The following is a 62,500-nucleotide window of genomic DNA, read 5'->3' on the forward strand; positions in this document are numbered from 1 at the left end:
ATTTGAAGCTTTCTGAAGACCGACCGGTTCCTGGTTCCTGGTTCCTGGTTCCTGGTTCCTGGTTCCTGGTTCAGCAGAGGAACATCCTCACTCAGACGGAGGTCAGCTGCTAACCCGCTGTCATGGTTCCTCGTGATGGTTCCTCCATCACGTTCTTCCACATGTTCCTGAGCTTCTCTGCTGCTGTGAGGTAGAGAATTGTTCCATTTGCTACCTAAAACAACAAATTGCCTTTTTTTAAAAAAAAAAGTCACACACACACACACACACACACACACACACACACACACACACACACACACACACACACACACACACACCACACACACACACACACACGCACTCTCATCTGCTGGAACATCTGCGTGCTTTCATCTCCATGAAAGGACGTATAGTTGTAGGATTGGAAGCACAAAACAACAAAGCGTTTGTTGGTGTTCGCGCGCAACGTGCACGTTTTCTGCAGCAGAAGAAACAACCGAAAAACAAGATAAGAGAGAAGGAATCACTCAACCTTTACACAGTAAACACACACACACACACACACACACACACACACCACACACACACACACCACACACACACCACACACCAACACACACCACACACACACACTGAGTTTAACTGGGTCTGCTTTGAAGTGAGCTTTTGCTTAATATTTCCACATAAATTATAATCTTATCTCTTTGTTTTCCCTGTTGTAATTATAATAAACCTGTAATTGAAGCATTCCAATCAACCAAGAGGGCGCTGTGCACGACTGTGCACGACTGTGCACGACTGTGCACGAGCTTGGTAGCAGGGTGAACGATGCCGCGCCTGCTAGCGGCAGCAGAGTGAGAGCTTGATGCTGCTGCTAGCATTGATGCTAACATGTGACGTCACCATGGTGCTAATTTAACCCACCCTAACCGACGCTAATCTGCGCTACGCTACCGAACAAACCGCGGCACTTCTGCTCAGACCTAAATGAGTCTAATTTAATTTGCAGCGCCGCAGATCTGCAGCGAAATGCCTGTAAAACGGGAACATTTAATGGAATTGAGAAGCTAATTGCAAAATGTAAAGGGATGGTTGTGGACGTGCTCCGAGGCGCTAGCCCAGCTAATGGAGGTGTGTTAGCGTAGCGGCTGGTGCCTGGTCTCCCTCTGCTCCCTCCCTCACACACAGGTGAGGACAGAAGAGAGAGCCTGGTTTGATTGTCTTTGCTAACTGCTACGTGCTAACGCGTGAAGCTGCGGTTTGGTTCCGAAGGTCCACTGATGATCCGTTAACTGGCTTTGGTTCTGGATGGTTTGGTTTGGTTTTGGATCCCATCCTGGACCCACGGCATGGCTGTTCCCAACACACACACACACACACGCACACACACACACACACACGCACACGCACACACACCTGTGCACAAACACACTTGTGTGTTGAGTTTGTTGAACCACAACAGCAGGGAAGGTCACCTTTAAATGAGCGGTTTAACAATATTATACTAGACAACACACACACACACACACACACACACACACACACACACACCACACACCACTCAACCACACACACACACACACTCACAGAACTACTGACCATTAGGAGAGTCTCTATGGATTGTTTCCATGAGAGAATCTATTGCTGTCTCTTTCTATCAGGTTGACAGTCTGTGACCAGTCAGGCTCCAGTGTGTGTGTGTGTGTGTGTGTGTGTGGTGTGTGTGTGTGTGTGTGTGTGTGTGTGTGTGTGTGTGGTGTGTGTCACAGGGGTGGGAGAGTGGGCGTAATGAGTGAACCTCTACACCTGAACATTGTTATCAGCTCTGTAGTGACAGTTTCTAATCTCTCTCTCTCACACACACACACACACCACACACACACACACACACACACACACACACACACACACATGCACACACACGTCTCTGACAGGAAAGGTGACTTCTGTTCACTACAGCGGTGAAAAGGGGGCATAACGATGAGAATGAGGGAGGAGGAGGAGGAGGAGGAGGAGGAGGAGGAGGAGGAGTGAAGATGAAGTGATGAATGTGTTGATGCTTCCGAAGGTTCTGATTCCTCCCAGTTTCCGTCTCTGCATCCTGTGGTTTTCATTTCCTGTCAGAACTTCTGACGCCTTCTGTCAAACTTTGGGCCTTTTGTCTGCTTCTACTTCCCTCTCTTCATTTTAAGACGTTTTCTCCCAATTAAGTGGAAACCCGGAGCAGAACCACCAGGACTGATGCGGACAGCCGCATGAGTCAGGAGGATGTGTGAACACGAGCTGTTCAGCCCGCTGACCTCAACCTGAACCGACCCGAACACCCAAACCGGGCCTGAAGCCTCACACACACCTCTGAAACTGTGAGGACCGCCTGCAGGGAAACACACTCGGGTCCTCACTCCGCATGTAAGCACGCGCACGCACACACACGCACGCAGGAATATTCCTGCTATTATTCAGATGAACAAAAGCTCGTTTTCATTCCGCTCATTGTAACACAGCATTTGGCACTTAAGAGCAGTTTAGGGAATAACTCCAGGAAAAGGCAATTAAAGAGCAAATCAAGGACAGACGGGGCAATTAAGCCGACACACCCCTGTGCCTTTGACTTAACTCCAAAGTTCCTCTTCAAAAGTGATCAGCTCCAAATGACCCAGGAAGTGCTGCAGCTGCACGTGCACGTGCACGGAGCTCCCGCCGGCTCGGACCGGGAGTTCTGGGATTCATGTCCATCGTTCCCTCCTCCCACCTTCGCTAGCAGCAGCTCAACTCTAGCTGTGTTAGCATTAGCATGCGCATCACGACCGCCGCGTCTGCCTCCACCAGGGTGGCGATGGAAAGGAAAACTGGAAAACTTGGCTGGAATGCTGGACTCGGCGTGGTTGTGAACATGTGCTCCTCCTCCTTCTGGGGTGGAGCCGCTACAGCGCGGCGGCGCCGGGGCCCAGTGATCTGGCGTGCGCCACGGCACCCTTTGACGCTAAGCTAAGCGGATCACGGCGACATGGAGGCGGTGGCGTTGGAATTCCTCGTTATTGGAGCGGACTCGTGAAGGGATGAGCTCCGACTGCTCCTCGGTCAGGAGCGTCAATAAGAACGGAGGTGGGATGTTCTGGACCGGAGGCTGGTCCAGTAACGCCTCTCATGGTGAGCCGGTGGGTCTGTTGCCGTGGGTGACGGAGCGGCTCAGAAATAAGAGGGTCTGGGTTTGGGATTAAATGGGGGGGGGGTTCTGTTTGGGTTGGTCGGTTATCTGCAGACGCAGGACAGGATGAGAGGCTCTCCAGGTCCAGAGTCCACCGGGACCAGGAGTGGACATGTGGGCGGGGCCGGATGTGGGCGGGACCGGGGGTGGGAGGAGCCTGGCGGTGGGCGGAGCCTGGAGCTGTCGCCTTTGTCATAACTGGAATTCTTATTGTTCTTCTTTGTGTCCTTTAACCGTTCCAGTTCTGTTCCCTCTAAAGTGGTTCTGAAACCCCGAGGGAACCTTGATGGGCCTCAGAAGTATATTTAAAATGTCTGGGAAGGAGGGAGACTGTGAGGGGGAGAAGACAAATTTGGACCAGATCTGTTGGGATGGAAGTGTGTGAGGAATTTGAGTGAGGGGTTCTGGGTCCGAGCGGCAGCTCCGATTTAAACGGTTTAATTAGTCCTCAGAGAAATGAGGAGCAGTTAGAGCCAGAAGACACAACGCTGGGGGGGGATAAAAGCCCAAAACAGAGCAGAAGAAAGAAGAACACGACGTGAACGAGACAGGTACAACATTGAATAAGGGGCGGAGTCAGGAAGTCCCCAGGTGACCTTCGTCAACCGAACGCCACATCAGCCTGGAAGACAGAACCAGAGGAAGATCAGGGAGCGGCGAGAAGAGCCCATAAAACGATGGATTCCCTGAACATAACAGCAGCACACACACACACACACACACACACACGCACACACACACACACACACGGGAATGAAACTCTCATATAACCAGTAACTGGGAGTGCGAGCAGGCCCAAGGTTGTCTGTGATTGGCTGAGATACACTGGTGTGTGTGTGTGTGTGTGTGTGTGTGTGTGTGTGTGTGTGCTGCCTGAAGCTAAATGTTCTTGATAAGAGTCAATCGGAGGGAGTGGGAGTGGAAATAAAGACGGATGGACTGCAGACGGGGGGAAAGGACGACAGACAAAAGTCCAGAGGAAGGAGAGGGAGGAGGAAATGGAGAAAATGAGAGTGGGGAGAGGGAAAGACGAGTGTCTCCACAAAGGAGAGCTGACACCTCATCTCTGTGTCGCCGCCACGGCGCCTGGAGGGGACACAAAGAACGGGGAAAGATCCGCCTGGGGTAGGGGGGGGTAGGGTAGGGGAGGGGACAGTAGGGACACCTGCACCCCAGGTCCCGGATGAGGACCCTCTCTGAACCAACTGGTGAACACGTGGTTCCGGCCTCAGAAGAACAACAACAGTCTTATTCATGTGACGCGGAGGACGGACCAGGTGTCCCACCTGCTCCGCCACAGCCCGGAGGACCTCCTCCACACGGACGCTCCGCTCCGGCGGGACGACGCCCACACCCACACGGAAGAGTCTGGATATGAACACTGCAAAGGAAATAGAACTAAATAAGTTACCTGATCAGGCGGGATGGTTAGGGTTCAGACTCTGAACTCACATGAACCTGATGGTTCAAGTCCTGATGCACTCGTTTGTGGCAGAAACTGGATCGATTGAGGGACACGTCAATAGGTGTCCAGAGATGGAGAGACAGAGATGGGGGAGGGATGGGGGTGGTGGGGAGGGATGGGGGGGAGAGGGGGAGATGGGGGAGGGAGAGAGAGGGGAGGGATGGGGAGGGAGAGAGAGGGCATCTGTATTCATCAAAGAACATAGATGTCTTTGATAGCTCACCTCTTCCTCTCAGCATTCAAACACAAGTACACTACTGTGTGTATCTGTGTGTGTGTGTGTGTGTGTGTGTGTGTATCTGTGTGTGTGGTGTGTGTGTGTGTGTGTGTCTCTGTCCCCAGCCGCAGGACGGTGAACCACTAATCAATAACAGATATTGTTTCTGAGTGATCACACTGAACAATGAAATCAGTCACGATGAGTCTGGTGTTCGTGGTTCTTCATTGTGACTGGGATCAAGGACCGGTCCTCCAGGGGACGAGGGGACCGGTCCTCCTGGGGACGGTCCAGGGACCGGTCCTCCTGGGGACGAGGGGACCGGTCCTCCTGGGGACGGTCCAGGGACCGGTCCTCCAGGGGACGAGGGGACCGGTCCTCCTGGGGACGGTCCAGGGACCGGTCCTCCAGGGGACGAGGGGACCGGTCCTCCAGGGGACGAGGGAACCGGTCCTCCTGGGGACGAGGGAACCGGTCCTAATGGGGACGAGGGGACCGGTCCTCCAGGGGACGAGGGGACCGGTCCTCCAGGGGACGAGGGGACCGGTCCTCCTGGGGACGGTCCAGGGACCGGTCCTCCTGGGGACGGTCCAGGGACCGGTCCTCCAGGGGACGAGGGGACCGGTCCTCCTGGGGACGGTCCAGGGACCGGTCCTCCTGGGGATGAGGGGACCGGTCCTCCTGGGGACGGTCCAGGGACCGGTCCTCCAGGGGACGAGGGGACGGTCCTCCTGGGGACGGTCCAGGGACCGGTCCTCCAGGGGACGAGGGGACCGGTCCTCCAGGACGAGGGGGGGGGGAACCGGTCCTCCTGGGGACGAGGGAACCGGTCCTAATGGGGACGAGGGGACCGGTCCTCCAGGGGACGAGGGGACTGGTCCCCAGCCTGATCTAGATGCTCCCTCCCAACCCTCACCTCCAGCAGCACCAGACAATGTTGTCTGTGAGACGTGGCCCATAAATATGAGCTGCTCAGGGTCCTGATCTGATCTGAACCTGACTTTGACCTCTGACCTCTGAGGGATGGTCGGAGCAGGACGTGCAGTTGAGTGTGTGTGTGTGTAGAGTGTGTAGAGTGTGTAGAGTGTGTAGAGTGTGTAGAGTGTGTACATTATAGAGCTTTAGGCTCTACAACAGGAACATTCTTCTGAAAAAAACCATCTAATGTTGAAGGAATCCAGGAAACTCGGTGCCAACACGCTCTCAAGAACCCCCCCCCCCCCCCCCCCCCCCACACACACACACACACACACACACACACAGGAACAGGCAGCGTCACATGACAGGGCTATTAATAGCGTGGCAGATGGGTGAGATGGTCGTGGCTGCTGTCAACAACGAGCCCATGGAAGCATCATGGGTTTGAAACCCATTAAACAAGTCATGGGTGCTGGGCCCAGGGAGCGGCGCTGGAGGCACCGGAGCGCCATCTGGACCCCTGACACACGGTCCAGACAGCGGGGGGGCTGAGACGGGGGGTCCTCCAGGACCGTTCCTGTCCCACCAGGTGGACCTTGGAGGTTCTGGCTGCTCCCTTCGCTCAGGAAGCATTTCCAGAACCGTTTAGAAAGTGGAGGGAAGCTGAGCCGTGTCCTCCCAGTAACGAGGGAGGTGATGACCAGAGGCTGAGTGTTTAACGAGCTCAGAGGGATATTAAAGCCATGGGTGAAGCCCCACCTCAGCGGCTCCCTGACACCATCCACTCACATCATCTGAGAGTTTCTCCAAGAGTTAATTAGCAGCAGCTCCTGGAGCCCGTTGACAGTAATTGACTCATTATTTACAGTGGATCCAGGATTCCAAGATCCAGCTGATCCAATACGAGACCACAGGGTGGGATCCACAAGACTGGATCCACAAGACTGGATCCACAAGACTGGATCCTAAAGAGGACAGAAGCAGGAGGGGCGTCCCTCATCAGAGTCCACTGGTGGACCGACGCAGGCCGTCCAGGAGCAGCAGCATCATCACCATCATCTCATCAGCACCACCACCACCATCTTCATCATCACCATCATCATCATCATCTTCATCATCTTCATCATCACCACCACCACCATCACCATCATCATCATCATCACCATCATCATCATCATCTTCATCATCTTCATCTTCATCATCTTCATCTTCATCACCACCACCATCACCATCATCATCATCATCACCACCACCATCATCATCACCAGCACCAGCAGCACCACCACCATCATCATCACCACCACCATCACCATCACCACCATCATCATCACCACCACCATCACCACCACCATCACCATCATCATCACCATCACCACCATCATCATCACCACCACCATCACCACCACCACCATCACCATCATCATCACCATCATCATCACCACCACCATCACCATCATCATCACCATCATCATCAACATCACCACCATCATCATCACCAACCACCATCACCACCACCATCACCATCATCACCACCATCATCACCACCATCACCATCACCACCACCATCACCATCATCATCACCACCACCATCACCATCATCATCAACCATCACCATCATCATCACCATCATCTCCATCATCACCATCATCACCATCATCATCACCACCACCACACCACCACCATCACCATCATCATCACCATCATCATCACCATCATCATCACCATCATCATCACCACACCACCATCATCATCAACCATCACCATCATCATCACCACCATCATCACCATCACCATCATCATCACCAACCACCATCACCATCACCACCACCATCACCACCATCATCATCACCATCACCATCATCATCACCACCATCATCACCACCACCATCATCACCACCACCACCATCACCACCACCATCACCATCATCATCACCATCATCATCACCATCACCACCATCATCACCACCATCATCATCACACCACCACCATCACCATCACCACCATCATCATCACCAACCACCACCATCACCACCACCACCATCATCTTCATCATCTTCATCATCTTCATCTTCATCACCACCAGAGAAGCTCTATCAAACATCTGAATCTCTATTTTCTGCTGCCTGTTGGAAGAATCCATCACGTAGCTCGGTCAATTTCTGCAGGATTTAGTTTGGCTGTGGTCTGTGTGTGTGTGTGTGTGTGTGTGTGTGTGTGTGTGTGTGTGTGTGTTTGTGTGTGTGTGTCTGTGTGTGTGTGTTTGTGTGTGTGTGTGTGTGTGTCTGTGTGCGTGTGTCTGTGTGTGTGTGTGTGTGTGTGTGTGTGTGTGTGTGTGTGTGTGTGTGTGTGTGTGTGTGTGTGGAATGGGATTATTTGGCTTGCTGTCACTGGGGAGAGCTCCTAACTGGGGTTTCAGCTGAAATACATAAATTTTAAATGGAGTGAATCACCTGGGATACTGTGATCATACACAGAGCCCGACACACACACACACACACACACACACACACACACACACACACACACACACACACACACACACACGTTACTCTGTGCCTTTAACAACAGGCATTTTTAGCGTGTTCATCCTGGTCCTGCTGCAGTTTTTCCAACGTTGCTGAGGCGCTGAGTCATGCTGAGTCACATGATGACGTTCATGCCGTCACATGACGCCATCATGTGACGCCCGTGTGTGACAGGTGCTGAGTCATGTGTGTGTCATGACCAGGGACCAGCTTCCTGTGCGTGACTCCACAGGTGCCAGACGAGCTTCTCCCTGAGGGTCCAGTTCCATCGTAACCTTCAGACCAGCTCCGCTCCGGCACCACCCGCGGGCGCTCGGCCCGGAACGCCGCTGATGGTCGGATCTGATGCTCGGCCAGGGACGGCGCGGCAGGCGTCGCACCTCCGAACAGCTGGAAATCTGGGCGAGGAGCGAAAGGATGAGCGTGAAGGAGGGAGGGATAAAAGGAGGAAGCGAGCAGGAGAGGGCATCGGCCATGTTGAACACAACGGTAACCAGGTTGGCGGCGGCGCTCCGGACCTCCAGGGAATTCCACTCCGCTCATTACTCCCTTAATGGGATGGAGACATCTGCTTCATCGCTCCCTCACCCCTCACATCTCCCACCTTTCTCCATAAACAGGGAACAGGGGAATAAACCAGTGGCCAGACTGCAAATGAAGGAAGGATGATTCCGAGGGTCCGGACGGGATCCTTGTGAAAAGCAAACGGGAGGAGCAGCGGAGGTTGAGAGGAGGACAGGCGCTCCCAGGCTGGCTAACAGTGATGCTAATGGGTCCGATCTACAGTGGAGCACGCCTCCTGGCTCACCTGAGCCCTTCACACCTGCTCAGATGGACGGAATCATCAGGAGAAACACCACCTTTGGAAAGCCGATTATTCCGATGAGATTAGCCAACTGGAAACGGAACTTCCATGGACACTCAGACCTGGATGCTGATGTGAGAAGATGCCAGTAATGGAAGGACCTGTTGAACCCCGGACACACGGCATCATCTCCAGGCCGACGACGGACCGGGAATCTCCAGAGCCAAGAGTCGGAAGAGTTCAAGCTCCGGCTCCTGAAACCTTAATGTTCATGTTTCTAAACAACAAAACTGAAAGAACCAGGACTGATGATGTCATCCTCACGCTGCCCTGTCACCACGGTAACCTGGGATTGGAGCGTGTGTGTGTGTGTGTGTTGTGTGTGTGTGTGTGGGGGGGGGGGGGTTAATGTGTGGAATATCGGCCCTGCCAGCTGCTTCTGGCCCTCCTCCCAGAACTCCCAACTACCCCACAACACATTTCTGGCTGTGGTTTGATGCCAATGATGGATGTTTGTTCCACACGGCTGAAACCTCCCCACACACACACACACACACACACACACACACACACACACACACACACACAACACACACACACACACACACACATTTCCCCACACTGTTCCTCACCTGACAGATTGAACCCAAACCCAATCTGAGAGCGGACGCTGGCTCTTCAGACCCAATAAGGGAGCAGATAAGATTTTAATCTTTATGAGGACGTGATGGACAAACAGGAGCTTCAGACACAGGAAATGAGGTGGGAGGATGAAGAATTCCCAATAAAGTTGAAAAGAAACGTTTGGAACAACGAGAGAGGGAAGAACGGGAATAAAGACGGAACCAGATCAGTGTCGCCGTGGGAGCGGCCGATCAGAAGAGTTTCTGAAGTCAGAGGGATCCAACAGGAAGGAGAGGAGGGAAATTAGGGGGGGGGGGGGGTCTGCAAGGCATCATGGGAAACAAGAGGACAGGACAACAGACAGGACAACAGACAGGACAACAGACAGGAGTCGTGTGCGTTCCAAAGGAACCTGCTGATTGTTCCTACATACAAGACGGATAAGCATGCAAATGGAATTATGGGTACTTAGCAGGAAGAGCACATGCTAATGTGTTCTACTGACTCCACATCCTCAAAGAGCTCATGCTAGCCCACCTTTAGCCTAGCTAGCCTAGCCAAGCAGAGCAGAGTCGTCCTTTAAATCTGCCACAGAATCTGGACGTCCTCCTGGAAACGTCCGGAAATTCAACAAAACAGGTGATTCTTGCTAAAGCTCGCTAACACAAACGTGCTAAAGAAGAAGAGCGCCCCTGGAAGAGCAGCGTCACAGGACTGCTTTCATTTCCTTTGATGAGAATCAAAGCGCTCCTCTTTGGTGGACCCCTTTCCAACTTCCTGTTTCCTTTCCAACGTCACCAGAGCCTGACTGTTAATCACAAGTTCATCATCTGAACCACGTCCAGAGGTCGATGGACGTGCGCTCTGATGAGGCCGGAGTTGCCCTCCACACACACACACACACACACACCACACACACACACACACACACACACACACACACACACACACACACAACACACACACACACACACCCCGCTATGAGAATAGACCAGAATTGAAAAGTCAGCGTTGGAACGGTTGAATCAACGTCCGCTGAGACGAGCGAGCACGAGGGCGCCATCATTAGTCAACGTCTCCGGCTAATGAGGCACTCGTCCCGCGAAGCGCTCGGAGATTAATTAAATAAATCAGAATTAGATCCCACGATGGGCTCGGCTGTAAAGGTCACCGAGTTCTGACCTGTTTGATTGAATTAAGGAGTGAGCAGAATCCCGCTGCCTGACGGGGCGGAGCAGCAGAACCGGCGCCGCAGCGCCAGGTTACCTGGAGCAGACGTGATGATCGGTCCCCCTGGACCATCACACTCCTTTAACCGTGATGTGGCGAGGACGGCAGCCAAGGGGACCAACGAGAGACCAGCTCAGCGTGCTGACGTCCCGGACGTCCGGGTTCACGCTCAAAATGTTAGCTAGCTACGTCCCCGGTCCACCGCTCGCTAACGTTAGCAAAGGTGGTTGTGGAGACGACTGGTCTTTGCTGTCTGAGCAGACACACACACACACACACACACACACACACAAAGATGGAGACACGTGCAGCTGTGTCTGAAGGTCGACGGCTCGTCTCTGAGGGTGGCGCTATTTTCTGTAGCATCTGTAGCCACGGACACGACTGCTGAACTCAGCGGCTAACGGACGAATCGCTCCACCGAGGACAGAAATGGATATTACAACCGTCACGAGTCTTTTATGACGTATTTCGCCCTCCAAACAGGTGACTCACACATGGGAACCGCTGCTGCTGCCTGCTAATGTTAGCCAAAGCTAGAGAAACTCTCTTGAGGCTGACTGAAGTTTCGGTTTCAAATGAAAAGGAAGTGGCCAAGTTTTGCTGCCTTGACAGTCGTTTCCTCTGCAGATTTATGAAGCGTTGAATCCAGCAGCAAGTCCCGCCCCCGCTAGCGCCGCGGGCGCTACTTGACACCACGAATCCTCCGCTGAGTATAAATCAGCATTTAACCAACTTCATCAGCAAAACAAGAGAACAAAACAAGAACTTGGCGGAGCTGCGTGTTTGTCTTCGCCTTCAGCTCATTTCCATGGCAGCAGGCTGCAGGAGCGCCGCGGAAAAGAGGGAAAAGAAAAATGACTTGGCAAATCGCGGATCTGTGAGCTCATTATCATGGAAATGAGATGGATTGCCACCACGGATATTTACATGGGGAGGATGTGGGGGACTCAAGCAGGCTGTTCTACAGCTCCGCAGCCTGTTCTTGTTCTTCAAGGGAACCGTAAAGGGATCAAGGAAACAAGGAACCCCCCCCCCCAACGAGCAAACCTTTATTTAGCGACCGTTGCAGGACGATAGGCTACATGCTAGTTCTAGTTCTAGGGAGGAGGGTCAAGAAAATCGAGGCAAATCAGGACACAGAAGAAGTCCCTCCTCCTCCTTGAGCTCCTCCTCCTCCTCCAGCCCCTCCCCCACTAACCCCCTCCTACTTAAGCTCCTCCCCCACTAAGCCCCTCCTTCTTCTTGAGCTCCTCCTCCAGCCCCTCCCTCACTAAGCCCCTCCTCCTCCTTAAGCTCCTCCTCCACCGGCAAATGAGTCTCTGCCTGCTGGAGGTTTCTTCCTGTTTTCTTTTGCTTTACAGAAGCAGAAGAAGAAGAGAGTCTTGAAACCTGCTCCTTCATGTTCAGGCTGGTGGAACTTCAGAGGCGAAGTGTCTGAGTGTCTGTCCCCCCCCCGACTGACGGATGATGTTTGGCAGAAAGGAGCTCCTCAAGTGTCTGTGGAGAACGCCGCTCAGAGCGAGGAGCAGGTGGTGGTTTGGGCTCCAAACGCTTCCAAAAAGAACAGAGCAGGACGGGGTGGAGAATTCCAGACAGGTGAATAACAATGTCGGATTTGCATTCCCCACTTTGAAGCTGCTGTGGGATGTGGCGTCCCGGTGGGAACACGAACGCTGCGGTTTTCCAGGTTTGATCAACACAACGGAATTAAAAACAACCAGCAACGTCAGAACTGTGGCGACTTGGAGGCTAACGCACAAGGAGTCAACAAAGAATGCACCGATGTGGGGGAGGGGCCACTGAGGGGGGAGGAGCCACTGACGGGGGGAGGGGCAACTGATGTGGGGAGGAGCCACTGACGGGGGAGGAGCAACTGATGTGGGGAGGAGCCACTCACGGGGAGGAGCCACTGACGGGGGAGGGGCCACTGACGGGGGCGGTAGCAGGAGCTCCTGAAACCGAGTAATCACAGAGGCGGAGCCACAAGGCTCCTCCTCGGATCATTAGCCAGCCTAAAGAGTGGAGACGCTCTGCTCAAAAGGTCGGGAGTTTGCAGGTCCGGGTGGAGGGACCGTGGCCGGTTCTGGCTGGTTTGCTTTATTGAGACGTGGGCCTGAAGAGGAGGGGCTGGAAGTTGAACGAGTGAGGAGCGTCTCGCTACAGCGCCATCCTGACGTCCGGCGTGCGGGAAACACCTGCTGCTCACCGCTGTTCCGAGCCCACGTGCACGCTCCGGAGGGCTTTGGGAACCAGCACCAGACGGATCCAGGCTCTCATGAGCTTCATCAGACCTCCAACGTTCCCTCATTAGATCCAGACGCCAGGACGGAGGCGGAGATGATCCTCGAGCTGACCAACATCCAAACACAGGACGTGGTCCAGGACATGGTCCAGGACGTGGTCCATGACGTGTGGTCCAGGACGTGGTCCATGACGTGGTCCAGGACGTGGTCCATGACGTGGTCCAGGACGTGGTCCATGACCTGGTCCAGGACATGGTCCAGGACGTGGTCCATGACCTGGTCCATGACGTGGTCCAGGACGTGGTCCAGGACATGGTCCAGGACGTGGTCCAGAATGTGGTCCATGACCTGGTCCAGGACATGGTCCAGGACGTGGTCCAGGATGTGGTCCATGATGTGGTCCATGACGTGGTCCAGAATGTGGTCCATGACCTGGTCCATGACGTGGTCCAGAATGTGGTCCATGACCTGGTCCAGGACGTGGTCCAGGACGTGGTCCATGACCTGGTCCATGACCTGGTCCAGGACATGGTCCAGGACGTGGTCCAGAACGTGGTCCATGACGTGGTCCATGACGTGGTCCAGAATGTGGTCCATGACTGGTCCAGGACGTGGTCCAGGGCGTGGTCCAGGACGTGGTCCATGACCTGGTCCAGGACGTGGTCCAGGATGTGGTCCAGGACCTGGTCCAGGACGTGGTCCAGGACAGTGAGTCCTGAGGATCAATCATCTTCACGGTTTTCTCGGGACAGCTGCGAAGCTCCATCGGGGCGTTTGGAGTTCCTGACTGAAACAGTCATGTGACCGACCTGCTGCAGCTGACGTCCCGTCATTAAGCTGCGGCTAAACTTGACCTTTCGTGACCTTAAACGAGGTCACACGGTTCCTCCAGACTTCAGCGCAACGTCACGCCGGCGCTCCGCGGTGGCTCCGCCCACCGTCACCGAGCTCAGGGCACCTCACCGAGCTGATTGACAGCCGGGCGGATGAGAGCTGAGCGTTAGCGAGCGAGTCGGGAACGCGCGATCTTCCCAGTTTGGGTCTCAGACAGTCGTTCCGCTCAAGGTCGCGACCCGCGGCGGCGGGACTTTGAAGTCGGAGCGGCGGAGCCGAGAATAGAAGAAGAGATGAGTGGAATTCAATTAAAATCTGGCTTTGACACCACGGAGAAGATCTCAGATTAAAGGCGACTGAATCCCGCCGCCTCGCTCCATTAAAAGTTCCAGATCTCCTCGGAGGGAACGTCGGCTCCGCCTGCCCAGGAACCGTCCAGGAGGCGTCGCCTGACAGAACCTTTTACCCATCAGGCTCCTCCATGTGACATTTATCCAAATTACCCATCATGCTCGGAGGGCGCCGCCAATCGGAGCGTTTGTGGAGCCACGGAACGTTTTTGGGATAAAGTGGCTGCTGTCGGCAGGGAGGCGATTACATCCGCGTCCGTGGTTACAGGACGCCGTAATGATGCGGCCATTATGGGCCCATGTTTATCTGCGGACCGGCGCCGTCGCTCAGAACGACGGGCCATCAACTCCCGCTGTTCCGGGTCCGTTTATCCGCGGATCCGACTCAGATTTGCCTCCGCTGTCGGATCGTTTCAGCACATAAACACAGTTTTTCCTCCCAGCGGAGCCTCGGCAGCACCGGTGTTATTAGCATGTTATTACACCCAGCACAACGTTTGACAACGACTCAAACGCTCCGGATCGGGCGGGTCCGGGCTCGCTGGGAATGCTCGGCCCAGCCGGCGCTCCCAGCCGGCGCTCCGACACGTCAGCTGGTTTAGACAGGAAATAATCGCCGCTGGCTCCGAGAGGTTCTGGAATAACCTCGTTGTTAAACTCCTGACTGACACGAGCAGCTAGTGGATTCCACCTGCGGATCCCAGAGGGACCGGGTCTGGAACCGGCTCCAGAACCGGCTCCACTTTGTCCTCACAGCCTCCGGAGAGCCGCTCTCCATGGTCAGCGTCATCGGAGTCCAACTTCCAGCTTTTACATCTGGGGAGGGATTCCGACGTGTCGGGAATATTTGGGTCGAGGCTTCCGTTCCTGTTTGACGGCCCAGACAAGACGGGATCGTGGTTAGCATGCTAACTCTCCTAGCTAACTCTCCACGCTAGCCCCCAGGCGATGACGGCGTCATCATGAAACACCGCCTGTACCGACCCTGTACTGCTGACGTCCTCAGAGAGATAGAGGAACAATGCATGCGTTCACCTCCAATGCCTCAAGAGAACCGGAGCCGACTGGTGGCTGATTGGTCCAGCAGCGCCGCTCCGGACCCGTCTGGGTCTGATGTAGGAGCCTGATCATCGGAATGAAAGCTGCAAACACTGACGCCTCCCCCGGGAAGGCTCGGAACCTGCTGATGCAGGAACACTGACGTTCCACATCTAAATGAGCTCCGTGAGGCTCAGAGAAGCTGGAGACGACCACAGGAACACGTGGAACACGTGGAACACGTGGAACACGATCCGACTGGATCTCCTCTGGATCTCCTCTGGATCTCCTTCTGTGGGTCCGGAGCAGCAGCTCCATCGTGAATAACGGGATGATCGAAGGCTTCACATCCTCCAGGGAGGAGATGCTGCTCTCCTCCGAGGGGATCGGGACGGAGCAGCGTTCCCGGGTGCTCCTGAAGGCCTCACAGACACGCCACAAACATTCCCGCCTTTCCCTCATCCTCCAGACCTCAACGTCTGGGACTGAAGAGACCTTCAGCGCCTCTACAAGTGAACTTTCTTCTTCGTTGGTGACGGTTTCTTCAAGGTGTTTGCTGCCATTTAAGAAGATGGAAATGGGAGGTGTCAAGGTCTCACACACACACACACACACACACACACACACACACACACACACACACACATACACACACACACACACACCACACACACACACACACACAAGCCCGGGTCTTGGCATTTTCCACATGTCCCTGAAAGCACCGTCAGCGGACACCCAGAGACGTCTGACGGGACGGTCAAAGCGCACGTCAACAGTGCACGTCAACAGTGCACGTCAACAGCGCACGTCAACATCGATCCAGTCTTTAGCAGCAGTGGCGCCGCTGCTTTCAGGGGACGTCGATTCCGCTTTGATGCTAATGAAAATTGGCACAAAATTCAAAGTTGCTTATGAGTCGCGTCACTGCAGATCCTGGATCAGAGCAGAACCGGTCTGGACCGGACGGAACTACCTGGAAGCACAAAAATGGCGCGGATCAAAATAACACATTCAGACTTTAAAGAGAGGAAGATGCTGCAAAGAAGCTAGCACACGCTAAAGCTAGCACACGACGCCACGAGGCTAAAGTGGAGCGCGCTTTAGCTACGCAGCGTCGGCTCTACGAGGTCCGGCGTTCCCGTTCTTATCGGTCCTGAAGCGATCAAGCGGAAGGCGTTAGCGTTGGCGGCTCACTAGCAGCTCGTTGTCTGCACACGGGAGACGGCAGCTTTATTTTGGAAATATTCTCCTCAGCTCAAATTTAGCTCAGCGTGAATTCAATAAGTAGCGTAGGAATCCCCAAACTCACATCACAGCCTCTGGGCGCTAGCGTTAGCGTTAGCATGGCGGCGCAGCAGAACGCTGCCCTGCGAGGGCGTCGGCAGCTCGATGCCTTCACCAGATGTGCATCCAGGGTCCAAAAGGCTCCGTCCTCCTCGCCGTTTCCTTCCCTGGAATCTTTGAGTTTGGCGCCCAGAGTCGCTGCGTCTCGGCGCAGGAAGCTTCATCCCGAATGTGGGAGGAAGCTAAAGCAAATAGTTGGTGATTGAGGGGAGGAGGCAGCAGATAAGAGCAGCATTTATTTACTTCTCTAGCCTGTGGTCTGCTCTAACATTCAGCCTCTTTTCAAAGGAGAGCTGAAGGAAGAGGAAGCCTGTCCGGAAGCGTCCGCCTCGGAACGCCGCTCTTCTTTCATCCCTGTTTGCTGCGGAGGGCTGAGAAATGGCCAGAGTTCCAGAGCAGCTCCTCCACCTTTGCTTGGAGGATCAGGAGCGTTTCTGCTGCCCGACCGAAGCAGGAAAGAAGATGAAGAGAAGGTCCAGGGTGAAGACCACAGGAAGTGCTGAGCAGGGCTGGAGGAAGAGCCTCTCTATTAGCATGCTAACGCTCCTGTAGGGGCTAGCTTAGCAGAAGGTTCCATAGCAACCACGGGATTCAGCCCAACGTTCTCTCACCGCTGCCGCTGCTTTCCTTTTGTCCCAGTCGCGTCCGCGGCGATGCAGGTGCGGAGAGCGGCGTGTTGACGCGCCGCACGCACCACATGACCAGCGGCGAGCGCACGTGAGAGGCGGCGGGGGGGCGGCCCAGAGGTCAGCCGTTATCAGAGGTAATTTCACACCCTGTAAACAGGAAAAGGAGACGGCAGCAGAGCTGGAGGCAATTCCAGGTGAGCCGACATGTCTCACTCCACCTGTTCACACACACACACACACACACACCACACACACACACACACACACACACGCACACACACACACACACCACACACACACACACACACATCTGTGTTTTCTTGTAAGGTGATTGGAGTCAAACACAAACACCAAAGTCACACCGACAATGTTGCCGTGTCGCCGTGGCGACCAGCAGCCGCCAAGAGCGGCGTGGTTTCTGGTAACCTGAACTTCCTCCAGCGGGACACGGCGCTGCCTGAGCCGGGGTGTCGGAGCCTGTTGGGTCAGGCTGGGGGAGACGTGTGGGAGATGATCTGACAGGAACCAGTGAGCCGCCTGTGCACTCAATTATTAGCTTAATTAGCTGCTGTTATCCAGCTAATGAGCGCTAATGGAATTAGCAGGGAACGCTGCGCCGCCGCGACGCGGCGAAAGAGGGACGCTAACACGTGTCGGCAGCAGCGCCGGCGTGGTGACGCCCCTCTACACGTGTGTCCCGGCGTGATCCGATGGACCCTGGCTGTGGCCCCCCCCCCACCTGGGGCCTCGTCCCGTCTCACCCATCAGTTCCGCTCTCAGACCAGCGCTCCACTGTCATCACAAACCGCCTCGTGGTCACAGATTACTGCCCCACGCCGTCCCGTTTGGCGCCGCCCTGCCCGGGGACGCCGGCGTCCGGCGCCAGTCGTGATGGAGCGACTGCAACAACCGGCAGGGAGATTAATCCTCCATAATCCGGGATTACAGGCCGGTGGGAGGAGCCCGGGCGCGTGGCGTTCGGCGGGATCAGGAGGCAGAAAGGCTTTACCCGGACGGACGCGGCGCCCCCGCTGATGTTTGTCTCCAAGCCACTTCCTGTTTTGTTCCCGAGTGTTTTCCGTCCCCTCACACCACTAAAAGCCCGTCGACCTTCCAGCGGTGTCGGACCCAGACAAGGCGCCGTCCCCGGGGGAGGTCACGGTCCGGCCAGCCGTTACTCACCGCCGTCCTCGCCGCCCGTGGAGCAGAGCTCTCAGGTTGGAGCGTTCCTCCGTGTCCCGGCGGATTCCCGCGTCCTTTGAACGATCCACAAAAGCCGCTGACCCATTTGCAGATTTCCAGTACGGCGCTACGAAAATAGCCAGGCGCCACGTGCACACGCTACATGCTGCGGATTATCCTTCCCTCCCTTATGTTCCACATAAAAGGATACTTCCGGACCGTTCGGATCCTCCTGAAACTTCCTTCCAGTGGCGGAGACTCCGCCCCCAATTTCACGGTTTCCGGTTTCCTGTGAAAATCAGAAAATCGACAGTTTGGGCGCAAAAATGTTGTGATTGGTGCAGAATTCCTGACCTCGACCCCCCCCCCCCCCCATACTGAGAGGTGCCCCCCCCCATACTAGGAGCCACTCGGGGCTCCAAGAGGAGGCTGTGAGCTGGGTAAAGGGCAAAATGAATAACCAATTATTTGGGCAGGTTATCTATAATTAAAATGATCGGTAAGCACACACACACTCACACACACACGCTCACACACGCTCACACTCACACACTCACACGCACGTTTGCAGAACATCTCCCTGACGCCGCCGCAGCCCTTGGGCGTAATTAGCACCTGCCGGCGGTATTTGCGCTCCTCGCGCTCCATCCCGGCTCCCTCTGTTATTACCCGCGCTCGCGCTCTCAATAGAAGGCTGCGAGCGCGCGAGCGCGCGTGTGTGGGCGTCGATTGATGCTTCACGCTGCTGCTCAGCTGATGAGCGGGAGGAAGATGAAGAAAGCGGAGCAGCACGGTGGGATGGAGGAGCGGAGCGGAGCGGAGCGTCGGGGAGGAGGAGCTGGGGCGCGTGCGCGTGCGTGTGCGCGCTGCAGCGCCGCTGCGTGGAGCTCCTGAATGCATCTGCGCGGCTGTTTGAGAGAGAAAGAAGCCGTGCGGAGATGAAGAGCTTTGTTTCTGCAGTGACGGAGTTTGACCTAAATACGGAAGCGCAGCTTCACGCGCCGGAAATGAGGCTCTTCAAGCGCGATTATCCGCAGCTCCCGCGCAGCTTAGATAACGAGAGAGATTTAATGAGTCGGGAGGCGCCCTGCAGATACCGTCTAATAAACCACACACCTCCGCCCACTCCGCGCGACCTGAGAGGGGGCGTGGCCTCACGTGCCGCAGGTGTGTCAGCCAACCTGCGGCACGCTCCGGGTGAATTCCGCGCCACAATGGGCGAACACCATGAGATTAGCAGCTGAAAGGCTAAATTTGAGCTGCCAATTCCGGAGCGTCTCCACGCTAACGCGATTAAACAGACCCACCGTAGATGGAACAGGCCTGGGACGCCTCGCGTTGTCGTGACGATGGTCGAAGCTGTTCCACCAAAGCGTGTGACCGATCTAATGATGAGCTGAGGCTGCCATGTTTCCCAGCTCAATTAGCATCTAACTCTAAAGCAGCTGCTCCAACATTGTGCTATGAAGCTAGCTGCTGCGCCCCCGCAGTACCGCTCAGCACCACCGGAGGCAGATGGAGACACGCGCTCTGATCTCATGGGAGGAACCTTCCCGACCTGGTTCTGTCCTTCAGGTGAAGCTTCTGGGTCTCTCCACAGGAAGGAGGCTGGGACCAGGTGACGGCCGCCCCTGGTCCCACAGGTGACCGGCAGGTGAAGCTGGGCTCTCCAGCACATTTAGGGCATCACAGCCCAAAAAGCTCCTTCCTTCTCCCCAGGTCTCCTGAGGGAGCGGAACCCTTCTGCCGTCTCTCCGGGTGCTGCACTCATGGTTTTAACCTTCCACGTTTGGCCTCGTGGTCTCTGGGCCAACGTTTGGAGAGACAAATGGGCCGTTTGGCCCTGTTTCCGCCGCGTTTCCCTCTCAAATCTCCGATAACGGCCCAGAGTTCTGGGGTCACCTGGCGGGTCGGTCCATCAGCCAGCTGCTCTGGGAGCAAGGGGCTGATCCAGACTGGTGATGTGGAGGAAACGAGCTGGAAACAGCTGCTGTTGTGGTGCCGCTGCGTCTCCAGAGCTCCAGAGGTCCCTCAACAGCCCCTGGACCCTAACCCAGGACGCCACCAGGCTCCGCCACGCGGCGCCGCCACGGTTCGCTCTGCCCTCCGATGGCTCCTGTAACCCCCCTCCTGGGGCGGGACGTGGGCCCAACGCTGACCTGAAAGACGGCGCGCGGGGCAGAGGAGCGGCGCCCCTGCACAGGAAAACCTTAACAAGCACAAAGTGTCAGAGAAGACAAAGTGGCGGCGAGCGCCGCTCTGCTGATGCTGTGGCGCTACGCAGCAGAGCGGCGCCGCGGCACTTACCCAGAACCCCCCACACAGCAGAAACCTGCTCGCCGTTCATCACCACGCTGGGATCTGGGTCCACTGCTGCCCCCTGCAGGCCGGGAAGCTCAGTAAATATCAGTGTACACGCCGGTGGGGAGGCCAGGTCACGTGCACGCACACACGCACGCACACAAGTTGTGTTTTTGAAATGATGGCGACCTGATGGAGGTTCAGGGTCAGAGGTCACGGCCTCGTGGCTGAGGTGTGCACCCCAGCGTCTCCATGACGGCCGTTCATTCATCCCTGATAGTGGCCAATTAGCGCTAGTTTTAGCTTCAACACGGCGCTGTCGTGACACTTCCGACACGTTAGCGCCACACATCCGCGCTCAGCTCTTCTGACTCATTTCTTCCCGCGTTTGGGAAGATGATGAAGAGATTCTGGGTCATGGGAATTTTAAACAACCCGGAGCTAAATTAAGCCAGCGAGTGTCACACCAGCGATTAGCACGAAGCAGCTATTCCAGGAAACTGGGAGCAGAAAACAGGAAAACACGTGAGGAGGGTGTGTGTGTGTGAGTGTGTGTGTGTGTGTGTGGTGTGGTGTGTGTGTGTGTGTGAGTGTGAGTGTGAGTGTGTGTGTGTGAGAGAGTGTGTGTGTGTGTCTGTGTGTGTGTGTCTGTGTGTGTGTGTGTGTGTGTGTGAGAGAGTGTGTGTGTGCACCCCCAAAATTTGAATGCTCCGCCTAGTGGCCAGATTGGGAAGCTAGCCCGAGCTAATGTGCTGCAGCTAGCTGGTGGTGTGATGAAGCACTCTGATTAGTTAGTAACACCTTAAATATGGTGAACACATTAAATATGGTGAACACATTAAATATGGTGAACACCTTAAATATGGTGAACACATTAAATATGGTGAACACCTTAAATACACCTTAAATATGGTGAACACATTAAATATGGTGAACACCTTAAATACACCTTAAATATGGTGAACACATTAAATATGGTGAACACCTTAAATATGGTGAACACCTTAAATACACCTTAAATACACCTTAAATATGGTGAACACATTAAATATGGTGAACACATTAAATACACCTTAAATATGGTGAACACATTAAATGTGAACACCTTAAATACACCTTAAATATGGTGAACACCTTAAAAATGGTGAACACCTTAAATATGGTGAACACATTAAATATGGTGAACGCCGTCCTCAGCCTTCTTCTTCTTCTTCTTCTCCTCTTTTTTTGAAGCTCCCCCTGAAGGCGAAGCTTTCAAGTCCATCTCTATTTTGGAGCTTTTTAATCTGACACTGAGGCCGTGATGCCCCCCCCCCCCCCCCCCCCCCCCGACCAATCCAGCGCCGTGAGCGAGCGTTTAGCCGCGCGCTAGCTACAGCGCTCACACTTTCTACTTTAACCCAAAAAAGAACCCACAAATGAAAACTTTGGGGGGGGGTTCAGCAGCAGGGCTGGTGGCCTCAGGTGGGAGAGGAGAGCCCAGCCCTGACCCAGATACATGTGGGCCGAGGCAGGTCCCCCCTGGACCAGTCCCCTATGTGAGCCATTGTGGGTTTGGTACCTCGCTCAAGGGCTCCTCCCCCTCCGGGGAAAACAGCCAGGGGCCGAATGTGGAACCCTGAGGTGCTCCGAGGTGAGAACCCGGAAGAACCTGCTTCCCTGTGATGTCACGAACGATTGGACCTCCTCTGGGACCAGGAGGACCAGGAGGACCAGGGGGACCAGGAAGACCAGGAAGACCAGGGGGACCAGGAGGACCAGGAGGACCACTGGGACCAGGGGGACCAGGGGGACCAGGAGGACCAGGAGACCAGGGAGACCAGGAGGACCAGGGAGACCAGGAGGACCAGGAGGACCAGGGGGACCAGGGGGACCAGGAAGACCAGGAAGACCAGGGGGACCAGGAGGACCAGGAGGACCACTGGGACCAGGGGGACCAGGGGGACCAGGAGGACCAGGAGGACCAGGGAGACCAGGAGGACCAGGGAGACCAGGAGGACCAGGGGGACCAGGGGGACCAGGAGGACCAGGAGGACCAGGGGGACCAGGAGGACCAGGTGGACCAGGAAGACCAGGAAGACCAGGGGGACCAGGAGGACCACTGGGACCAGGAGGACCAGGAGGACCAGGGGGACCAGGAGGACCAGGTGGACCAGGAAGACCAGGGGGACCAGGAGGACCAGGAGGACCAGGAGGACCACTGGGACCAGGAGGACCAGGGGGACCAGGAGGACCAGGGGGACCAGGAGGACCAGGAGGACCAGGAGGACCAGGGAGACCAGGAAGACCAGGAGGACCAGGAGGACCACTGGGACCAGGAGGACCAGGGGGACCAGGAGGACCAGGAGGACCAGGGGGACCAGGAGGACCAGGGAGACCAGGAGGACCAGGGAGACCAGGAAGACCAGGGGGACCAGGAGGACCAGGAGGACCAGGGGGACCAGGAGGACCACTGGGACCAGGAGGACCAGGGGGACCAGGAGGACCAGGAGGACCAGGAGGACCAGGAGGACCAGGGGGACCAGGAGGACCAGGAGGACCAGGGAGACCAGGAGGACCAGGAAGACCAGGGGGACCAGGAGGACCAGGAGGACCAGGGGGACCAGGGGGACCAGGAGGACCAGGGGGACCAGGAGGACCAGGGGGACCGGGAGCTCCAGACTGAAGAGGCTGCTGACTGTGATGCCGAGGCCTCCTGGTAAAGGCGTTGCTATGGCAACAACGTCGTCGGGGGGGAAGTGGGAAACAAAAAAGTAAATTAAGGAGCGTGAGAGGAGGAGGGGGGGGAGGAGGGGGGAGGAGGGGGGGGAGGGGGGGGGAGGGGGGGTGTAAATGTAATAACAGAACAAGAACGCATTCCTTTCCCTGACGATCCGGGTCGGCCCGGAACACAGAAGCCACTCGTCTAATTTAATATTCCGACATGAATTTTCATGACCTGAAAACAACTCATGCGAAGGTGTTTTCCGGATCCCCTGGAATCCCGGGAGGATCCGGGGCTGGTTCAGTCCTCGCAGGTTCCCTTTCAGAAACGGCCGTTTGCTGTCCGGCAACCGAGGGTCAAAGGTCAGCTGATGTCAGGCACTCTGGCCGTTGTGACGGTCGTCACGGCGACCTCTCACAGCCGCGCCAGCAGGTGAAGAAAGCAGGTGAAGCTCCAGAGGTTCAGGTCGCCATGGCAACACAAACACTCCCTGTCCCTGTCCCTGTCCCTGTCCCCTCCCCCGGTCTTTGGGCACTTTTACCTTTCCACACGTTTGTCGTCGCCCCCCCCCCCCCCCCCCCCCACAAGGCTACATCATCTATTCATGAGTGTGACATCACCACAGGGATGTAACCCCCCCCCCCCCAAAACACGCAACATTAGTGTAAAGTGTTTTATGACCAGGATGGCCCTGACCTGGCGCTGACCCCCCCAGGATGGCCCTGACTTGGCACTGACCCCCCCCCCAGGGCTCCGCCCCCCAGGGCTCCGCCCCCCAGATCCAAACTCTAAATGACAGAAACAGGAAACAGTTGTCGTCCGTGTTTGGGCGCAGCAGTTATAAAGGTTGCTATTCTTATGGGGACCAGTGATGCCAGTTAACAAGTTTATTGATGACAAACGGGTTAAATGTATAAATCAAAGATAAAAGTGTAAATCAAAGATAAAAGTATAAATCAAAGATAAATGTATAAATCAAAGATAAAAGTATAAATCAAAGATAAATGTATAAATCAAAGATAAAAGTATAAATCAAAGATAAATGTATAAATCAAAGATAAAAGTATAAATCAAAGATAAATGTATAAATCAAAGATGAAAGTATAAATCAAAGTTAAAAGTATAAATTTATGCAAATCCATGAGCAGCTAGCAGCTAATGCTAACCTGAACATTTGCGTGTTTCACTCGACGCTGTTCACAGTCCTTTAATGTTTCATCTTCCTTTGATCTCCTCCACCTGTGCCAATGGAAAACTGACTGGAAAACTGACTGGAAAACTGACTGGAAAACTGACTGGAAAACTCACTTCCCAAAGTGAGTCTGAAGCGCCACAGACGCTGCTGCAGGCGGAGCTCAGCCACATCTGCTCCGCCCACTCGATGCTTCTGAAACTGGCCTCCTCCATCTCAGCGGCGTCCTGAGAGGAGTTCTCACCCGTTTAACAATTTAGCATTTTAGCAGCAGCTGAATGCTAAACACTTCTAGGATCTAATTAAGACGATGTATTATTAGCACAGGTGCAGCACTAGCCGCTGTTACACCAGAACTGTTTCCCGTCTCCACAACAGAACTCAGTCACACGTTGAAGCCTGTCAGTAAACTGCTAGCATCAGAGCTAGAGGCCGCTACAGGCCGCATGTCAGCGCTAACAGCTCACGTTAGCGTCTGCAGCGTGGATTTATAGTCACACTTGCAAGTTTGCTAATTAATGCACAAAGTAAATGTAACGTGTGGAGCTAGCTGTCTGTATCTGCAGAGCTAGCTGTCTGTATCTGCAGAGCTAGCTGTCTGTATCTGCAGAGCTAGCTGTCTGTATATGCGGAGCTAGCTGTCTGTATCTAGCTGTCTGTATCTAGCTGTCTGTATCTGATCCCCTGAGTGAGACGCCATGAGAGGAACCCGAGCAGATAACGAGATTGAAAGCTGACACAGACGACTCCATTTGCAGAGGCGCTAATGCTAATCGGAGACCTTCTTCGCCCGCACGCGTCTTTTTCATTTGGAGGCTTTGAAGATCTGTCATCCCGCCCACAGACGCACGGCGCCCGACGCCCCAAAGGTCAGACGCCGTTGAGCCTTGACGACGTGTGAAGTCATTAATATCAAAACGTTAATGAAAGCGATCACGGTTCCTCCCAGATGCAGTCGGCCTGGAAACAGCGACATGGTTGCACCACTGTTGACTCTTTGATCACCACAGAAGAGGGATTAGCGCTCTCGCTATCACAGAAACACGTTCATTTCTCCACATAATGATCCGTGAAATGTTGCTATTGTGCAACATTCCATACTTCCTGGTAATAATCCCACTGTGGACGATAAGAAGCGAGACGTTAGCTGGATGATGAGGCCGTCGCTAAGCACCGCGCACCAAACCGCTGCTCTGCTTAGCACGGTGATTTATGGACCTTCGCTGGTGGTGGTTGTTGTTGTTGTTGTTGTTGTTTGTTCCCTCCGGAGCGTGTCATCGCCATGTCAACCATTAACTCTTTACATTCTGCTTTTGTCTGTTAGCATGTTGGGATCAACCGACCGTGTCAGAATCCCTTGGGCTAATTTGCAGCTCGTTTAAACCAGAAAAATAGATTCAAACAACATAATAAAGCACAATGGAACAAAACAAACTGCAAATTTAATAGCAGCTTCATCTGCACGCCGCTGATGCTAATTAAAAAGAGCAAAAGGTGTCGATGCAGCAGAGATTAGTCGCATCGTTAATTTCTGGATCCCCAGTTTAAATTATAACGTTTCACAGTTTTAGTTGAATCTTTTTTGGATCTTCTGTTTTTATACTTCGCAGCTTCTGAGCTGAAGCAGAAGAAGCCTGAACGCTTGTCAAGCTAGCTGCTGTTCTGATCCCTGACTGGAGCCCTGAACCACTTTTCACTGGATCCACTTTGGAATCTGGTTCCAGCCCTAACCAACCCTAACCTAACCCTAACTAACCTGAACACTAACTAACCCTAACCAACCCTAACCTAACCCTAACTAACCCGAACACTAACTAACCCTAACCAACCCTAACGTTGCACATATACTGAATGTATATATAGTTTGGCTACTAACCCTCACAGTTACCATCGGTACCGGAGCTAACCAGATGTTCTGGTCTGGAACATCTGGATCTGCAGAAGGAAACAGGCAACGAAGCCGGAACCCAAACACAGGTGAGACCGGGGGGGGTAAGAAGGGGACGTTCAGGAGGGAGACAGGTGATTCTCGGTAGATACCAATCAGGTGAGCAGGTGAGAGGAGAGAGAACCTCTGAAGAACTGCAGAAGAACCACTGACATGGACCTGGAGGTCTGGAGCACCGTTCTCCTCACGTTCTCCAGTGTGAGTTCTGAAAATGGCGAGCAAGGCGAGAGGTGGAACGTTCACGCCTGCAACACACCTGCAACACGCCTGCAACACGCCAGCAACACGCCTGCAACACGCCTGCAACACGCCTGCAACACGCCTGCAGCACGCCTGCAACACACCTGCAACACCTCCTCACGAGGGTTCCTCAACACCTCCGTCTCCTTATTTAGACATACAAGGAAATAGAGGAGGCAGGTTTGAGTCACCTGTTTAGCCTCTAATCACACCCTAACTAACCCTAACTAACCCTAACTAACCCTAACTAACCCTAACCCAGATAATCAGGGGACCAGCGCATGGAGCCTGTTATTACACGGTAATAACAGAGGAGGGAGTTCTAACGTTCCTGAAGCCTTCAGACACCTGAGCAGGTGCCGACGTGGCCTCGGAGCACAAGCAGGCTTTAATATTAGCCACTCGATGTTAGCGTCAAACCCCCAAATGAAACCAGTTATTTGTCATTTGGAGCTGAATAACGGAGGTCGTGAGGTCGTGTCCACTCGTGTGAGAGTCGGGAACGTTAGGAAGTCCGAGGAGATGAAACAGGAAGGAGTCGTTTTCCCAACAGAGGAAAAACGGCTCCAAATCTCTTAAAATTAGAATATGCTAATGCGGCAGGAATGTGGGCCGAGCGTGTCCCCGAACCACCAGCGGAACGACACAAACACGGCGGAAAACCTGATACGACACGGAGAGAAAAGAGGAAATTCCAAATGAGAGCAGGAAGTAGGTCGTTCGTGGAGGACATCAAACTTTGAGGAGGAAAATAAGAACCGACAGGAACATCTGAGACCTGACAGGAGCGGAAACGGAGCTCTGGAATTCTGACAGGAAGAGGCGTCGATTCCCCCGAAGAAGAACCGGAATAAAAGTCGCTGCTGCCGACAGTAGCGTAGCGTAGCCACGGCTACAGCGAGGCCAAAGTTCTTCGCTGGCCTCTCAAACATTGTGCAGAGTAGCGGTGTTTGCTAGCGCTCCCCCGGGCGCTAACGTGCCTCCACATCATGATTCTGCTCTTTGAACTTTGTGCTGATGACTTGGATCGGGGGCCCGGGGCCCCACGGAGACGTCCAGCGCTCCGACGGAGAACTGCAGCGCCAGCAGACAGATGCGCAGTAATTAGCAGCTATTATCCCACATTAGCTAATGTCTAGTGAGCCTTAGCCGTTTGTTGGCTAATGCGTCTGCTAGCAATTACATTCTGAAAATGTCATCATTTCTCGACACTCTCAGCCTCTCAATAAAAACGGGAGAGCACAAAAATAACAGCGACGTCCAAATAATTGGATCATTTGAGCCTTTTCTAAGCTAATTGGTGCTAATTGGTGGGAAGTGAGACGCAGGAGAGTGGAGGTCATGTTCGTCCTCCTGGGCTTCCTGTATTTACGGAACCTTCTGGAAGATCTCAGCGGATGGATCCCACTCACAGAAGCTTCTTTCATGTTTCTCATCAGACCTTTGATAAGGTGGGATCAGCCCCCCCCCCCACAAACCTGCGCTATCTTCGCAGAATTCCCAGCTTCTTTCCTTTAAAGACTCCGGATTTCCCAGCAGCCAACTGCCGACTCCCACTCGAACCACAGGAGATCCTCGTTGTGTCTCCTGTGCGCTGAAATCAGAACTCTTCACACTCTTCTTCTCTGGTCCAGTTCTCCAGCAGCACGGAACTCCCACTCGGGAACTTCCGGATCTTTCCTCCGCCTCGTTGGCTCGTTTGTTCTTTTGGAATCGTTTAGCTAGTCCCTGACTCCGGCGAGGACTCCAGGCTCCTGCACGCCGGAGGTCGGGCGACTGCCAAAGGTCGACGTTAGGTCAACATCAAAGGAATGACGAGTCCTGAGTGATCAAAGGCTGCTGGGAATTCTGGGAAGGAGCATTTTCACAGCCCGTGAAGCTGTTTGTGCGTCCGTATTTGACCCTGAATCGACGTGTGATGCTCAGGTGCAGTCGGGGGGGGGGGGGGGCCTTCGTCACGCTCCCTCCTCATCCTCGTCCCCAGAAACGCGACTGTGATGAATCAATACTGCGGCAGCTTCCTGGCGGAGCGGAGACGGAGCGGAGACGGAGCGGAGACGGAGTAACGGATGATGTGGTCAGCAGCCCTCATCTTTGCCCCCCCCCCCCCCCCAATTTACATGGTCACACTGTCAATTTAAAGTTGGTTGCAGGATGATTGATGCTGCGTTCACGTCCACGTGAGGCTGAAAGACCTTCTGGACAAGCTAATGGGCGATTAGCGTTAGCTTGACCCTAAACAGAATTGGTCGTTAATAGCTGGTGATTTGTTGTCTGGGCGTCAACACGTAGCCGAGGACGGCAAACGCTGGATTAGCTCCCGTCTGATTAGATTAGCCTGCGTTTGCAGGGGTGAGAAGTGAATTTGTTCCCGTAATCCGCTCCGAAAATATCGGATTTATCGGTTAGACGCCCGCCGTTGCTGCGCGGGGACTTCAGGTTGGGTTGGTTAGCGTAAGTTAGCGCCAGCGGCCCAGACTGGTCCCGCAGGCCTCAGTTAGCGCTGCGCTATCAGCACAACAGTCACCTTCATCACAGCAAAGTGGTTGTGTGACAGGAAGTGAGGCGGAGCGCCGGGCCGTCCATCCCAACGACAGATGAAACGCGCCCGAGTGACGAGCAGCGAAGCAGACGGACAGCCAAACGAGCAGGTGGAGACGGGACGCAAATTCCAAGATGACTGGCTCGTTTCCAGCCGTCTGGCGCACGTCGGCGCGCAGAGCAACCGCCACCGGCGGCGTGGCGCTCGGCTGCACGCTCTGATGGACGCCACCATCCGTCGGTCCGGAAGACTCCGGAAAAACATCCGCAACAGGAAATCAGTCACACGTGGATGCAACCGTGTGGAGGAACTAGCGTGAATTAGCACACGTGGGTCATCCCAACATAAAACTGAGTTCTTCCTCCTTATCTTTGATTCCAGCTGCAGCTTCTCAAAGGTTTGATCCAAAGCAGCAGATTGGGAGCAACAGCCGCCTCCATCGGAGCAGCGGATGATGACAGAGGAGCAGAATTAGCCGTAAATGCTACAAAGCTTAAAGCGTCACTTTTGTTCCGGCCCATTAAATGAACCGTTAGCGGCTCCGCTCTTCATGTCGCTTCTGCTTCTTTAAAGTGCAGAAAGTTGGAAAATGCTTCAAAAACCCCCAGCAGAGGCAGGATGGGGGGGGGGGGGGGTCGTTGGGAGGACGGGCCTTTCATCACCTCCAGTCATTAAATATTCAGTCTGATCTGGTTGGAGTATTTAACTCAGCCGACACTCGTCCCAGAAGAGCTGCAGCTGCTGCAGAAGGTTCCCGCCGCCGCCGGAGCCCCTCCAGCCTGGCGAGGGGCCAAACAGCTGATACGCTAGCATTAGCACGCGCCGCTGAGGATCCAGCAGAGCGCAGAAGGAATTAGAAGAGAAGGTGGCAACACGAGCATCGGTGGCTTCTTAAGAGCTTCAATCGGGCTTTTTTCCCCCCAAATGGGAGTAAATTACCCTGAAATGCTAACGCTAGCTAGCAAGACAAAGATCACAAAGTAAATCCTTGAGAGTCTGGTGCTTCTCAGCCCAGAAAAGGGTCTGAATGTGTCAGGAGGCCTCCAGGAGGAGGAAAGTCCCCCCTCCAGGTCCTGAGACGTGATGGACCAGAACACTTCAGGAAGTGGCTCACACACACCTGGGTTTGTTTCCAGCAGGAACCAGAAGGAGCCTCAAACTCTGAGGAAACCAAAGCCAACATCAGTTTCTCTCATCCTGATTTCACATCCAGGCTTTTTCCTTTCACTTTCTTTTCCCACTGATGACAAAAACCTGCTAAAAGCAGAAGAGATGAGTGACAGATCAAAGCAGCAAAGGCGGCGTTGCATTCATCTCCGTCCCTCCGTCCGTCCGTCGGAGCTCTTCTGTATTTCCTGTTCCTGCCTGTTTAAGTGACATTTAAGAAGCTCTTTTTCCATCTAAGGACCATTTCAGTAAATGTCAGACAAATTAAGTGGGAATTTCTGACGCCCATTAAGAGATTCAGAGACATCAAAGCAACCGAGGAGCAAACAAACGTCCCACGCCGCCGTTCTGCAGCGCGTCTGATGGTGGCGGCCTTCAATCATCGGAGCGGCGCCTGAACGCACCGCAAGCAGAACTGGATTTAATGACAGGAAGTCTGCCGCCTGTTGCTGGCGCGTGGCCCCGTGCACGCTCGCGCACGCTCGCGCACGTGTTTGTTTGCTGACTGCTGAAAGCGCCCCGCCGGGCGCGCCGCTGTAAATGTTAAGTAGCTCTTTAGAAATACCAGAGGTCAAAGAGGTCAAGGAGCGAGAAGCTCCCACGTAAAAGCAGAAGCTCCAGCGGCGCCCGGCGAGCGCGCTCCTTTGCTCCGCCTCTTCCTTTGCTCCGCCTCTTCCTCTCCGCTGTGGCTGCAGGCCGTCGCCGCGACCCCTCACCTCGGCCGTGACCCCGTCTCTGAAGCCAAATATTTGAACACAAGCGGGTTGCTCTTCTTCTCTGGTCTTTGGGTGCATGATCAATCAATCAATCAATCAATCAATCAATCAATCAATCAATCAATCAATCATCAATCAATCAATCAATCAATCAATCAATCAATCATGAGACCATGACCCAGCAGGGTTCCAGCATCCTGGTGATCAGGTGATCATGGTTCTGGACCCCGGCAGCCTCGGCCTATAGCAGCATAGCTAAGATGCTAACCTGATGCTAACCTAATAGTTAGACGACCCCCTAAGTATGATAATCTGTCTGTCTATGATAGTAACTGGAACTACAGAATTAGTAACAATAAGCTTCATCAAAGAGGAGGTTTTAAGTCTGATCTTAAAGTAGCGATGGAGTCAGCCTCCCGTACCTGGACAGGGAGCTGGTTCCATAGCAGGGGGGCCTGGACAGGGAGCTGGTTCCATACCAGGGGGGCCTGGACAGGGAGCTGGCTCCATACCAGGGGGGCCTGGACAGGGAGCTGGTTCCATAGCAGGAGGGCCTGGACAGGGAGCTGGTTCCACAGCAGGGGGGCTGGACAGGGAGCTGGTTCCATAGCAGGGGGCCTGGACAGGGAGCTGGCTCCATAGCAGGGGGGCTGGACAGGGAGCTGGTTCCATAGCAGGGGGGCCTGGACAGGGAGCTGGTTCCACAGCAGGGGGGCTGGACAGGGAGCTGGTTCCATAGCAGGGGGGCCTGGTAGCTAAATGCTCGGCCCCCCATTCTACTCCTAGAGACTCTGGGGACCACCAGTAGACCAGCATTCTGAGAGCGGAGCGGTCTATTGGGCTGGTAAGGTGTCACTAGCTCCTCCAGGTAGGATGGAGCTAGGCCTCTGAGGACCTGGTAGGTCAGGAGGAGGGTTTTAAAAATTATTCTAAATTTAACGGGCAGCCAATGAAGCGACGCCAGTACAGGAGTCATGTGACCTCTGTGGTCAATACCTGTCAGAACTCTGGCTGCAGCATTTTGGATCAGCTGGAGGCTTCTTAAAGAGTTGTTTGGACCCCCTGATAATAAAGAATCACAGTAGTCCAGCCTGAAGGAACAAATGCTGGACTAACTTCAGCATCATGGTGGGTCAGCAGCTTCCTGATCTTTGAGATGTTCCTCAGGTGGAAAAAGGCTCTTCTAGAGACTAATTTAAGTTAAGTAATTTAAGTGAGTTGAAGGAGAGATTTTGATCAAAAGTGACTCCTAGATTCCTCACAGAGAGACTAGATGTTAATGAGATACCATCTAGAGTGATCATGTGATCTAATCTATCCCTCTATAATCTATAGAGTCAACCTCAGCAGGGCTCAGATTATAATGACTGATCCCTGGGGAAACACACAGTGGTCCTGGGATCAGCACAGGGATCATTTCCTTAAACTTAGCTACAGCATTATCTGAGAGACATCTGCTATAGTCAGACTGAGCTCTGAGCATAGAAGAATCCTTAATCATAAATGTAAAAGTGATCAAAGAATGGTCTGACAGGACTGGGTTCCGAGGGAACACTGACACATGTTCTACCTCAACACCAGTCAGAACTAGATCTAGGGTGTGGTTGAAGCTGTGAGTTGGTTGGTTTATCTGCTGGAGGAAACCAACTGACTCCAGTAATGAGATGAAGCCATTTCTAAAGCTGTCATTTATAACGTCTACATGGATGTTAAAGTCTCCAATGATAATGACTTTGTTCTAAGGACCAAGTCAGGTCCTTGCTATTCATACGTAACGCTAACGCTTTAGCAGCCGAGTGGCAGAACTGGAGGAGGGTTGGCTTCAGTTTTCCTTATTATTCCATGATTATTAGTGGATGTTTTGTTGTTTGCAGTCAGTGAGATCAAAGATTTGACACTTCTGAACCATCTGTTTCCAACGTGCACGTCTGTCAGCGCAAATACCATCATTCAAACAGGCAGATTTGAGGAATAGGTTTTAATTTACAGGCTCAGTTGCAGCAGAGAGGCTGTCGCCATGGTAACCGTAAAGGTCCTGACAGTGTTTCTAATGATGGGATGAAAAGTGAGAGAAAAGTTCTAATTCTTGACTGGTGAAAGTTTAGCTGTCAGAGACGAGGAAGCAGCTGCTCCGTGTGTGTGTGTGTGTGTGTGTGTGTGTGTGTGTGTGCGTGTGTGTGTGTGTGTGTGTGTGTGTGTGTGTGTGTGGAGAAGCATTACCTGATCTCCATCTGTGTTCCTTACGGTCGCCCGCGACAGCTGCAGGTGCTTCACAGCTTTGTTAATAAAGTTTTCCGGCCTTGAATTTGAACACCAGCCGTGAGTGTGAACCTTTTGACCTCGAAGCCGTCTCAGTCGGCCCAGGTTCTGATCCAATTCCTCACAGCCTAGTCGGTTCCCTGCTGGAACGGTGCCGCGTCACCACGGATCACTCAGGACTTCCTCTAGCCAGTCAGCTCCCATCGCTCTGCTGAAGCTGTTTGGGATGGAAATGACCCACGGAAATTAAAGATACACCAGGAATGACAACAGGCAGGGATGCTGCGGGGATGCTAGCATGTGTGGATCGCATGTGTTAGCACGTAGCGTGTGGTAGCATGTAGCGTGTGTTAGCAGGCAGCATGTGGTAGCATGTAGCATGTGGTAGCACGCAGCATGTGGTAGCATGTAGCATGTGGTAGCTCGCAGCATGTGGTAGCATGTAGCATGTCAGAGAGCTCATTATTAAAGACGTGAAAGGCGACGTTAGTGCGCTAAAGCTAGCAGCACCGTGGAAGGCGCCAAGTGCTCAGACTTTTGTCTTTTGCAGGCAAAAGTAGTTTTGGGCCCGACACAGATCGGCTCTGGCGGCTGGAGATGACCCACTTAGCGCGTGCTGAGGACGGCCCTCCGCCATCGCTCTGCCTTGGCGGCTGAAACAGAAAAGTGTTTACTCCAGGATGACACGTCGCGCAGAAGAAGACCATTATTTAAATGTGCCTCCGGGGGCAGAGAGGGTCCTCTGCAATCTGTGCCTGCTGAGTGGACTTTAATGGCTGCTTAGTGGGTCGAATGGCTGAGGAAAGAGAGCCAGCGCCACTTCACGGCGGCCCACACCTCCGATCGGCCGAGATCGTTGACCAAGATGATGTGTTTGGACCTGACAGAAGCTTCTCATCTCAGCGATAAAAGCAGCCCTGACAGACACGGGCTGAACGGTCTTGGCTGTGGGAGGAGCCTCCGCTGTCTCAACGGCTCAAGTGGAAAAGCTCCATCTCCTCCATCACATCAGGAAGAAGAAGAAGAAGAAGAAGAAAGTCCAGCAAAGGAGCATTTGGTGTTTGTTGACCTTCTCTCCTGCTGAGACTCGAACAGGGAAAGTCACATGAAAAGAGCAAAGGGGGCGTGGCCTCTCAGCAGCGTCTCCTCCCGGTTGGGCTGAATGATGCTAACTGATGCGACGTTAGCCTGAGCAGGGGAGGCTCACGTACTCATGACGAGAAGGTCAGTTTAAAGTTGCTGAGGGGCCCTTTCATCGTTAAAGTGGTCGTTAAACTGTTTCTAATAGCCTCAGTAAAAGCTTTATTTATTATTAAAAAAAACTGCTCGCTGATACGATTGAGAAGTTCCCCAACACAATTCCCTTTTGTGGTCACATCAAGCATTAAGGACTCAGACGAGGTTCTAAGTGCCTGAAGCAAGTCGTCCATGAACCTTGTCATCTGCTTGTTTCAGGTGTGTGTGTGTGTGTGTGTGTGTGTGTGTGTGTGTGTGTGTGTGTGTCCTGGCTGCCTGATTAGCAGCGCTACCGTCCCAGGATGCACCCTGAGGTGGCGGCTCTGCTCTGAATAATGCATTCAGTCAGATTCATGCAGGTTCTCCGATGGAAGCAGCTTTAGTTCAGCAGGTTCCACCTGACTCGGGAATCTGCAGGTTTCAATCTGCAGGAGCTAAACATGACGATTGGGCAGCGCTCATGAATTTAAACGAAGGACGAGGACGTCTCAGCCCGGACTGGACACAATACCTGAATTATTCATCTGTGTTTACATCAACAGTTCAGTAAATATGGGTATTTCAATGGCTGAGCGCCTGTCAGGCTAATGCTAACGGGAAGAGATGAATCCTATCTGTACACGGCAGGTTTCAGCCTGAACATCTTGATATGGAAAATCGGACACACTTTCAGGACTGAAGCAGACAGAATAATTCCAGTCGTCTCCTCGTCCCTCTGAGCACAATTAAATGAGTCAACTCTTTAAAATGTGACGTGTTCCAGCTCTTATGGGGTCTAAAGCGTCGGATGACTGCACCTGATGTGTCTCCACCCTCGACACGACCACCAGCGTTCGCTGTGTTGACGCCGTGGCGTGAAGGTGGAAGAGAGGGGCGGGGCGGTGGGACGGCGGGGCGGCGCCGGGACGGCGGCGGCGGGACGGCCGGTTTATGGGCCGCAGCAGCGCAGCCGCACCTTTATGGCAGCTGTGAAACGGCCTCATTAACCTCAGGCTCCGCCAGTAACGAGGCCGTTAATGAAGTGTCGAACGACTCCGTGGTTTTTCCGTGACGGACACAAACACTCGACACTTCGTGCGGACGTCTCAAAGACGAGAGCTTTAGGAAAAGACAAACGTGTTGGGCGAGGACCAGCTGCTGCATGTTTCATTCCCAGAATCCTCCAGGAGGACTGAGCGGCGCCGCCTTCATCACCCCATCGAGCTGCATAATTCAGAATGGGACTGAATCATTATTCTCCTCGTTCTTCCTGGAGGATCCATGAGGGCGGAGACACGAGCGCGTTGCTTGGCGCTGTAGAAGGGTCGTGGAGGCACTCGGAGAACAGATTCAGCCACAGATTTGCCTTATTACCAACTTTTGTCATTAGTTGACGACCCTCCAGCGGCACCAGCGGTGTCCTCCACGTCCTCCACGTCCTCCACGTCCTCCACTCTTGGGAGGAGAAGACGCACATGGACACAACATAAAATGATTTAAAAATAAAAAACCCTGAGAGAAATTCTTCAGAAAATGCTCCTACAGCTACTAATCTAATCACTGGGGAAATAAATTTGACAAATTCGTCCGTTGCAGTCTTCCCAGATCAGTCACAATTTGCATCCACCTTCGTTAATTAGCTAAATTGGTGCTCAGACGATCTTGTAACCTTGCAAAGTATCAAACAACAAGGTTGACCATCATCTCGCTGCCGTCCAGTCTTTAGATCCAAGAGGGAGGAGCCACTCCTAATTAGCTCTAAGAGGGAGGAGTCACTCCTAATTAGATCCAAGAGGGAGGAGCCACTCCTAATTAGATCCAAAAGGGAGGAGCCACTCCTAATTAGATCCAAGAGGGAGGAGCCACTCCTAATTAGATATAAGAAGGAGGAGTTACTCCTAATTAGCTCTAAGAGGGAGGAGTCACTCCTAAGTAGATCCAGGGGGAGGAGTCAAAGCCATTATCCCAGTTATTCACACAGAAACTCCTTCATCTGCTCTAAATCAGGCTGCAACGCTGGAGGAATGTTCGATTTGAGGACCTATTCTGATGGCAGGAGTCACATGACCTCCTGGAGCAGTTGTGGCTTGTTAAGTGAGGTGAAGCAGCCTCTGAGTCTGGTCGCCTCTTCACTTAATGAGACGGAAGATCATTACTGTCCTGTTGTTATGGTGGCGCCACATCAAAGAGGCCTCTGGGACTGCTGGTGTTTCCTTTCTTCTCCAGAAGTTCCTTCAGAGCCTCCTGCGGAGCTGCAATGCGTCCAGATGAGTCGGGGATGAGGAGCCAGCGCGTCCGGCGTGGCTTCATTAGGATGCTGCTGCTGGACAAGGCAATGAAAGGAGGATGAAAGGAGGATGAAAGGAGGATGAAAGGAGGATGAAAGAGAAGAAGAGCGCCAGCGTCTGAAGCACTGAGAGATGCACCACCAGTGTTGGTCCCACAGACGCGACACCAGGACGCCTGAGTAATGTGGTGCTCATGGTTGGAACCATGCAGGTCAGATCACGGAGGTGAGCCCAGGTGTGCAGAGGTTCCCCTGAGTGAGCTCGTGGTCGGACTTTAGGTCGGACCGTCCAGAACCATGGAGATGGACGGTCCACCCACCAACAGACGCTGGCTGGCTCCAAAACGCCTTTGCTGTGATCCACTCCTGCTCACTTTGATCACGCATGAATCGACAGTTACAGCCACTCTATGCCCCTCCTCCAGCCCCGCCCCTTTGCCCAAATATGGTCACTATGGCCACGCGCTTCAGACAGACACACAGACCTCTGAAAAGGGAACAAAGCAACACAGGTGGGGTGTGTTAGGGCAGGTAACGAGTGCACAGGTGGAACACCAGGTAGAAGTTAGGGGGTGGAACCTCTTCTCTGCTCAGGTGACTTTAGTTTCCTACCTGATTTCCACAGGTGATCAGGCAGCAGCGACGCATTCACAGCCTGAACGCAGACAGACCTCAGAATTAATAGTCTCACTGAGTAAATGAGAGCCGGATATTAATATTCAAGCTCTCATGGTAATTTAGCGTCTAATCAGAGAGGAGACATCTGCTGATGAGCCCCACACACACACACACACACACACACACACAACACACACACACACACGTGTGTGTGCCGGTGGTCGTCAGCGTTACTTTCTGCATGTTCGTGCCGTCAAAATAAGTCCAGGAAGATGCTTGTGAAAAGAAGAAGAATACACGTTGGTGCGATGTGAACAGACTGTAAATATCAGTTCACACACACACACACACACACACATGCGCACACATGCGCACACACGCACAAACAGGCATTTCAATTAAATTACACACTCCCGGCTAATTGCTGGAGTGATGGTTTCTGTAATGACTTTTCAGAGAAAGGAGAATTAAAATGCAGAGAATGTTCCAGTGGCAATGACCAACACACACACACACACACACACACACACACACACACACACACACACACACACACACTGGAGCCACTGATGCAGTAAATGTTTATGGTTATTAGAATGCCTGAAAACGGGTGTAATGAAATAGTGGTGGATTAAAAGTCGGGGGTGACCAGCGCGTCATGGAACCAGGCCCAGAGGCTCAGCAGATTAGTGGCTTTCATTTGGAGCTGCGCGTGCACACGCGCCGTGTTTGTGGACCTGATGGTTACAGTCTCCCACTTAATTGTGGAGCACCTCAGCAGCGAGCGGCTCCGGGGAGACTCCTCTCTGCTGGGCTGGAGCGGCTCCGACCGCAGGTCTTCAGACGTCTGGAGCGGAAACATCGGTTGGATTCTGAGGCAGCTCATAAACAGGGCAGTCATGTGACCCCGTTGCCGTGGTTGCACCTCCATTTGCGTAAAACAGAAGCCTAAATCAGGACAAATGAGTGTGGTGTGAAGCTCACGGAAGTGTTCTCCTCACTCAGGTCACCTCAGCTGTTCGGAATAAGCAGAGAAGAGGAATGTGCTCTTTTTTGGAGAAAGATGACTCATTTCACAGCTTCTTCTTTAGAAAATGAATGCAAATCATGTTGAGGTGCAAATAAAGGCTGGGAGGGAGCGCTGCACGGGCGCTTTAATCAGGGAACACAGCGTTTGTCTTTGCCGGGAGAAAAATCCGCTCAGCAGCAGCTCTTAAGCGAAGAGACTGTCGAAACATAAAAAACATTCTGAAGAACCTCACAGTCACAGATCTGCTCTTCTCTGTTCCCTCGGGTGGAACAAAACCAGATCAAACACCAACTCAGCAAAACTCTTTCTTCTTTTTGGACAATAAAACCTGTTTTTTTAATCCAATTTGATGCCATTAACGCTACATTTAATGAGTGTTCATGGGAAGGGATGATGACGGTGAGCTAAATGAGGTCCTCGCTTTGGTTTGAAGGTCGTTTCCATCTGAACAGGAAGCAGAACTTCAGAGGGCAGAAGCAGAAAACCAGGAAGCAGCAGGAATGTTCGGGTTGGCAAGATCCGAGTGGTAACGTGGCAGTTAGCGTCATTAGCAGCAGCGCTAGCTCCCTAGAGTAAACGTGTTTCTGGTGACGCTCAGCCAACCAGGGGAGGACGACGCTGCAGGTCTGGAGCTGAACCCACATCAGAAGAAGACTTTGACCTGGAGGTTGTCAACATACTTCAGCAGCGTGTGGGAGGAGAGCAGAAGCTCCTGGAAACATCAGACAGCAGCTTGGCTCCGTCGGCACCTCCAGGCCTGCACACACTCCAGAGCAGTTGGAGAAGCGTTGGCAGTAATAAGGAGCCTGGTTAGCAGAGCCGCTAATACGCCTGAGAGGGCCCAATCTGCTCAGATGGTTCCAAGTTTAGGGGTTTCCTGCTTCACCTCTGGGTTCTGGCTTATTCTGGTAACTTCTGGGGATTCTGGAGGACGGTGTCATGTTCCTGAAGTCAGCAGTCGACAGATGAACATTGATTTGTCTCCATTTCCTCCTGTAAGGCGGCCGCTCGTTTGAAACCCCTCTTCATTTATCGCAGCGTCCTGGGTTAAACGAGGTGAACGTGATGGAAACTAAGTGCTTCTGAGATTGATTTTTGCTCGGTTTGACAGAGTGTTGGACTGCGGTGCTTTTCAGCAGGTGGGAAACGGTCGAGAATAGAGGAGCCCCACGTGATGCCTGGGGGGGGGGGGGGGGTTCCTGCAACATTCTGCACCAGGAAGTGAAGGAGGCACATGAAAGACTTCGGCGGTTTGTCTGCTGGGACCACTGGGTCCAGGTGAACCACCCAGGAGGAACCAGAGTCCTCCTGACCCCCTCGTTGAATTGTGACCTCCATCGTGAGCTGTGTGAGGACGGACGTTCACGGAGAACAACCGGTCCTCACAGACTCGTCCGTTATTCCACATGTGATTCGTGAAAAGTGATCTTTTCATTTTAATTATGCAGCATCGGATTTGTGGCTGGCGCTAGCTTGATTTTATCACAGCAGCTGTCACTCACAGATGCTAATGCTAAATCGAGTTAGCAATCACAACCTGCTGATGGCGGACTAATGCGGACAGACAACTGGCACAAGATGCGGTGACGTGGCTGCTTGGCTCTTCCCCAGCTCTTCGGGCCGCTGCCGTCACGTGGGATGGACGTGTGTCCGTAACAAAGCCCCGTTTCCACCAGCTCCAGCACCCGGCTCATTTATCTCCTCATCAACCGGAGCTGGAACGCCGATCAGGCTCGGCCAACTGTTCACTTCTGGCCCAGGTCCTGTTTAACCATAGCATCTGGTGGGAGATTAGCCACCCGTCTGCCAGGCTAACGGACCACCTGCCCACCTCAGACATCAGCCACCAACAGGAGCAACAGTCGAGAGCTCGTCCTCGACCGCAGCGACGCAACCCTGAAGGTCAAAGTTGCTGCGACCATCAGCGGAGCATCGGATGAGATTAGTCCGTTGGCAGAAGTCACGTTTGGGACGCTTCAGATTGAAGGTTCGGCTCCTCGACCACAGAAGCTCCATTCCAAAGAGGAACGCTACAAAAACCAGCTCTGAACAGGTGCTTCAGCCAAACGTCAGCCGTCCTGATTGAAGCCAAACCCGGCAGGAGGTCTCCAGGTGCTGATGGACTCTTGGCCCGTCCATCACCTGCACGCTCGTTACTCATTCAGCCTTTGTAGAGACGTTTGAATAATAGATCCAACATGTTGTCCAGCACTGATGTGGACGCCTCCCGTGGAGGTGCAGGATCCCCGTTAGCAGGAGCAGGCAGCAAAGACGGGAGCCGGTGGAGCCGGGGCGTCACAGAGGAGATCAGACAGCAGCTCTCCTGGTACCGGAGCCGCTCCGAACACATGAATACAGACGGAGGAGAGCGGAGGAAGAGCACGGCCATGTTGGTCACACGTTGTTCAGGTCCGTTTAGGCCCTCGTGGACAGGGACGGTCCCAAAGACGCGGCTCATCCGTCCAGCTGGTCGGAGATCTCCCAGGCTTCCAGGTGAGGATCCAGTGGTGTTCTCAGTCACCTGATCACCCTTTCAGCAGCTTCGCCGCAGGTTCTCCTTTTGCCTGAAAAAAGCAGCAATTTGTTGCCTTTATGACCTGCAAAGAAATTTATGCATTTATGCATTTAAAAAGAAATAACCTTCAAATAAATAAATAAATAACCTTTAAGGCGGCATCCGTCCACCTTCCCATGGTGCTCGCTGGGGTCAGAGCGGCTGAGGTGGAAATGCCACAAAATTGTTCCCTGATGACACACTGAATAATTGACACTTTGGAGGGTGTGTGTGTGTGTGTGTGTGTGTGTGTGTGTGTGTGTGGTGTGTGTGTGTGTGTGTGTGTGTGTGTGGAGCCTTTGGGGGGGCTCCAGGTGCACATCCATCCATGATTTATGTGCTTTGTTCTGAAAATGGGGCAGAAATCTTGGGAAGTGCCAACAGTGATGGTGAGGTCTGCAGGACTTCCTTGAGAGACGACTCTTGGATCAGTGGTCAACTAAACCGGGTTAATATTACCGTAGCAGAACCTGACCCTGGTTAGGTGATTATCTGGAGCTGACTGGGGGGCGGGGCTTCCTCTGCAGGTGTGCTGCATCAGCTCAGGTGTTCCAGGACCAGACCGTTTCAAGCTTCACCTTTAAATTTGCTGCAGTGCGGCTTGGCTCCTCCTTCCTGTTGACGGAGCGTCCTTGAGCAAGGCACGAGCCCTCCGGAGGGAAGCGGCGGGGACGAGGAGAGGAGCTGTCTGCAGAGATTTGTGGAGACGATCGCAGCTGTTTGTCACAAGCGGTGTGTGTCTGCAGCCTGTGGCAAGGAGAGAATATTCAGAGTGTTTTCACTTCAAACAGCACACACGGGACGTGTGTGTGTGTGTGGTGTGTGTGTGTGTGCGTGCGTGTGCGTGTGCGTGTGTGTTAGAGAACAGGTCCAGATCAGTAGAACCTGACGTCACCGTCGAACGTGCCAGAGGTCACACATTTATTTTTGTTCAGGGGTGAAGTCGACACGTGCGCTGTTTTGTGTGTGTGTGTGTGTGTGTGTGTTTCAACTTTTGTCACCTTTTGTGTCCTCAAAATAAATCTGTAAAACAAATAAATCTAGGAAACACACACTAGCTTATTGTACTATTTTGTCATGTCTCGCTTCTCGTGTGCAACCACGATTTATTGCTCGGTCACTTGTCCACTACTGTTTACAATGAATTATGGGATACTGAGTCATTTACCATTCCGACACTGGCATACACACTGTTGAGTGCACTATATAGGGGACAGGGGTGGGTGAGGACACAGGAAAAGTATGAACGTGACTCTTCTTCTCTTCCTGAAGCTGAAGGTCAGAGTGGCTCACTGTCGCCCCCTTGAGGCACCACATGGCAACAGTTTCTTTCTCACCTGAATGTGCCGTGTCTGGGATTAGAGTCCACCTTAGGAAGAGCAGTCCCATACTGGGAGGAACAGCCGGGATGAACGTGAGTCCAACTGGCACCCTGCTGAGTCAGAATAAACATGGCTGCCAAAGCTGATGGACCTCGCGCTCCGAGTCCAGATGTCTGCTGGCATCTGTGAGACAGGAAAGATTTTCTTCCCAACATCTGCGCTGGCTGAGTTCTGTTCAGAATTTTGCTTTCACAGCCCGTAAATATGATGATAAATCAGCCGTGTTTCGCCGCGGCGCTAGCAGGGCTCTGAAATTTCAATTTATTAGCTTTACAAATCAGGTCAGCGCACAGCTGAGGTCGGAGGGAGAAGCTGCCAACCACAACGCGGCAGGTTCTGCTCCCTCAGAGTCCGTGTCTATGAAATGGGCATCATCCACGCTACAGTTGCCCCTTTGATTTAAATGTAATTCGCTCTTTCTGCACCGACAAACCTCCTCCAGGGCCCTGACCTCCAGAGTTACATTAATCTTTTAAATGTCATCTGCGTGTTAACCCTCAGCAAAGTATCACCACAACATTTCTGCTGTTTGTAGGAGTGGGATCAGTCCCCTGATAACAGACGAGTGAGGAGGTCCGCTGAAGCATCCAAAACAGCTGCCAGTGCTTCGCTCCCTCACTCCAGATGTTCACGGAGCAGCGAGAACAACACAAGGAGCCATCAGGCTTGGGGAGAAGATGAAACCAATGGACGTCAGCAGCTTGGACCCATGTTCTGAAGGTTGGAGCTTTGACCCAATGTGGGAAGAACAAAAGGAAACTTGACTCAGATGAAACGAGCCTTTGTGAAAGCAAACAAACCCCTGATTTAAGATCATTGGAGATGGTTTAAACCCTGCAGACTGGCAGCCAGGAGGTGGACGGGAGGTGCTGCCATCAGCGCTGAGTGTGTTCTGGAATAAGGAAAGTAGGAAAAGTAGGAGAAGAGGGAAAAGAAGAGGGAGGAAGAGCGAGAGAGAGGGAATCATTAGCAAAGCTTAGAAGCAGAGTGATGGGACGTGCCCTTTAATGAGCTCCATTTGAATATCACAGCATCAGCATCCTCTTTGATTGGACTTTATTAGAAATAAGAGCCAAGGGGGGGGGGGCTCTGGGGGCTGCTCCCCCCAGGAAGGGTCCTCGAGGAAGGAGGAAGACCAATCAGCAGGGGGGGGGCTAGGGGGGAGGAGAAGCTGTCAGTCCTCCATAATCTCTGGATATTTATGCAACTATTCAATTTCAGGGCAACTTTTGTCGGCCTGTGAGTGGATTATTTATTCCATTTCCAGTCCAGACGAGGGTTGGTAGCGAGGACGCTGCGTTAGTGCGTTCCTAGCCGCTAAACTTCAATCCTCAGCTTTGTTTTTGTCTTTATGAGCCTTTTGTTGCGTGAGGATGATTTATGAGGCTGCGCTGGATGAGACTATTAACTGGCCGTGTGATTTGTTCCTGTTTATTTGCAATTATTCGAGCTGTTGCTGGGGAGATTCTGCCTGATTTATGGTTCCCGGAGGTGTTACGGTCAATATATCCTGCTGTGTTTATGCTGCTGGGATAATAACGTGGACTCTTTCCACCCAGCGTCTCACCGACGATCTCTCCAGGTGGAGAACCTCGGGAACCTAAAGAGATGCTGGATCGGGCGTTTCTGGAGAGGAGCCAGCCCCTCCAGGAGGGGGGGGGCTCCATCCGTGTGGATATGTTGTGATCCTAGAGATGATCAGGGATGTTCCCAGGTGATCGGGAACGCCACTGAGCCAAAGAGGTTCTTAGTAGTTGATTTATGCAGCGCATCCGATCTGCTGGGAACGCCGGAGACGTTTGTGCTCCTCTCCGTGTGGGCGGATTCCTAAATGAATATTTCAGACTTGATCCAAATGATTCCCGTTCTGCACCAAAGAGAACAATCCGCAAGTGTTGGATTAAGAGATTAAGAGTCTGTGCAGCACGCCGAAAAGAAAAAGCAGCCACGGCCCTGCAGAACGCTGCCTTTGCTCAGAGGACTCCAGATCCCCAAATCTGGCTGATCCTCCATGTAAACCTCCAGAGAGGGAGGGGGGCACCTCGCCGGCTGGGTTTCCAGGCGCTCTGGGGCCTTCAAGGCCTGATATTGGGACGTGGCAGCGCCACTGTGATCAGGCCGGGAAGCGGCGGGAAGGAAGTCGTCATCTGATCAGAGCCTCATTTCCTGTTTAGGCTGCTTTTAATTCCTCAGAATTCTTTAATCCTGCATGAAGATTCAGCCTGAGCCTCAGTCACAGAGAGGGTGGATCTCATCACGCTGAAGGGTTCCTGGACTAAACCACCTCCTGTGGCTCCGCTAACAAGGACAACAGGCTGCTCCCTCACATGAGGCGCCGTCTTCAGGCTGGAACGAGCCGAGGCCGTGAAGAAGAAGGAGAAGGAGAAGAAGGAGGAGAAGAAGGAGAAGGAGAAGAAGGAGAGCCCCTGAGGGGATGGGCAACAGAAGAGCGGATTAAGCAGCCAAACTGAAAATAAGGTTTAAAGAAATATTTTATACAGGAATATCAGACAGATACCGACATAATTGGACCCATCGCTGCTTTTCCAGGTCAAGGAAGTGATGAATCCGCCCCTTTTCTCATTTTCTCTCCCGACCCTTCGGAGCCTCAGTCGGACGGATTCTACGGGAGCCTGAACAGGACAAACAGCAGCTGAACACAAGCTGGTGTGATAAAATCTGCAAACACTCCTGACATGAACATCCAGAACATTGGGTAATCTGTCCCAAACGTGATGGATATCGCTCCCCTCTTCTCTTCCCGTTCCTCCGCCCCTGTATTCCGCCCTCTTCCGTGACAAACCCAACTATCGTTTTCTCCGTTTCAACCTTCGCCTTATCTGCCTTTGTCCCGCTCTTCCTCTGCTCTGCTCTCAGGGTGAGAGATAACTCCGCACGCCGCTAATCTGCAGCTAAATAGACAGCTGATCCCTCTAAAGCCACGCCACGGAGGGGGGGGGCATGTTTACATGGCCCCCAGCCACTCAGCCGCGCTACTGGGAAATTAATTAGCCGCTCCATCTCCTGGCTTCTTCTTCATTCCCTCTCTTCCGAGCGATCTGACTCCCTCTCTGGGCCTGCAGCCTCCCCCCGTCCGTCGGGCAGCGGCGGGATGGGAAACGTCTGCGTTGAGGTTGTGTCCCACAGGTGACCAACGGTCCAGGTCCTCCATGCACCAGGCAGGCAGACCTCAGGAAGCTAATTTGCTAGCGCCGTCCTCGTGGTCACGAAGCCGCAGGCCGGATCGTTTTGGTGTCATCCTGGTTGATCCTGGACCAGCGAGGGGAGAATAAAGGACCTAAACACGGATCAGCACCATCCTCTCTGACCACGCTGGTCGGCTCGTTTAATTGATAAATGCTCGTCAGGGACACAAGGATTCAGCTAACGGGGACGGCGTTTGGCACCTTTCTTCCAGAATGGAAGTGGTTTGATCTCCATTCGGGGTCGTCAGTGGCGCCACCTCCTCCCGGCTCCACATCCTCTCGGCCAGGGAGCGCTTCATTAATTCCACTCAGGTGTTTCCACCATGAATTTGCTTCCTTTTGTCACATTTTTCTCCCAGTGAATTTCTATTTAAGAATTAAGTGGGGACATTAATCACGTCGGAGGGATCAAACCCGGGCTCGCATAAACAGGAGGCGGCTCTCGCTTCCCTTTGTTTATTTGTTGCTGCTGAAAATGGGATTTTTCTTCTGCTGTGACAGTTCAAGTGATTTTTATTCCAGTCTGTCACCATTTGGATTTCAAAGCTGCTCTGCAGAAGCCGCTTTTCCCGTTTGTGTCTCCGGCGTCCCTGACGAAGGAGGCGGACGCTTCGTTAAAAGCACATGAAATGACCTCTGTCACCATCAGGAGCTCATCCGCCGGTCCCAGATAGAGGGAGGTGCTGCTCCTCCACTCCCGTCTGCTCCTCTGGAGCGGAGACGGAGGCGGCAGATTACCACTCTGAATGAAACCTTTGCTGCTTTATTTTGGACTCTCCATTAGCAGCAGGTCCACCAGGGCGGTGGGAGAAGGTGGTGGGACCCAGCTGAGGGCAGCAGCAGCAGGGCGCGGAGGAGTGAGCAGGTAAGCCCCCCCCTGCTCCTGCTCCTGCTCCTGCTCCTGCTCCTGCTCCTGCTCCCTTGCTCCTGCTCTGCTGCTGCTCCTGCTCTGCTCCTGCTCCTGCTCCTGCTGCTGCTCTGCTCCTGCTCCTGCTCCTGCTCCTGCTCCTGCTGCTGCTCCTGCTCCTGCTGCTGCTCCTGCTCCGCTCCTGCTCCTGCTCCTGCTCCTGCTGCTGCCCCTGCTCCTGCTCCTGCTCCTGCTCCTGCTGCTGCTCCTGCTGCTGCCCCTGCTCCTGCTCCTGCTCCTGCTCCTGCTCCTGCTCCTGCTCCTGCTGCTGCTGCTGCTCCTGCTCCTGCTCCTGCTCCTGCTGCTGCCCCTGCTCCTGCTGCTGCCCCTGCTCCTGCTCCTGCTCCTGCTCCTGATGGAGGACAGCAGACAGGTGTGAGGACAGCAGACAGGTGAGGACAGCAGACAGGTGAGGACAGCAGACAGGTGTGAGGACAGCAGACAGGTGAGGAGGACAGCAGACAGGTGAGGAGGCGTGGCTTGTGTGTCTGATCCGATGGAGGCGTCAGCGTCTCCTGGAGCGTCATAAATGACCTTATTACCGGGGAAATGCTCAGCACCAGGGATCTGGAGCCTCTGAGGCCACGTTCCCATCACATCATCCATTCAGGACGTGTTATCGTCTCTTAAAGTGTAACTGACGTTTCCAAACGCTCCTGTAACACCAGCAGAACTCACTAATGCACGAAGGCTTTGATGGTGAAGCAGCAGATTCTCCACTTCCTGCCGCTGCTGAGCCTCAACGCTGGTTCAGAACCTGTCTCAGGTTTGTCAAATTAAATCCTTCTCCTGCTCCTTGTGCTGCCTCCAGACGTGCTGGCCCTGCCTGTCAGGCTCCTCCGCTGCTTCCCTCATCCCGCCTCATCCCGCCTCATCCCGCCTCATCCCGCCTCATCCCGCCTCGCCCGCCCGTCCTCCACGCAGCCGCTCCATTGTCGGCCCGTTCTCCGGAGGTTCTCCTTTGTTGCTGCTGCTGCTTGTCAGTCTGAATGAGGAGGAGCGCCGCGGCTGGAGGCGCGGGTGGAGGCGCGGGTGGAGGCGCGGGTGGAGGCGCGGCCCTGGGCGGCGTGGCCATCTCAGCTCGTTAGAGGCTGGAGATGGGGACGGCCCGGGGAAGGGGAGACCACGGGGAGACCACGGATCCATGACCAGGTTGTAATGATGATCTGGGCTCCTCCCACATTCGTGAGCAGCTCATGAGGTCCAGAGGTCCGGAGGTCCAGAGGTCCAGAAGTCCAGAGGTCCAGAGGTCCAGAGGTCCAGAGAGGGTCTCACTCCCACCACCTGAGTCCTGCAGCAGCTTTGCACGAATGTCGGTGACTCAGCGCTAAAGCGCCGCGATGATGTTTCTTTAATGAGCGAGGCTTCCTCTTCCTCCTGCCTCCGCTCATCCAGCCTTGGTCTTCTGCTGTGTGGATAAAAGCCCTCAGAAGATAAAACACCTGTGTTCCTCAGAGTGAAGCTGAGGGCTCTCGCTGTTCCGGACTATTGTTGCTGCCGTCTGTGCTCCAGCAGCCACGGTTCATCCTGAAGATGCTTCATCTGTTCCACTGCTGTGGAGCAGGTTGGTAGAGTCGAGAAGCTAGCTCGCTGCTAGCTGATGGCTAATGACTCAGCAGGGACAAAAAGGTTAAAAACATGCTGGGCTGGGATCGGACCAGGACTGTGGTCGGACCAGGACTGGGATCGGACCAGGACTGGGGTCGGACCAGGGCTGGGGTCGGACCAGGACTGGGGTCGGACCAGGACTGGGGTCGGACCAGGGCTGGGGTCGGACCAGGACTGGGGTCGGACCAGGGCTGGGGTCGGACCAGGACTGGGTTGTCGGACCAGGGCTGGGGTCGGACCAGGACTGGGGTCGGACCAGGGCTGGGGTCGGACCAGGGCTGGGGACGGACCAGGGCTGGGGTCGGACCAGGGCTGGGGTCAGACCAGGACTGGGGTCGGACCAGGACTGGGATCGGACCAGGACTGGGGTCAGACCAGGACTGGGGTCAGACCAGGGCTGGGGTCAGACCAGGGCTGGGGTCAGACCAGGACTGGGATCGGACCAGGACTGGGGTCAGACCAGGACTGGGGTCAGACCAGGGCTGGGGTCGGACCAGGGCTGGGGACGGACCAGGGCTGGGGTCAGACCAGGACTGGGGTCAGACCAGGACTGGGGTCAGACCAGGGCTGGGGTCAGACCAGGGCTGGGGTCAGACCAGGACTGGGATCGGACCAGGACTGGGGTCAGACCAGGACTGGGGTCAGACCAGGGCTGGGGTCGGACCAGGGCTGGGGTCAGACCAGGACTGGGGTCAGACCAGGACTGGGGTCAGACCAGGCTGGGGTCGGACCAGGGCTGGGGTCAGACCAGGACTGGGGTCAGGGTTTGGGGTGGGAGAACAGAACAGTATCTGTGGTCTGTGATGTGTCTGTGATGCGTCTGTTTGGTTTATTACAGTGTAATAACACGTTCCCTTTGCATGAAGGGAAAATTGTCCGTTTAGTTTTCACCTTCATGTTTATCCTTTAAATTATTCGATGCGACGGTAACAAAGTTCAGAACTATAAAATATTGAGTCGCTGACCCCCCCCCCCCCCCCCCACACACACACACACACACACACACCTGGAAAATGGATGTATAAATAATTTAGGGCTGAGCGGCGCTCCCGCTCCGGGTCCTCGTGTCCTCCGGTCTCACCTGCTCGGCACGCAACCGTTGAACAGGAAGAGCTGGAAACAGCCGCCGGCGATGTGAGACGAAGACGGTGGAGGAGGAGGAGGGGGGGGAGGAGGAGGAGGAGGAGGAGGAGGGCGAGGGGGAGGAGGAGGAGGAGGGGGAGGAGGAGGAGGAGGGGGAGGAGGGGGAGGAGGGGGAGGAGGAGGGCGAGGAGGGGGAGGAGGGAGGAGGAGGGGGAGGGAGAGGAGGAGGAGGAGGAGGAGGAGGAGGAGGGGGAGGAGAGGAGGAGGAGGAGGAGGAGGAGGAGGAGGAGGGGGAGGAGGGGGAGGGAGAGGAGGAGGAGGGGGAGGAGGAGGAGGAGGGCGAGGAGGGGGAGGAGGAGGAGGAGGAGGAGGAGGGGGAGGAGGAGGGGGAGGGGGAGGAGGAGGAGGAGGGGGAGGAGGAGGAGAGGAGGAGGGGGAGGAGAGGAGGAGGAGGAGGAGGAGGAGGAGGAGGGGGAGGAGGGGGGGGAGGGAGAGGAGGAGGAGGAGGGGGAGGAGGAGGAGGAGGGCGAGGAGGGGGAGGAGGAGGAGGAGAGGAGGAGGAGGAGGAGGGGGAGGAGGGCTCAAAGGGCTTTTTGATGTTCAGATTCTGTGATAATTTATTGATGCAGAGTTAAATAAGGCCAGATTGGTTTCATTACAAATCTCATTAGAGCTTTAGAATATTTGCTGTAATAACAAAATCCATCACCGTAATCACAGAGCAAAAGAGACGGAGCGCCGCCGCCACCGCGCTGGAAACAGCTGCATCGTTCCGAGGAACGCCGCCGCTGCAGCCTGATGTTTCTGTCCCAGGAGGACGCTTTAGCCCCGCCCACCCAGTTTCCCTGACGCTTTAGCCCCGCCCACCCAGGTTCCTGCCGCTTTCGCCCCGCCCACCCAGGTCCCTGACGCTTTAGCCCCGCCCACCCAGATTCCTGGCGCTTTAGCTCCGCCCACCCAGGTTCCTGGCGCTTTAGCTCCGCCCACCCAGGTTCCTGACGCTTTAGCCCCGCCCACCTAGGTTCCTGACGCTTTAGCCCCGCCCACCTAGGTTCTTGACGCTTTAGCCCCGCCCACCCAGGTCCCCTGCCGCTTTGGCCCCGCCCACCCAGGTTCCTGCCGCTTTAGCCCCGCCCACCCAGGTTCCCTCCAACCGTCGTGAGCATGAAGATGGACGTAAAGCTCCTAACGCCTCCAGAGGCCGTTAGCTTCTGATGTAGCTCGTTAGCTTCTGATGTAGCCCGTTAGCTTCTGATGTAGCCCGTTAGCTTCTGATGTAGCTGCACGATGGCTCCTAAACAGCAGATGCTGGAGCAGACGTCCAGGCGCGTTAAATGCCAGGCTGAAGATTCCCGCTGTTACGTCTGTGTGATTGTGCCGGAGATAAAGGCCAGGAGTGGGTGTGGAGAAGGTTTTTCCCAGATCTCTCCGAGTCAGCAGCGTCTCACAGGCGGCTAAATGCAGTCTGACAGCGGGGGGGCGTTCAGGGACGGCTGGACTGAGGACGAAGCCTCGCAGGAGCTCTTAGACTCATCGCAGAGTGTTTAGAACGTCCCTCTGCTTTAGATGGCTGTGAGAGGGTTCACAGGGAGCAGAATCCAGGCTGACAGCTCAGAGGACGTCCGAGGACGCCGGTCCGAGGACGCTGGTCCGAGGACGCTGGTCCGAGGACGCCGGTCGGAGGACGCCGGTCCGAGGACGCCGGTCCGAGGACGCCGGTCTGAGGACGGTGAAGACATCAACACATGTTAGCCTCAGCAGAGCCACACGCTGCATATTTAGACCACTAGGGGGCGATAATCCTTCCAGCTAACAGCACTGGAGCACAGACAGGTTAGCACAGACAGGTTAGCACAGACAGGTCAGCACAGACAGGTTAGCACAGACAGGTTAGCACAGACAGGTCAGCACAGACAGGTTAGCACAGACAGGTTAGCACAGACAGGTCAGCACAGACAGGTTAGCACAGACAGGTTAGCACAGACAGGTTAGCACAGACAGGTTGGCACAGACAGGTTAGCACGTAGCTGGTAGCATGTGGTCCTGAGCCGGCTGGACCTGGAGGATCGTCACCACTGTAATGTGTGTTTGTGTTCCACCTCGGTGCTGCTGCGCCACAAAGATGTAAATGTACTTTTAATGTTGCGCCTCCGTCTTTCATTTGTTTACGGAGCGGCGTGAGCGCCGCCGTCGCTCAGCGAACGCGCAGAAATGCTCTTTTAATGATTCCGTTTCTCTCCTGTGTTGGAATAAACGAGGTTTTAATGTAATCTGTCGCTCGCCGCTCCTCTTCTTCTGTCCCCGGCAGCATTCATCACGTGTGCGTCTGTAGCTGTGGCAGGAACGGAGCCGCACCATCTGAGCTAATTAGCATCCTCCGCGCTCCCAGAAACACAACAGCAGGAACACAACAGCAGGAACACAACAGCAGGAACACAACAGCAGGAACACAACAGCAGAACCACAACAGCAGAAACACAACAGCAGGAACACAACAGCAGGAACACAACCGCAGAAAGAGAAACACAACAGCAGGAACACAACAGCAGGAACAAACAGCAGAACCACAACAGCAGAAACACAACAGCAGAAACAAACAGCAGGAAAACACACACAGCAGGACACAACCGCAGAAACACAACAGCAGGAACACAACAGCAGGAACACAACAGCAGAACCACAACAGCAGGAACACAACAGCAGAACCACAACAGCAGAAAAACAACAGCAGGAACACAACAGCAGAAACACAACAGCAGAACCACAACAGCAGAAGAAACACAACAGGAACACAACAGCAGGAACACAACAGCAGGAACACAACAGCAGAACCACAACAGCAGGAACACAACAGGAACACAACAGCAGAACACAACAGCAGGAACACAACAGCAGAACCACAACAGCAGGAACACAACAGCAGGAACACAACAGCAGAAGAAAAACACAACAGCAGAACCACAACAGCAGAACCACAACAGCAGGAACACAACAGCAGAACCACAACAGCAGGAACACAACAGCAGGAACACAACAAAAACAGGAACACAACAGCAGAACCACAACAGCAGGAACACAACAGCAGGAACACAGCGTCTTAACAATGCGGCTCCGCTCACACACTGTGTGTGTCTCCCTGCAACTCGCAGCAACAAGCGATCGATTGTGTTTCTTCACGGGAATTTGTGGATATTGGCAATAAGTTCATATAAACACACACACACACACACACACACACACACACACACAAACAGATTAGAGGTGATTAACCAAAATTAGCATGTACAACATGTTTATCACAGCATCAGTGCACGGTGACGACTGTCTCCTCATCCAGGATCAGGATTACTGTGTGTGTGTGTGTCATTCTCTTCATTTTTCCTTTAAACAACGAAAACATTTGTGTTTTTTTCCCAACTTCACGGCTGAAGGTGGATCGGAATACCGATGAGATTCCAGGAGGCGTCACCTGCCGGGTCAGGAGAAGGAGTCACATTTACTCTGCTCAGATTCAGCTAAAGAACGAGGGAAAATTCCCCGAGCTTCACTTCAATACTCGCCTCAACATGTGTGAGTGTGTGGTGTGTGTGTGTGTGGAGTGGTGTGATTGGTGTGGTGGTGGTGTGTGTGTGGTGGTGTGTGAGTTGTGTGGTGTGTGTGTGTGGTGTGTGTGTGTGTGGTGTGGTGTGTGTGTGTGTGTGTGTGGTGTGTGTTGGGGTGTGTGTTGGGTGTGGGGGAGGTGGTGTGTGTGTGGTGTGGTGTGTGGAGTGGAGTGTGGTGTGTGTGTGTGTGAGTGTGTGTGTGTGTGAGTGTGTGTGTGGTGTGTGGTGTGGGTGAGTGTGATGTGTGTGGTGAGTGTGAGTGGTGTGTGTGTGTGTGTGTGTGTGAGTGGGTGTGTGGTGAGTGTGTGGGTGTGTGAGGTGTGTGGGTGTGTGTGTGTGTGCGTGAGTGTGTGTGTGTGAGGTGTGGGGTGTGTGTGTGTGGGGTGTGTGATGTGTAGTGTGGTGTGTGTGAGTGTGAGTGTGTGTGTGTGAGTGTGTGAGTGGGTGTGGTGAGTGTGGGAGGGTGTGGTGTGTGTGTGTGGTGTGGTGAGTGGGTGGTGTGGTGTGTGGTGGTGTGTGTTTGTGAGTGTGTGTGTGGGTGTGTGTGGGAGTGTGTGTGAGTGGTGTGTGTGTGTGTGCGTGTGAGTGGGTGTGTGGTGAGTGGGTGTGGTGTGTGTGAGTGGTGTGTGTGTGTGTGTGTGATGTGTGTGTGGTGAGGGTGTGCGTGTGTGTGAGTGGAGTGTGTGGTGGGGTGGGGGTGAGTGAGCGGGAGTGAGTGTGTGTGTGTGTGGTGTGGAGTGGGGTGTGTGGTGTGGGTGTGGTGTGAGTGTGTGTGTGTGTGTGTGTGTGATGTGAGTGGGTGTGTGTGGGGTGTGTGTGTGAGTGTGTGTGCGTGGGAGTGGGTGTGTGTGTGTGTGTGTGTGTGAGTGTGTGTGCGTGTGAGTGGGTGTGTGTGTGAGTGGGTGTGTGTGTGTGTGTGTGTGTGTGTGTGTGCTGGTGGAGCTCACTGACGCTGCAGATGAGATCGATTCCACAATAACATTTTAATTTCAACATTAATTTGTTCTACGTTCTAAGTTTTGATGTTTATTGATGATTTTTGTATAACCGAATGTTTCTGAGTGAAATAACAGACACAATCAATTTCTCATTACACACTCACACCACACTCACACACTCACACACCTCCACTCACACACAACACACACACACACACCACTCACTCACCACACACACCACCACACACACACACACAACACCGCACACACACACACTCACACACACACACACACACACAGGAGGTGGAGGTTGAGGAGGTGGAGGAGGTGGTGGAACCTTTGGAGAACCTTGAGAACCCAGAGAAACATCTCAGGGAACGTCTGAGGGGCTCTGAGGGGCTCTGAGGGGCTCTGAGGGGCTCTGAGAGGCTCTGAGGGGCTCTGAGGAGGCTCTGAGGGGCTCTGAGGGGCTCTGAGGGGCTCTGAGGGGCTCTGAGAGGCTCTGAGGGGCTCTGAGGAGGCTCTGAGGGGCTCTGAGGAGGCTCTGAGAGGCTCTGAGGGGCTCTGAGAGGCTCTGAGGGGCTCTGAGGGGCTCTGAGGAGGCTTTGAGGGGCTCTGAGGGGCTCTGAGGGGCTCTGAGGAGGCTCTGAGGGGCTCTGAGGAGGCTCTGAGGAGGCTCTGAGGGGCTCTGAGGGGCTCTGAGGAGGCTCTGAGGAGGCTCTGAGGGGCTCTGAGGAGGCTCTGAGGAGGCTCTGAGGAGGCTCTGAGGGGCTCTGAGGAGGCTCTGAGGGGCTCTGAGGAGGCTCTGAGGGGCTCTGAGGAGGCTCTGAGGAGGCTCTGAGGGGCTCTGAGGAGGCTCTGAGGGGCTCTGAGGGGCTCTGAGGGGCTCTGAGGGGCTCTGCAAGGCTCTGAGGAGGCTCTGAGGGGCTCTGAGGGGCTCTGAGGGGCTCTGAGGAGGCTCTCTGGTTTGGGAGGTTGCCTGAGCAACGTTCGGAGCAACAACAGGGAAAGTCTCTGATGTTTAGATAAGGAGTTCGTGCAACATTAATGGACTCATGTAGCATCTGAATCCAGGATCAGCTGCTGAGCGTCCAGGGTCTGGCTGAGGGCGCCCGACCTGCATGTACAGCTTGATCTCCTGTGAAGGTTCAGCCCAACCACCGCGTGTGACTAATGGAGGAAGCATGTCTGCTGCCTCAGCACAGCGCGTTCCACCACCGTGAGGGTGCTTGGAACACGCTGAAGCAGCTTTGAGGTTCCTCAGAAACCCAGGGAGCGGCGCAGAGCAGGAGAGGACTAATGGTCTTATCTTGTGTCTCCATCTCGACGGTCCCTGGAGGCCCGCGTGTTCTGGATCCTGTGTAGGTTCAAATGAATCATTAAAGCTTTGAGCTCCACGCGCAGAAGAAGCTCGGAGCCCATTGAGAAGGAAAGATCGTTTATCTACTTCCTGCCAGCTAATTGGAGGCACCATTGAGACCATTGCTCCAGGAGATTCTCCCGGTCTGCTGCACGTTCTAAGATGTTCCTCACCAAGTCCAAGTCACGTGTGTGTGATTCACGTCTATTCTCCCGACGTGGAGACGACAGCAGGGTCCCGGAGCATGATTGACATCCCAGCTCGGCCATATTGGCAGGAGGTGGCCAGCCCGACTCCACCCCCCCTGCTGTGCTGATTCAGGCTCCAAATCATGGCAGCGGGACCGTTTGGCTTTATTACCGCACAGCAGGGGGTCGGGCAGGGGGTCGGGCAGGGGGTCCGGCAGGGGGTCCGGCAGGGGGTCGGGCAGGGGGTCCAGCAGGGGGTCCAGCAGGGGGTCCAGCAGGGGGTCGGGCAGGGGGTCCAGCAGGGGGTCCGGCAGGGGGTCGGGCAGGGGGTCCGGCAGGGGGTCCGGCAGGGGGTCGGGCAGGGGGTCCAGAGCAGCACGTCAGTGGGTAGATGTTCATCCCAGCGGCGCTTTTATCAGCGTTTACGCGTTTAAAACAGGAAGAGGTCGGCGATGGGAGCAAAGGAGACGCTCCAACGCGGATCACTGAGATGAGCTGTAAGCCCCGCCCTCTCCGTAAACCCCGCCCTCTCCGCTAGCCCCGCCCTCTCCGCTAGCCCCGCCCCCGTCCACAGAGGGGGTTGGTCCATGTAACTTATGATCAACTAATAATCCGTGTTCTTATCAGCGGTGGCAGAGGAAGTGAGCGTTATTCCCCCCAATCTTCCGCTTTCTTCCCGTCCTGCTTCCCTCTGTCATCTTCCCTGTCTCATCTTCTTACATCAGCCTCTCCTCACACGTCCTCTCCGCCTCCGTCTTCTCATCTGTCCTCCACTCTTCATCGTCCGCCACTCCTCCCGCTCTTCCCTTCTTCTCTTTCCAGCCTTCATCCGTCTTCATCTCCCAGCGTTGAAGGCTGCGCCGCTGCGCTTTGTCAACACACTACAAAGGGAATTTAAAGTTGCTCCGCTCTGTCCCGCAGCTTTAATGACAGGAACGCTCCAGGAAGACACGGATCCGAGCCTCGGCTGTTCGAGGACCATTAGCCTTCACCCGTGGCAGCTGCTGAAGCACCTTCCTGCTCTAGTCAGCGTTTCATCCTGCTTTTCCTCACCGTCCTGGTGTTGGTTCCTCTCAGCTCCCTCAGGAGGAAGGAGGAGACGGGTCAGTCCGCTCCCTCGCCGCCACGGCGCCGCCATCTCCTCCTCCTTCCTGTCAGGGATCTGCTGGAGCAGCGATAGCTGGGCCGTGTGTCTGGGAGCAGCACCGTAGGAAGGCGAGCGTGCACGTGTGGCGCCGACCCTCCAGCCCCGCCCATCCATCAGGCCATCCTGGAACATCTTCAAGGCTTTTGGTGGACATGGACTCAACATGTTTGTGGACGTGAAGACAAGAACAAGGAAAACAGATGACGTTCCTTTTCACGAACTTTCTGAAGAAAAACCTTGTTCCGGGACTTTCTGCTCCAATAAAGAACCAATAAACTCCCGCTGGTCACCTTCTCAGCACTTTATTGACCCCGAGGTCGACTTTCTGAAGAACTAATAAAGAAAGTGAGTGACAGCATCAGAGCGCGTCCTCCAATATCGGCTGGAAGGACAACGTGTTGCCTTCACAGGCCGCAACAACAGTCGGGAAATAGTGTGTTTGACTTCATGTTCACTCGGATCTGATGGAGGATGAACAGGGTGGTGGAGCAAATATTCACAGCTGCTATTAGCGGCTAAATGCTAAGAGAATTCTCTTCTTTCACTGGCAACAAACAGCTGCCATATTTTAGCAGGAAATGATGTGAAACGAGCAGAACGGAGGTGCTGCCCCGAGGTCCCGCTGGAGCTTCGCCTCCTCTGTCACGTCACTTCGGTTCGTTCAGAAGGACGTCACCAGCCACGATGAACCCTCATCCTGGGAATGTCTGGATTTGTTCCACTCTGATGAGGTCATCCAACATCCCTGTGGGTCCGGAGCGGAAAACCCGTCCATGGTGAACGATTCTTCCACCGCACAGAAGAGCTCATGGGTCAGGGCAGCGTGTGTGTGTGTGGGTGTGTGTGTGTGTGTGTGTGTGTCCTTTTATTTCTTCTGTTTCTTTTCTTTATCTGCTTTACTGAAGTTGTTCTTTACTTTTGGAAGCTTAGAGCTTTCTTTTTGTAACTGTCCTTCTCTTTGTCTCTCTCCCTTTCTCCTGCTTTCACACACACACACACACACACACACACACACACACACACACACACACAACACACACACACACACACTCACACACACACACACTCACACACTCCTCGTTCTTTCTCCCAGGGTTGACAATAAAAAGCTTATCAAGGCTTTTCAGTTTTTCATCCCTCTGAGATTCGCAGGAACTTCCAGGACCCACTTTTGTTTTTAAGGTTAAAAATAAGCGGCTCCAAAAACGAGAGAAAAGAAAAAAGGAGAAATTAGGAAACGAGCGAGCGAGCGAGCATCCAGTGAACCGCTGCGAGGTGGACAGGAAAGTTCACCTGCTCACGAGATGGAAATGACCCCAGCAACAGAAAGAGAGCGGAGACGGGTGAAGGGAACGTGGGGGAGGAGGAGGAGGAGGAGGAGGAGGAGGAGATGAAGATGGCCTGATTTCCAGTGAGGCGTCGGGCCGATTGCAGGACAGACACGTTTCTCTTCACTCGGCTCAAACCCAATTATGGCTGAAAAGCCTTTAATGTCCTCCATTATCTGGCGGGCGGCACCGCCATTCAGCTCATTTTCCGGCGTATTAGGAGCGTCAGCAGCGGCTGGGTAACACCGCGGGACGATCCATGTCCTCACAAGTGCCCCATCACTCTTCAGCTCCGACATCTTCCAGAGCAGCAGGGTGATGGATGAGCGCCCGCACGCTACATTAATATTAGCAGCTCCACGCCAGGAACAGCTGGCAGCAGGCTGGGTCCATAGAAACGCTCAGGAGGCGCACTAGCGCTACGTTAGAGCTACGTTAGCGCTACGTTAGCGCTGCGTTAGCGCTACGTTAGCGCTGCGTTAGCGCTAGCGGTGTCAACACTAGCTCTGTTGACCTCTGACCTCCAGGTGCTGCCAGCTCACCCTGCTGGGAGCTGAGAAGCGGAGGGTTCTCGGTTCGAGCCCCGGTGGAAGGTAGTTCTGGTCGTAGGGGGAGCCACCAGAACAACTGCCGAGGTGCCATTGAGCAAGGCAGGGCAGCACTAAATGCTCACATTAGTCCTGGGTGGACTGGGACAGGCGTGTGTTTCAGTCTCCGGGCCAGCAGGCGGCGCTGCAGAGCGTCTCTGCTGGGTGGTCGGGGCGATAAGACCACGCGCACACACACCTCACAGGCAACCTCCACCTTTCACCGCTCCGTCTCCTCCGACATTCCCAACCGTTCCTTCTTTACTTCCCCGTCATGGAATCATCAGATGTCCCCTCGTCTCCGCCGGAGTCCTTTAAGTTGTTCCAGTTTAGTTCGGGTTCCCCTGCCGCGGTCGGGTCAGCGCCTTTATAATCCTTTATAATCCACAACCCAGCAGAATGAAACCGAAAGAAGCTTAAATAAAAATAAAAAATGATTATGTCCCTTTTTTTTGAAAGTGTTTAATAAGGATTTACGGCCGCCGCCGCCGGCGACACGGCGGTTTGTCAGCATGAGTTATGAGGCAGCAACAAACGAGGAGTCGAGCGGCGAAAAGTTGCAAACGCGCATAAATGTTTAAATTAGTTGTCCCCGAACCTGGCGGATGACTAATCCTGTTACATCAGGTTTTCCCGCTCCGGCTTGTTTACAATTCCCACATTTGACCTGAAAATATCAGGCCATTTATTTCAGGGGGGGCTGCAGACTTCCATGGCGTTCCTCACCTTTTCACCCTTCGGTCTGTAGGAGCCCGTTTCTGGAGCTGCCGGGTCTCTCCGACCTCCGGGGGAGGGGTCACGGCGCCGGAATACCGGAACAACCCTGCGTCAATGAAGCAGATGTTTGGGAAAGAGGGTTGGAGGGTTTATACGGCGTCACTGCGATGAGCCTGAACCTCACTGGGGTCCCAGGGAGACGCTGGTGCCCTGCGGGGGCAGGTCCAGTGGGGGGGGGGGGCAACGGTTCCAGCTAGAACCATCAGGAACGTGTGACCCAGAGGAGACGCGACAGCTCACATGGCGGCGGCGGCGGCGGCCCCCAACACGCCTCCACTCTGAGGCTCTGGCTTAATTAGAAAAGACGTGTCAGCGCTCGTCGGCGAATATGTGGCAGAAAAGGAGCAGGTTATGGAATCATCGCCATGGTAATCCTGGAAATCTCATTTGAATGTAAATGTGACATCATCGGGTTTGTTTAATCTCCTCCAACAATCACTTCCTCTTCACGCTGAGCTTCAGGCTCCGTTAAAGTCGCCTCTGGAGATTAAACACGTCCAGCTCTTCCTGTTTCTTGGGTTCCTGGTGGATTTTGGTGAACGTGTCACAGCTGCTGTTTTTAAACGTGTTAAAACCACCGACGCAACAACCACAGAAGCTCTGAACGTTGCTCAGTGATAAACGTGACTGGAGTCAGGAGAACGTCAGGAGAACGTCAGGAGAGCGTCAGGAGAACGTCAGGAGAGCGTCAGGAGAACGTCAGGAGAGCGTCAGGAGAGCGTCAGGAGAGCGTCAGGAGAACGTCAGGAGAACGTCAGCAGAGCGTCAGGAGAACGTCAGAAGAACGTCAACAGGACGTCAGGAGAACGTCAGGAGAACGTCAACAGGACGTCAGGAGAACGTCAGGAGAGCGTCAGCAGAATGTCAGGAGAACGTCAGGAGAACGTCAACAGGACGTCAACAGGACCTAGAGGCACTTTAGGACTCGCTCAGTCTTCACTGAGTCGTTGAGACAAACCTGAAGAAGAAGCTGATGCAGATCATCAAGCTGTTGCTGCTCTTTTCCTGCTCATTTACAGCCGTCGCTACGTTAGCGCTGCTAGCTACGTTAGCGCTGCTAGCTACGTTAGCGTTAGCTCTGCTAGCTACGTTAGCTCTGCTAGCTACGTTAGCGCTGCTAGCTACGTTAGCGTTAGCGCTGCTAGCTACGTTAGCGTTAGCTCTGCTAGCTACGTGAGCTCTGCTAGCTACGTTAGCTCTGCTAGCATATCGTTCCCCCTCCCAGTGTATTTGTCCATTAGCGTGAGGTCCTGAGACTCCTGCTGGGCTCCCTTTGGTTATTATTATTATTATTATTATTATTGTTATTATTATTATTATTATTATTTTATTATTATTATTATTACCTTATTTTAGAAAAGCGCACCAGTTTGGTCCAGTTGCTCTGGAGCCTCCGCTGATGCCGTTGCCATGGTTTCACCAATCATCTGTCATCTCCACCTCTGACAGCAGAGGAGCAGAGCACTGTCAAAGCTGCTGTCATTTCCTGTGTGTGTGTGTGTGTGTGCGCGCGCGTGTGTGTGTTGCTATTTTCAGCATATTAATCACAAACTCTGAGCATCTGCTGCGTCTGACAGAACAAGGCTGAGAATTCAGGAATTTGAGAGATTTAAGCCTCCGACAGATGAAACAAAGGAGGCTGAGAAGCTTGAACTGGTTTCCAAAGGTCTGTTTTTGGAGCAGGTCTGAGATGTTTCCACCAGAAACGGACGCACGTCTGCAGCTCCTGTGAAGAAGGAGGCAGAAGGAGGCTGCAGGAGGCAGCAGGAGGCAGAAGGAGGCAGCAGGAGGCAGAAAGAGGCAGCAGGAGGCAGCAGGAGGCAGCAGGAGGCAGCAGGAGGCTGCAGGAGGCAGCAGGAGGCAGCAGGAGGCAGAAGGAGGCAGCAGGAGGCAGCAGGAGGCAGCAGGAGGCTGCAGGAGGCAGCAGGAGGCAGCAGGAGGCTGCAGGAGGCTGCAGGAGGCAGCAGGAGGCTGCAGGAGGCTGCAGGAGGCTGCAGGAGGCAGAAAGAGGCAGAAGTAGGCAGCAGGAGGCAGCAGGAGGCTGCAGGAGGCAGCAGGAGGCAGCAGGAGGCTGCAGGAGGCAGCAGGAGGCTGCAGGAGGCAGCAGGAGGCAGCAGGAGGCTGCAGGAGGCTGCAGGAGGCAGCAGGAGGCAGCAGGAGGCTGCAGGAGGCAGCAGGAGGCTGCAGGAGGCTGCAGGAGGCAGCAGGAGGCTGCAGGAGGCAGCAGGAGGCTGCAGGAGGCAGCAGGAGGCTGCAGGAGGCTGCAGGAGGCAGCGGGAGGCTGCAGGAGGCAGCAGGAGGCTGCAGGAGGCAGCAGGAGGCTGCAGGAGGCAGCAGGAGGCTGCAGGAGGCTGCAGGAGGCTGCAGGAGGAAGAAGGAGGCAGCAGGAGGCAGCAGGAGGCTGCAGGAGGCAGCAGGAGGCAGCAGGAGGCAGCAGGAGGCAGCAGGAGGCTGCTGGAGGCTGCTGGAGGAAGAAGGAGGCAGCAGGAGGCTGCAGGAGGCTGCAGGAGGCTGCAGGAGGCTGCTGGAGGCTGCTGGAGGCTGCAGGAGGCTGCAGGAGGCAGCAGGAGGCAGCAGGAGGCAGCAGGAGGCTGCAGGAGGCTGCAGGAGGCAGCAGGAGGCAGCGTCCTTGCTAATATTCCTCGTTACTGCACCATAAAACACGTTTAAACGAACTTTATCTTTAAGTAGCAGAACTGTGAGGCCTCATTCACTGTTTTAATGGTTTATGTGTATTTCAGAAAAATAATTACTGACTCTCCGAGCAGGAGAACTTCCTTCTGCTCCAGTTGGAATTAAATCCTATTTGGTGGAAATGACGCAGTTTTTCATCTTTGGAGCTGATTAAATTAGAATTATCGCCCTTAAAACTGTTCAGTTCTTTTTGGGTTTTATGCGATCCCAGTTGGTATTTATGGCCATCAGACGCTGCTGCTGCCCTCAGTTGCACCTCTGACCGGATACAGCTAATCAAGCTAAGCTAATCGGAAGCGTGTAGGAGGTCCAGGTCACAG

General features: G+C 54.1%; 2 protein-coding genes and 1 long non-coding RNA gene across 3 annotated transcripts; all 3 read right to left on the reverse strand.

Annotated features, from left to right (window-relative positions):
* Positions 1 to 22,716: 22,716 nt before the first annotated feature.
* On the reverse strand, positions 22,717 to 22,977 carry LOC130534521 (cuticle collagen 34-like; the record flags this gene model as incomplete). Its single annotated transcript, XM_057048692.1, has 1 exon — positions 22,717 to 22,977. A coding segment is annotated over one exon (261 nt), but the record flags the coding sequence as incomplete, so codon positions are not given.
* A 177-nt stretch (positions 22,978 to 23,154) lies between these two features.
* Positions 23,155 to 23,448, reverse strand: LOC130534522 (cuticle collagen 1-like; the record flags this gene model as incomplete). The annotated part of the gene is made up of 1 exon (XM_057048693.1): positions 23,155 to 23,448. A coding segment is annotated over one exon (294 nt), but the record flags the coding sequence as incomplete, so codon positions are not given.
* Positions 23,449 to 41,222: 17,774 nt separating this feature from the next.
* LOC130534918 (uncharacterized) lies at positions 41,223 to 42,973 on the reverse strand. Its single transcript, XR_008952993.1, has 3 exons — positions 42,711 to 42,973; positions 41,952 to 42,120; positions 41,223 to 41,383 (listed from the first exon to the last, which is right to left on the reverse strand). It is a non-coding gene; the product is annotated as an uncharacterized LOC130534918 (long non-coding RNA).
* Between the last annotated feature and the right edge of the window lie 19,527 nt (positions 42,974 to 62,500).

This window comes from Takifugu flavidus, chromosome 12, assembly GCF_003711565.1.
Source record: "Takifugu flavidus isolate HTHZ2018 chromosome 12, ASM371156v2, whole genome shotgun sequence".
In the NCBI taxonomy this organism is placed as follows: domain Eukaryota; kingdom Metazoa; phylum Chordata; class Actinopteri; order Tetraodontiformes; family Tetraodontidae; genus Takifugu; species Takifugu flavidus.